Source organism: Azolla caroliniana, unplaced genomic scaffold, assembly GCF_043228905.1.
Source record: "Azolla caroliniana isolate FFs.n. ecotype wild unplaced genomic scaffold, voAzoCaro1.0.p SCAF_10, whole genome shotgun sequence".
In the NCBI taxonomy this organism is placed as follows: domain Eukaryota; kingdom Viridiplantae; phylum Streptophyta; class Polypodiopsida; order Salviniales; family Salviniaceae; genus Azolla; species Azolla caroliniana.
In genome coordinates this window covers 4403743-4474848 of record NW_028230445.1, presented here as the reverse complement: position 1 = coordinate 4474848, position 71106 = coordinate 4403743, and the positions used below count along the sequence as shown (strand labels likewise).

Sequence of the window (71106 nt, the reverse complement as noted above, 5' to 3'; positions counted from 1 at the left end):
TAAATAATGTGCGATTTCCTCCAAACTCGCTCCACAAGCCTTGCTATTACTCATGTCACCCCTTTTCCACAACCACTCTTTAGTTGGAGCAGCCCGATGGGTGATTAACCAAAAAACACCTTGACCCTCTCGGGGAGGGATGAGTTCCATATCCTGCTCCTGGTTTTATCCACGAAGACCGAGTCGACAGCTACATGGGTTGATTTGTTGACAATCTTCTCACGATGCCAGCATAAATGTCTCCCCAAGCAAGTTGAGTAGTCAAAGAAACCACATGATTTACCTTGTTCGTCCCTCCACGTATATTCTGCAGGATCCCATTCTAAACACTCGAGTGGCTTGCCTTCAACAACATACAAGATCCAATCCTCCTCAACCTCATTGATTGATGGATTCACCTTCCATTTCTTACTGTCTCGTGCCACAAATCTAATCGGGAACCAACGAGCACCTGCAACTACTAATCCCAACTGGATGATCTTCCCATTCTTTCCTAGACCCTTGACATTGATCAGTTTTCCGGCATCAGCACATTGTATGAACCATTCACCCTCTTCCCCATTACTAATAGGAATAGAGTAGACAACTTTATCGACTAGGTCAAGCATCTTCCTATCATTTCTGAACTTTCCCGCGTCTTCATATAATTTATCCCGATTACTAGGGGACAACTGCATCCAATTTTCCATTGACTGAATCCCAACACCATGCAATATAGCCCACGACATACCCTTGCTCTAGCCAAGCATCTTCCCCTCAGTCAACTTTAAGGTCTCGTTCCACAATAGGGGTTGGTGCATCCATTTAGCATTAGTACTTGGACCTATACGGTTAAGATGCCCACGGACCATACCCCACGCCTTCATCACTAACATGCATGTGCGATCAGCCAACCAATTAGATTTCCTAAGCTTTAAGTCCATACAAAATAACCATGATTTATGTGGCTTCCAATGCCCACCAAGTTGTGGACTCCAAAGGATGCTTCTATTAAAAATCAACGTTTTCCATAACTCATTTCCGGGTAGCAAGCTCCTTACGAATACCTTACATAGCAATGATTGACTTTGTCCTCCAAGGTCGATCAATCCTAAACCCCCCCTTATTTTTGGGAAGAATCAACGTAGACCATGATACTTTAGTTGTCACGTTGTCTTTCCTATTCCCAGCCCATAGAAACCCTTGATACACGCTTTAACAATACGAATAGCATGTTTGTCAAACATCCACACTGAAACCGCATGCCACAGCGTAAACAAGAGCACATGGTTAGCTACTATGATCCTGCTAGCTAATGATATATTCATCCCTGACCAGATGCGAATTTTGTCACAAATTTTACTTTGAATTTGTTGCAATTGTATTCTTTTGTTGATGTCTACACCAATCCACATTCCTAGATATCTGGTGCCTTCCCTTTTTGCAATCCATCTGAATTCAACATTTGGTTTCCATACCGGCTCTGCCTGTTGCCATTTGCAAGATTTCATCTTGGTCAGTTGTCAATGAATCATCCTCTCGCTTAAGACTTAGAATAGGCTTTCCCTTCAGTTTTGGAACCTTGGTAAGAAAAAACTCCATGTTAACTTTATCTCCCTTGATAGTGCACCATGTTGCCGACTTTCTGAAGAGGAATTGCTCCCTTTGCTACCTAATCTCCTACAACACCCTTGTGGCTTCCTGCAGTCTATCTTTCGCCCAAGAATAGTGTGGGTCCACTTGCGTAAGCTTTTGGGCTGAGATGACTGCCTTCCTCAAGCGTTGCAGTTGGGATTGACACCTTACCAACTCCTCTCTAGCCTCTTTCTGAAGAGAAATTAGAGTTCACAATATAGGGGGTACAAATTTGCCAAGTGGAAGGCCAATGTCACAATCCAAAATCTTCTAGGGATCCAACCAATAGATACATGCAACTCTCTTTTGCGATTGCAACATTTTTTCCTTAAACACAAATTTTTTAATCTGAATATACAATTGGCATTGTTACAATACTTTGATATTTTACCTTACTTTCCTAATGTCTTTGTTTCTATAAGACAAGGCTTATTAAGGATGGCATTGCTCTATTTCCCTTGAAACACTTTCCTTTCCCTTCAACGAACTAGTGATAATTTCAAAGACCAAGTTTCTATGAAATCTAAATACTTCAAGAAATGAGTAAAGTTCCTCAATCTTCTTGACAATGACCACTTAAGAAGAGATTCAAAGTCTTTAATTTCACACCGAATTATTGTATGTTATAAGTCACAAAAAGAAGGAAGTTACATTTCAATTTATTTGTGATAACGTGATTATTATGAATGAGATAAAAACTCTTTGGAAGATTATCAAAGTCTTACATACAATTGGCAAGGATACCATCCACGTAGACAATAACAAATTTCTTTGAATAAGATGTCAATAATGCAATCATTAGTGTCATGAAAATGTTTGGTATACTCGTCAAATCAGCTAGCATTGTGACATTGTCTTCCTATGAGGATGCACGAATATCTGCATATATTAGAAGAAAGTTAAAATGTATTGAATTATAGTGTATTCTATTGAGTGTATTTATGGTTGAAACGTGTCCCTTCATATGAATGGTTCTAACTTTTCATCCGAAATGAATCCTTATATTATTAATGATGTTTCTGTATTATTCCACAATCCCCTTCTTTTAGAAGATAATGATTAATTTTAGCTACTTAGAACGTGCCTCAATGTTTTATTGTTTGACTGCTTTTGTTGGAGTATGTTTGTCCTCTAATGTTTTATGTGTTTTTCATGAATCTTTCGATAATTGAACCATGTGTGCCCTATGGTTGTGTATCTTCTCTAGGCATGTGTTTTAGTACAATTAAAAACATATTATTTTCCTTCCATTTCCAAGTTTTCCAAGATTATGATGTACACCATGGTTAGGTTTTTTATTGTTGGATGTTTAGGTGCTTATACACTTGTGAACTCCTTCTTTCTTCTTTCAAACAATGACTCATTACTTTCCTCATTTGCATCCCTCTATCCTTGGGCCTTGGGGCATAGTTGTAGGATTCTTAGAATAGTTGAAAGAAACAAGAAATTGATATACACTTGTGCAACACTTGTTTTTTGCATAGTGCCTAATCCTAGATATTTCCTTACCACGTAGGAAGATTTTTTAGGGATAATGGTGTTGTGCACCAAGTTTTGTTTTTGCTCATGTCCATGAGTATATCACTAATCATAACGATGTCACTCGGGATCAAGTTTTCTATTCTTTCTGTTGGTTGCACTCTTTCAAAACTAATTATTTTGATTAAAGAAGTGTTATGAATCAACATTTCACAAGGATTCTTGATGATTATATGTCATGTGCCCATGAGACTTAGTTTATGTATTACCTTTTCACACAAAAATGTTATTTTTAAAATCATAAGTACATTTGTTTGCTTAGTTTATGTTGATTCCACATATGCTTGCTAAAAGCAATAAAGGAATTGCTTTAACCATCAAGCTCGAACATAAGGCATTCTTTTTGTGACAAATGAGAAAAACCATTGAACAATTGTTCGCTCTTATGAAGCCACTTATTGGATTGTCTTTATTCTATTGTGATTTATAGCTTCATGCAATTCCATGTACTTTGGACTCAGGACAATCTTGCAGACATGGCATTCTATTCAAAAGACCAATGTTTGGTTACAAGAACGTGATTAAACTTTGTACCAATATTTATAGTATGAACACACCTTTCCGAAATGTGCAACACCCATGTACACAAAACAAGGAACTTATCACAAATATGATTACATTGCACTCAAGGAGTTTTATGCCTACTTTCACTTCGTTCTCGAGGAGTGATGAATAAGGAAAAAAACGCCTACAATTGAAATTTATGCCTACTTTCACTTCATTCTGATTCATGGCCTAAACACATTATTCACAATCAAACAATGTGTCATTTCAAATTATTTGCAAAAGCAATACAAAGTAAATTGATGAGCTTTATATGATCAAACATTTTTATGGCAAGGCCAAGATAATATATACCCTCTTCATTTTCCTCACTAACAAGAAACATTGGTCAATGACATTTGCATTTCAATTTTCCACTTCAAAACGAACCATTTCTTGGTGATGAAATTGTTCCACTTGCCCACAACTAGGCTAAGAAGATCTCTACATTATCAACCAGATCAAACCTTTTTGTAGGTGAAGTAAGGCAAAAAAAATCTAACTCTTCATTTCCAAGGCTAACATAATACATATCCTCTTCATTTTCAAGGCTAACATAACATTCATTATAAACATTGGTCAATCTCATTTGCACCTCCCATCAAACATTTTTATGGCAAGGCCAAGATAATATATACCCTCTTCATTTTCCTCACTAACAAGAAACATTGGTCAATGGCATTTGCATTTCAATTTTCCACTTCAAAACAAACCATTTCTTGGTGATGAAATTGTTCCACTTGCCCACAACTAGGCTATGAAGATCTCTACATTATCAACCAGATCAAACCTTTTTGTAGGTGAAGTAAGGCAAAAAAAATCTAACTCTTCATTTCCAAGGCTAACATAATACATATCCTCTTCATTTTCAAGGCTAACATAACATTCATTATAAACATTGGTCAATCTCATTTGCACCTCCCATCAAACATTTTTATGGCAAGGCCAAGATAATATATACCCTCTTCATTTTCCTCACTAACAAGAAACATTGGTCAATGGCATTTGCATTTCGATTTTCCACTTCAAAACGAACCATTTCTTGGTGATGAAATTGTTCCACTTGCCCACAACTAGGCTATGAAGATCTCTACATTATCAACCAGATCAAACCTTTTTGTAGGTGAAGTAAGGCAAAAAAAATCTAACTCTTCATTTCCAAGGCTAACATAATACATATCCTCTTCATTTTCAAGGCTAACATAACATTCATTATAAACATTGGTCAATCTCATTTGCACCTCCCTTCAAAACAAACCATGTCTGAGTGATGGAATTGCTGCACTTCTCCACAACTAGGCTATGAAAATTGCTCCATTATCAACAAGATCCATCCTTTTTGGAGACACCATAAAAGAGAAGTAGGTAAGCATAATTACAATAGTAAATTTCAGGAATAGAAAACACATTCCATGTGATTTAGGAGCAGAAAACAAATTTCATTCACTATGTACTCCAACCTTTTGCTTACTCGTGTTTCCAGCTTCAAATGATATCCTCGCTGTTTATATGTATATGAGTCATGGCTGTGTGGTTTACACAACTCAGATATCTTTGTAACATTTGATATCTAACATCAACATTAAGGGGTGACTATGATGGTAGCTGCACTTCGTAATGCCACTAAAATTAAACTTAGAATTCAATGAAAAACATCTATCAATTCCTCTTGCTTTTCGTAACTGAATATTCTTCAGGAAATTCCTGCCAGAACTTAAGATGGCGAATATGTTTTTATTAAAGGAGCAAAAGTGTTTTAAATTACCAGATGGAAAACATAATTAGTGTTGAATAGTCTTCTTGAATGCTTGTTCCTAACAAAATTTTAATCCAACAAATTTCGAAATTGTAAGAATCAACTCTCTCTCTCTCTCCCTCCTATCCTACATGCTTGTTTTATGTAACATAGATTCCATGAGCATGCTTGCTCACACAATTATGGGATGAATTCCATAATTAGGTATCTGCCCTCTCTGCAAACATAATTATGGGACGTATTAATATAATATTAAATTGGCAAAATTGTGTGAGCGATAGCAATAAAAATAGAGACAATGATGTCAAAACTAAGAAACCATTCTTATATATAGAAAAGTCTCACCAGTCTACTTGGAGATGTACCTCAACGATACGCAGCAACTTCATCCTTGAATTCTTCTATTATCTGTTGAATGCTTTTAGTACCGCGTACCTGATTATCATCTCGAGTGCGAACATTCACCTGTATAATTTCATACCTCAACATAAAAAAACCATTGAAAAAGTTTCAGGGATGCCAAAAACTGAAACAAAAGCTTCGATGAACTTACCGTGCCATCAGCCATCTCCTTTTCACCTACAACAAGGATGTAGTTGTACTGAGCTAATTGGGCCTCTCGAATCTGGCATAGGGGTTACAATGTTAATTTCCGCATGACAATATAATAACTTTAAAATAGCTCTCTATCCTCATCCAGTACAAATCAAATGAATACTCGGACCTTCTTGTCCAACTTTCTATCGGAGCTATCCACGTCCACATAAAAGCCTGCATCATGTATGTCATTGCGAACCTGAAAAAGAGGTCCACCATAAATGAAATGAGAAAAAAGCAGCACAAATAGTTTAAAAGGATACAGAATTTATTGCACCTACCTTCTGAGCATAATCAATAAACCTCGCAGACACTGGGCAAACTATCACTTGGCGAGGGCTTAACCAAAATGGCCACTTTCCAGCATAATGCTCAAGTAACATGGCAAGCATGCGCTCCACTGATCCTAATATTGCTCTATGGATCATAACAGGCCGGTCTCGCTTGGCCTCATCTTCTGCTGAGTATGAGAGCTCAAACCGTTGTGGTAGTTGAAAATCCAACTAAGTTAAACAGAAAGGGAAAATGCAGGTAACTAAAATAGCTGTGCAAAAGCAAAATACTTGTGAAATATACAATCACAATTTTATAGTATCTTTCCAATTGCATGGTACATACTTTTATGATTAAAAAACTACCTAAGCCACTATAACATCACCTACTCACAGAAAACCCCATACCTGGAGAGTTCCACATTGGAACTTCCTTTTCAGAGCATCAAAAACCTGAATATCAATTTTTGGTCCATAGAATGCTCCATCCCCTTCATTAATCTGCAGATGATGAGCATCCATAAAGTACTACCATGTCGAACACATAACACTGCAATGCTTGGTATGCCAATAGAAAGGTAATTACCTGCCATGGTTTTCCAAATGCATTCAGTCCTTCTTCCAAAGCTTTCTCAGCTCGTGTCCATGTTTCTATCTCACCCAAGTACTTCTCAGGTCTCTAATCGACAATTCCATTGTAAATACATGAGCAATTGTATATGGAGATCTGTGGTTTCCTACCTAATTGTAATTGTGAACAGAGCAGTTAAGAAGATGAAAATCTTAGAGCTTTCTAGTTACCGTGGAAAGCATGAGTTCAAACGTAAATCCAAATATGTCATACACATGTTGAAGCATGTTTAGTACTTCATTCACTTCACCTGATATCTGTACCATCAGGGTCACACTTAATATTGAGATTTAATGTGAATGATTCTAAACACAAATTTATATTTCAAACCTGAGATTCCATACAAAAAATGTGTGCATCATCCTGCAGGTGGAAGAGGTGTTAGATATATTTCAATCAATCTACGGTAAATTGAAGAGAATTAATCTCAAAATAGCCACCTGTTGGAAGCGCCGCACTCTAGTTAGACCTGTCAAAGCCCCACTTAGCTCATTCCGATGCAGAACACCAAAATCAGCAAACCGAATTGGTAATTCTGCATTAGAAATAAACAAGGGCATGTTACACTACTATAAAGGGAAAAGTATGGTTTAAATCACACAGAAGGAGATTGACCTCTGTATGACCGTACTCTATGTAGAAACATCAAACAATGGGAAGGACAGTTCATTGGTTTAAGACCAAATTCCTGCTTCTCAATCTGCAACACAGGTAACCAAAGCATCAAAACGAACAATGAGCTGAAATATTGAATTTGCATTGACTGTCACTATTTAACAACACAATCTTAATCACTACCCTAGACTTAATGCACTAGATCTACACCTCAAAAGTAAACATATTTTCTTTGTAGTTCGCTGCATGGCCAGACGTTTCCCAAAGCTGCATATTGAAGATGTTTGGTGATACGACCTGTAATCAAAAAACAAAACGCAGAATTGATCATAAGGAAATAACAACTAAATAACAATAATGGCCCAAGTCTGTTTTTGTTTTATTGACAGACCTCCTGATAACCTCCCTTCCAGTACTGGCGACGAATGAACTCAACTAGCTTGTTATAAATTCGAGCTCCATGGGGAAGGAAAAAACAGCTTCCAGGACTGCAGTTATAGATAGTCAAAAAACTTAGTCAGCAGCTAGGAGAGAACGAAAGAAAGATATACTAACATCTACTACAGGCCAAAATCAGCCTTTAGACAAATAGTGATCACAAATATGGGTGTATTCATGTTATCCATACTGAGACAAATATGGACAGGATACAGATACAGATATAAGTATAGATGTGTGCGCATGTACATATAATATATAGATAGATAGATGAGACCAAAAACTAATACACAAAGGTACATAGATGAGAAAAAATACTAATACACCAAATCAATCGAATTAATTTCAGTGAGGTTCACTCACGGACATGCAAACATTCATTTAGAATGCATGCAGGTCATCAACTGCTGGAGAGAGATAGAGAAAGAGGGCAAACATCAATACCTCAATGGGTGAAAAAAGAAAAGCTCTTGTGCTTGCCCCAGAATTCTGTGATCTCTCTTCTTTGCTTCTTCAATTTGATGGATATACTCCTAAGAGAAAAAAATACATCAAAAAATTGAGCAACAAAGATAAAAATCTACATCCAAGGCCTAGGTCAGCAATAACATGAGAGATTTCACAACACTCCATGATAAGAAGGATCAGAAAGTTGCTTTCCCAAAAGGTGGTCCCAGTATACTATAAAATCAAAAATATGTATCTTTCATGTCTGTTTACACCGACTTATCATTCATACATCCATATAAAAGAAAGAAATTATTACTTATGTATAGTCAAAGATAGATATGGATATATACAACACTGAATTTATCTAATTTCTTGTGATCCTCTTTTCATCAGATAAGAAATTATATGGATTCAGAATTATAATTTAGATAAGAATACTGATTTGCATAACTCTAACTCCAATAGATAGCATTTTTCAAGGAGAAACAAAAATATAATATACTTTGGGAGGGGAGAACTAATCTTATATGAAAGAAAGTTATAACACATGCATATAGTCTCAGAGACAGGTTAATGATTATAAACCTTCAGCTTTTTGGGATCAGGATAAGATATTCCATAGACTCTTTGTAAGCTTTCGCGGTCAGCTTTACCTCTCCAATATGATGCAGATGCCTGCATACAAACAGTTTCCGCTCGTATTAGACAAGCATACATGCAGCAATGTGCACTAGAAGTATTATATATTTAAAAGCACCTTTAAGACTGCAAAGGCCTTGACATACGATGTACTTGGAATGTGGGGTCCTCGACAAAGGTCAACCAACTGTCCACATCTGTACACTGTTATCGTCTTATCTTCTGGAAGCTCGTTAATTATCTCAATCTGTATCAACCCAAGTCAAAATCCTAATAAGCCACCACCATTTGGTGAATCAAGCATGGACTAGGGAATAGAAAAATTACTTTAAATGGGTTATCTGCAAAAATATCCTTCGCTTGATCTCGAGTAACCTCAATACGTTCAAATAATTGCTTTTCCTGTGATATGACATGATTATCAAGTTGACTTTATAGTTTCTCTTTGCAACACATTACTATCAATTGGCAGAATATACAAAATGAGCTTACTTTGACAACATTAGATGCTCGTGTCTCAATCTGTTTGAAATGTTCCTCATTAAGTGTCAAGTTCATATAGTATGCGTCATAATAAAACCCCTGAAAAATATTACAGGACTCTGTAAAAGGATTGAAAACTATGCTATATTAAAAAATTTAACAAGTTGACAAAGAAGACTTACTTCTCCCCTTGTAGTACAAGGACCAATGCATAGTTTGCAACCATACTCTAACTCCAGAGCCTGAAGACCAGATTTGAGCAAGAATTAGATATTTGGCACGCATGATACAGCCGAAAGATGAAAAGTATTTTTATGCATGACAAAACACAACTAGCCTCGCCAAGTATGTGAGCACTGGAATGCCAAAAGGTATCCCGTCCTTCATTTGATTCGAAGGTAAAGAACTGCAACGTACAATCATCCACCAACGGTCTCGACATATCCCATAGCACGTCATTCACCTGCGAAAACCTTTGTGAATGTATGTAAAATTTGTACACTCAAGTGTACAAGAATATATAACAAGTGTGCACTCAGGTGGCAAACTCTTTTGCAAATAGATTTTTTTGTTGATAAATATTATGAAGTGTGTTTCCCACCAAATATTATTACAAAACTTTCACAGAAGATACAAACCTGTCTTTAAGAATGGATCATGGTACACATTATTGTGATATCCGTGGTTGGGCAGACAATGGAATATGGCACAAAAAAGAGCTTAATGTCTTCACACTGATCAGTCAAATACATCTGTAGTTGTTGCACATTGGTCAAAGTGCATATCTGACTGATTATTCTAAAAAGTAAGGAGACTATGGCAAATGGATATGTCAGCTACGGGGATTGGTAGAACATTTGATCTCTCAACAGACAAGCTGAAGCTGCAAGAGCAAGACATTCATATGTAACATGCGATCTATTCACCAAGAAAATGGTGCATACTATCTTTTGATAAATCATGTAAGGTCAACAAGATTGGCGAAAGGAAGATTATTAACCATGAGAGAGAGAGAGAGCAAACAATTATCAATGAGTTGCAGCAGCCTTTTCTTTATGGAGGCTCACTGCATAGGAAACTGCACTAGTCACAGTTTCCAGTAGAAGGAATCTTGTTTTCTTCTATACACTTGGAGATATTGGTCTCCTTGTTGCATGATATCACACAGGGAACTTCCTCTTCTTCTTTATGTGCATCATTATCAAGCCATTAGCAAGATAACTAATCCATTCCCTACTTATACAATTGTACACTTCATTGCTCTATCTTTTTATGAGCTTCTCTGAATTACCACCGAAAAGCAAAAGTTTTATGAGTTAACTATGACTTGCTCTCTTCTTGGGCGATTCATTTTCCTCTCTTTGCTGATACAAAGTTTTCTCCGATTGTTTTTCTCTACATTATTTTATTCTCTTAATGTTTTTGTCTTTGCTGCTACACAGTTTCCTCTCTCTAGCTGCTGCTCCTATCTACTCAAGATAAAGTTGACTACAAACATCCACAAAGATATCTTACTGTTCTAAGCAACAATAAAATATATACAATATTTGCTATAACATTCTTTAGGAAGATATGCTCAAGGCACCAATCGTCAATATTTTGACCATGTAACATTGGGCTTAAATCAGTTTGGTCTTTTCACCTCTTCAATAGAATGGCCTCTAGAGTATTGGAGTGGAAGTCTCCATGTGAGTTGTTGCAAGCAGATAACAGCCACGTTTCCAAATACATAATCGATATGAGCAAAGCCAGTTTCTAGCAATATTTCTAGATACATAGTTAAATGAGCAAAGAGAAACACATACTCGAGAAATGAGCCAGTTATGATAGCCTTTCGGGTTTATTTCCTTGGCAATGTCCACAGGGCTTGTAATCCATTTCTGTCCCTCCTTTACAGTGCCATCAGGAAGCGTAATTCTGTGTCACAACAATTACGAACTAATTGTAAGCACGATGACAAACTAGAAATAGCACCAGAAAACAATTCAGCAAAGCACGAATGAAATGAAACCTTTGTTATGAAATGAATGAAAACAATGTTGACATAAAGTATGAGTGAGGAAAACAATGAAATGGCATCAGCACCAGAACTATAGCAAATCGAGAGTCATATCAATCATCCGTTTAAAAATGTCTTTGCTTTCTGTGAATGTTCATTGACAACAGTGTTGTATGTAAGCATGAAAAAACAAGTAATGACATAAAAAAAACTGAGTTTCCATTTCAGAATCCTTTGTTTCCTCGTAGAAGTAATAAACATTTTTAACCACGTTGCTTTTAGTGAGTGAAAGCAACGATGACCTGAAGTAAACATGAAGACAAACGAGAAATGACATCAAAGCAGCATAGCAAATGCATAAACTCTTCTTTCAAAAACCCTCACTTTCTGTGAGTGACAACAGTGTTTGATTAAGGCAGCACGATAGAAAACAATAGATCACAGCAAAGCAGGAACTACACGAATTCTTTCCAAGAATGTTCTTCCTATGAATAAAAACAGTGATGATTAGCTAAATTTGGCATACTAATAACCACGAAAATAGTATCAGAAAGCATAGGAGAACAAAAATCAGATGACCCTTTCTTTCAAATTTGCTAGTTTTCTGTCAGTGATACCAATTTTGACGGATCGTAAGAGAACAATGTATGATGCAAATCGAGAAAAGGTAGTCAGAGCGAAGAAAATTTTGCATGAATTCTACTTTCCATCTCCTTTCAAAATGATGTTGAGATCGATCAAGGATGACATTACTGAAAATTGAGAAATGGCATCAGGAAACACGGTGAAACAAGAAAATGAAGGAGATTAAGTACAATGCATGATGAAAACCAAAAAGTGGTAATCAAAGAGCGCAGTGTAAAGCAAAACACACGTAAATTCAGCTTCCAAGATGATGTTGAACTCTGTCAAGTATGGCAAGATATAATGAAACGAGATATGTCATCAGGAAACACTGCAAAACGAAATTCCTGCTTGCGGAAAACAGAAAGAGAAAATGAATACAAAGAAGAAGAAAAAAACCTATCCCTGTGACGGTGCTAAATAGTTCAAATTCGAAAACAAGGAATCTCTGTTCAAATATTCTCTTTCTCTCTCTCTCTCTCGCTCGCTCGCTCTCGCTCTTTTGAGAAACCAGTGAAAAACAGCAAAAAGCGATAGAGAGAGTGTGAAGGGACGTACTTCAATAGAGATCCACCGATCTGCAGGTTTTTCTCGGAGAGCTCCTTCTGGATGCAGCAGAACTTATGGATGCGTTGCGGGAGGACAGATTCGTGGTAAGGTTGATCCTTGAGAGAAGAAGGCGAAGGCGAAGGCGAAGGAGAAGGAGAAGGAGAAGCAGAGGGGACGGGAGGGGCCATGGCGAGGGGAGAGGGAGAGGGAGGGGAGCTGCACAAAACCCTAACCCTAATCCGTAGGGCACCACCACGACAGGCAGCACTGATGTCTGCTGCTGTGCGGCTGCTTCTTCTGAGTGGCAACGACCGGTATAAGGAGAGGAAGAAGAAGACCATAGCCATCCATCCATACACATATAACACATATAACACACACACACACACACACATACACACATTAAAATTTTGAATGAGAATGAACGAAAAGAACCCTTCCTTATTATGCCTTCTCTCTCTCTCTCTCTCTCTGTCTTTCTTCTTAGGCCCTGGCTAGCTAGGGTATGGGTCGTCGGGTCTTCGGGTCTTCGGGTCTTCGAGGATGGAGCCCGGCCGGCCACTACCCCTACCTATGTTTGTTTGTCCGTCCATCCGCCCGCCCATCCACACGTGCTTACCTGCACACCCTTCCCAATAATATATCTAGCTCGCCTATGGACATTGCCCCTACCTGCATTTGCCACTTTACGCAATGCCCCCACGCCCTTGATCGAACCTAAACGTTGCTCCTGCTTGCCTTGTCTATTCCCCACGCCCCTGATCGGACCTAAAAGTTGCTCTTGCTTGCCTTGCCTGTTCCCCACGCCCCTGATCGGACCTCAAAGTTGCTCATGCTTGCCTTGCCTGTTCCCCACGCCCTCGATCGGACCTACAACTTGCTCCTGTTTTGCCCTGACACTCACCATCTGTTACAGGCATAACCATAGTTTTCCCCATGGTAGTTTGTACAATAGTATTCTTTTTGTACACGAGGATACATATATCAAGTGTGAGGGTTAATCGAGAGCGTAAAGAAGGGAGGATTACTTTTATCTCAGGGATTGAGACAACCCTTAAGGGTGAAGTGTGAACCTGCCTGGGGGGCCTTATGTATGGCTATAAATATGAGGCCTCACTATCCTCATTAGACACATTATTTGACCACGTTGAGACTCTGATCTTATGGTGAACATACTCATGTAGTGAGTGAGCACTAGTACCTACCAGGTACAACTCGATGTCATGGCAGTAGTATGGAACATCGTTCTAGGTTGAGGTCCATCTCGATCCCTTAGCTCAAGATGGCCGAGTGGATCTACACCCTTGTTTCTCTCACTTTCTCTTTATTATCTCTATCATCAATTTCCTTGTTTTTATGCTTACATTAGGAATAATCTCTAACATTCGGTATCAAGGCAACTTTCTAATGTTTCTTTTGTTTATGTTTATTTCTTTCAAATTGCGATTGATCGAATGTTCGTTTGAGCATTGATCCAGAAAGTCATCAACAAAAGAACTTTGGTATTTCCTTTTTGTGAATGGATAATAAAATTTATTTTAATCTATTATTTATTCCCCCATTCTTAAACATGTTTAAGTTTTCATTTAAAATGTAAATCATTCAATTATGTTGTCTTTTGCGATGTGTGTCATATGCATAAGAGGTCAACACCTCAATTGTGTAAATTACATACACTTTTATTTTTGGGATGTTTCGATTACATATCTTGATTACATCATTTGTTGGTTTATGGAAGGCATTCAAGGAACTACTCATAGGGTAATCCGAATTGAGTCATCTTTTTTACAAATGCAAAATTTCCTCGACTCCACTTTGAACGAGATTTCCAAAGTCTGAAAATCTCATGGTCCTCTCGAAGCACGTGTCATTACTATGCTATGAGATACTAAATAGATTGGACGAATGTCAAGGTTAACCATCATTTGTCATCGAGCCCTTTACGGGAGAAAGAAAGGAGAGTACTGAATAAGCAACATGCATGTGGCTTGGTCGATGGGAGTCTCATTTTGAGCTCTATCCCAAGCCGGATAGTACGAAGATTGCCTATATTGGTCAACAATTAGGGGGTAAGGCCACCACTTGATGGTGTGGGTTTTGCATTATTGGGATTTTACTAGATACCTAGAAAGACTTTGGCACAGTTTTGAAGGGTCAAATTCTACAATCTCCATCTTGCATTAAGCACTAATGAACCTCTCTAGCCAGAAATTTTACTCGCTCGAGGATTATGTTCACCATGCTAGAACCAAAATTCAAAAAATGGGTCTTGAATGGAACAATTGATTAATTGATTGTTTTGTCAATGACACCTCGAAATCGAACTATCATTGGATAGTACATGATAAGGATCCAAAATCCTTCGAAGAGGTCATTGAAATTGTTCTTCGTTATCAACGCACTTCAAAGAGGAAACATAATAAACCTGAAGCACCTTGGACTAAGCAATCATAATTTGTTGGGGAACGCGAGACACCCAACGAATTCTTGGATCACGATTTCATGCATTCGAGCGATAAAATCATTTTTTTCAGTTTTAGAAAAAGAGGGACGATTGTGGCGGAATGTTCATGATGCAACATAGAGCCAATTCGATGATGGCATCATGCCCGACAAAGCACCTCCAAATCAGAATTTAGAAAATGTATGGTTTGTTGACTCGGGTGCATCCAATCACATGACGTCTCGTAAAGATTGGTTTCTAGAATTGCAAAAACCTGAACGACCTGGCTATGTGGAAACAAGGGATGACACAGTCCACCCCATTCAGCATGTCAGAAACGTCCCTTTTGACGAAGAAGGGAATCAAACCTACATCAAGAACATCCTCCATGTTCCAACTATAACAAAGAATCTGGTCTCGGTCGGCCAAATCGTGGAACAAGGCATGCAGGTTCAGTTCAATGACGAAGGATGCTTCATAAAAAATGAAGGCCGAATTATCACTCGCGGTCGAAGAGAAGGCCGAATGTTCATCCTCGACTCTCACGAGATGAAATCGGCAATGTTTGCCAAGGGCCATAAAGCTAATGCCGACATAGAATTGTGGCACAAAAGAATCGACCACATCCAGAAGCTCAAAGGAATGTAGTCGAAAGGAGTCCTTATCAAACTTCTGACCTTTACCAAGAAGGAGATTATAGGTGTATGCGAAGCCTGCTAGTTGACAAGCAACACCAACAATCGTTCCCAAAGGAGAAGAACATGAACAAGGGATCTTAGATGTAATAGATCCAGATGTATGGGGATCGGCCCAAATGACAACATTCGGTGGTTTCTCCAAACGCACCTGGATAGTTCCAATGCGACAGAAGAATGAAGTGTTCTCACACTTCCAAATTCAAAAAACAAAGTCAAAAAGGCAATCGGTCAGCATGTTCGATGCCTTCGATCGGACATCGGCAAGGAGTATTTCTATGATGCCTTCACAACATACCTTCTACAAGAAGGAATTCGGTGGAAGTTCACATGCTGACACACACCTTAGCAAAATGGAGTAGCCGAACGAAAGAACCGGCATATACTTGAGGTGGCAAGGGCAATGATGAATGAGAAACATAAACTGAAATCATACTAGGTTGAAGCGGCGAACACGCTCGTCTATCTAATGAATCATTGCATAACATCTGGAATGCATGATCTTACCCCCCATGAGAACTTCTATGGAAAGAAGCCAAACTTATCCCACGTTAGGATATTTAGTGACATCGCCTTCGTACATATTCCTGATGAAAACAGAAAAAGCTCGATCCAAAATCGGAGAAATGTATCCTCGTGGGGTACTCGTTCGAACAAAATGGGTATAAGTGCTTAAATCCCTCTACCAAGAAGGTGTGAGTGAGTAGGAATGTTGTATTCGACATCCTAGTACACAACCGAATCAATTCCATCCGATCTAATCGAAACCGATTTCCATATAGACTCAGAGGAGGAGGATCGACTAAGGCTCACAACAGAAGAAAGTCCAAGCTCAACCAGGTTGAGTGGACCATAGGAGCCTCCAAGCGACCAAAGCACATCGTGGTCAAGTCTGAAATAGGACAAAGGAAAGGCCATGCCTGAGTACGAAGACTTAGATGGAAACGAATCGGATCACTCACCCGATAGTGAGTATGGTGGATTGAATGTGCCTAGCATGAGGACACGAGGGGCACCATGTCGCTCCACCCGTGAAAAAAGAACGTACTCAGCTGATTCGGCTACAATGACTACATGGCATATCATTATGCATTCATGACGAAGGTGGCGATAGTTTGAGAGCTGGAAACTTTTTCCAAAGCCGCGATGGGTCGAAGCAATGAATGAGGAGATGCAAGCACTCTCCAAAAACGAGACATGGGATCTCGTCCCCCCTTCACCCCATCAAAAGGCAATCAGATGCCAATGGATATTCAAGGTGAAGCACAACGTCGAAGACACCATCAATCAGTACAAGGCTCGGCTTGTGGCAAGAGGATATGCGCAGTCTCATGGGGTCAATTACAAAGAGACCTTTGCCCCAGTGGCAAAGATGACAACCATCTGAACCATGATCGCGCTTGTAGCAGCAAAAGGTTAGCGCTTCCACCAAATGGACGTGAAGAACGCCTTTCTACAAGGCGAGTTAGAAGAGGAGGTGCGTACATGGTACAACCACCCAGATTCCATTCGAGTACGCATTTGACTACTGTTTACGGATTCAAATTGCCTCTCTATGGTCTCAAGCAGGCATCGAGAGCATGACATTCAAAGATAGCTCAATATCTTCACCAAATCGAATCGGCTTCAAAATGTCCAAGTCCGACAATTCTATGTTCATCCGAAACGACTCTAGAGGACAATTATTCATCATAATTTATGTGGACAACTTGGTCATTGGAGGAGAGCATATCGGGGATATCGAACATACCAAGAAGCTACTCTTCGGATGATTCGAAATGAAAGACATGAAGGAGCTCCATCACTTTCTAGGAATAGAAATAATTTGAACTCTTGACGACACCATGATCGCCCAACAACACTATATCCTCAATCTTCTCTTCAAGTTTGGGATGACAGAGTGTAAGCCCATCGCTACCCCTCTCGATTGAAATCTAAGACTAGATGTTGATTCTGGCATAGGAGAGTGTGTGTTGACTCTCTATGGTCAGCTAGTCAGAAGCCTAATCTATCTCACCGTCACCCGACCCAATCTTAGTTACTCGGTCAGCCTCCTTAGCCAGTTCATGCAGTATCCACGTGACATTCATCTTGACTGTGCTAAGCGAGTACTAAGGTACGTGAGTGTGACCATGTTTACGACATCCTGTACAAATCGGTCACACCGATTTGGCTCGAATGGGTACAACGATGCCGATTGGGCCGGCTACAAAGCCAACGGACGATCAACATCAAGATTCGTCTTCTCCCTCGGCAGCGACGCCATATCATGGAGCAATAATAAGTAGCCGACAATCGCGTTTGATGGAACATGTTGAGAATCAAACTCAACTTCCTTAGTGTGGGAACACACCTTAGTATACTCAAGTGTGTGAACACCCCACCTCCTAGTATAGTAACTAATGTGGTTCTATGACACATATTTAGTGTAGTTAAGTCTCCACCTCTTTTTAGTAAGTGGTGGTTGTAAAAAGAGAATATAGATAGAAGGTGACTACATAAGCACCTCTCTCCTTCTCCTTGTAATGGTGTGCACTCTTGTTTATGTTAATACAGTTTTTCGGTTTTTTTGTATAACTCTATTTTCTCTCTCTTTCTCTCTCAACTACACATACCTTCCGTTGCACATAATCACTTTCGATTCTTTACAATCATCAAAATGCTATCAAAGGATACCATTCATATATGTAAGGTTGAAAACTACATTCAAATATTCAAAGACTTTGTCATCTAAAAAATAATCGGTGGTTCACCCCCTTCCCTAATCATGAGTAATCATACAGTCCAGAAAGAACAATCTTGAGTAAATATCCATTTTTTACAAGTCATTCGAGAATCTCTATCATCAAGGTAGGGACAACCAGTTTTAGTGATATTCTTTAAGTCTTTGGTAATCCACACAATAAATAAAGTTGTACTTTTTCTTCGTAATCTATAAAAATCAAATAAAAAAAGAATTTAGGAATGAAATCTCATCATTTTTAGTTGCAATGTTAGTATATTGGTTGGGTTTGTGCTGTGAAAATAACTATTTATTCTTCCTTTTTGAACTTTTGAAAAATAATGATAAGTAGGATACATGGACACCATGTCATATTGTATGTGTCTATACAAAGACAAAATGCTAGGTTTTGCTTAACAATAGTGATAGTGGAAGACTTTGTTGATACATGCAAATATCATATTTGTTACACATGTGATTTTCTCTATTGATATTACATTGATGTCTCCAATTCATAGTATAAGGAAGGCCAATATTTATGGGCTTCAATGTTTTCGTTGACATTTTACTTTCCTATTTGACGATTAGAGTCATTTTGAAAAGTATGTGCGCAGAAATTTGGTATGTACAAGGGAGCGTGACTATATAAAACAAGCATGAACTAGTGTCACATAGGAAGAAAACCCTTGACCTATGTTTCTTGTAAAAAGATGAAAGAAAACATTTGTGGTGTTTATAACTCATTGTCTTGTTTGTCATCGAGTAATCAAATACTCAAACAACTAGAAATCATCGGGAATTGATTGCAATACAAAGCCATGACAATGATAGGTTAGATTTATAGAGTTATATTAAAAAAAGAAACATATTCAAACAAATGCTTGAAAAACTACCTCATATACTTTGAACAAGAAAATCACTCGTACAAACAATAAAACATTCTTTTTAGTTGTGACATACTTTTAGTTCGCATGATCCATGTTTAAAATGTATTTAATCGGTCGACCATCACACTCAATGCGGAGTTACTATCAAAAGGCTAAACATAAACTAATGATGTCAAAAAGTGATGCTTTTGTTATACCCTATGTGTGTCAAGAGTGGCCAATGCTCCCAGAACTAATCATGGAGCACCACCATGATTGGGCATTGGGAGGGTCCAGAATGAATAAGACAAAACACTATAGTGAGTTTGTCCATGTTGGCTTATTGAATGGAACTCCCATAGTGCGCCATACTCACATACAAACTACATGAGTTTTTTTGTTTTGTGAAAACTTTGCTTTAAGCCATGGTCATGCAAGTCAATCCGGGGCACACGCTCAAGTATGTGATGCTGGGGTTACTCCCAAATCCAAAGGTTATCGATTCAAGCATGAGTTTTTTTTTGTGTGTACGAAGAGATATAAACTCATATCTGCAAATCCGAGGGTTATCATATCGATTGGCCCGATAGGTAGACGGGATAAAACCGTAAGGCGCAGATCCACTATGGGTAGTAGTGACAGAGAGGAGCTCGGCTGATTCGGCATGTGCTATGCGGGCTCATGGACGATGCTGCGAGAGACCATGTGGGCACACTTGAGAATGTGTACCCTACCCTAATGATGCTTCAAAGGTAAGACTAGCCAAAAACAAGAAGAGTAAAGTAGAAAAAATTGCAATCAATTCATGGGCCATACTTTATGAACAGAAAAATGGTAATTATCATGAAATATGTAAATATAAATATCTATTTATTTATATTATATATAAATATAAATATAAATATATACATATACATATACATATATACATATATATGTATATGTATATATATATATGTATATGTATATATGTATATATATATATGTATATGTATATATGTATATATGTATATGTATATATGTATTCTGTCCAAAGTTTCTCTGTCTGTCTCTGCAGGTTCACAAATTCGATCGACCCAATTAGGGTTTCTAATCCTTCCCTTTTTGGTGCCTCACTCGTTACCATCCCATCGATTCTCCGTAAGCTCCTCTTCCGTTTGATTTCCAGGTATCAGATCCGTGAAACTTTCGCAGTTTCATGTGTTTGTTTTTGGGTTTTGAATTGTAGGGGGGTCTGGTTGTTCAGGTTTACCCCGTAGAGGAAGCTGAAAACCTAGAAGAAGATACAAAAATAGGGACAGAAGAGAAAGATAAACGCAGGAATAGAAAAAGAAAGAAGAGAAACCAGAAGAAGGTATGGCGCAGAATGGAAGATTGATTAGCCAACAAAGCACATGGGAACTTAACCTTACAGTTCTTCAACGAATGGATCATCACATCGAAGACATTCTTTTAACAGCAGGACATGTCACTCTTTATGAGTTTGATGTTGATAAGTGCCAGTGGGTGAGTAGTGCCTTTTTCAATTAAATATTGTAGGTTACAGTTCATGTTAAAGATTGTATGAAATTCTTTTATTTATAGAAATACACATTTTCGTTTGCTCCATAGTTGCATTTACTTTTAGCAAGATGTTAGTTTTGTGCCTTTTACTTCGAATTTCATGCAATTCTGTGGTTTACAAAGCCACAAATTCTGTTTGGTTACATTGTTAATTTTTGTTCGTTTTGTTTCACGTTTCATGTAAAGATGCATATAATTCTTTTACTTCGGCCACAAATTTTTGTTTGATTACATTGTTCAATTTTGTGCTATTTGTTTTAGGTCACATTTCATGTAAAAATTGTATGCAATTCTTTGGCTTACAAAACCACAAATTTTTTTCTCCATAGCTGCATCTAAATTGATCAACTTAATTTCTTGTGCTTTTTAGTTCTCATTTCATTTAAAAAAATTCTATGATTATTTGATTTGTATAACCACAATTCTCGTTTCTACTATTGGAGAATTTGAGAAATAACAAATATAATCTAGGATTCATCATATCATCTTGAGGATTTCTACCTATCATCTTTTGGTAATATATCCAGCAAGGATTGTGGGCATCCTTTGAATTAATAACCACAATTCTGGTTCGAACTTTAAGAACTTAGAGAACTAATCAATCTGGCCCTGTGAACCTCCAAAAATCTTCTATTAAACATTTAAATCATCAAAATATTAATTTTCTTAAAACATTTCTGTGTTTAGCTTGTGTTTCTTGTAAAGTTTGTTTGCTTAATTGTTTTACAAACCACATTTTTATTCTACCTTAACAATCATAATCTGTGATTCTTTATATGTTCTTGTTATTTTCTCGAGGTTCTTGACAAGGGAAGGGTTTTAGTTCATAAATGTAATGAATTCATTAACCACATTTTCGTTTCCAACTTAGATAAATAGGAAACCTAGCTGTGAATGGAAATGCTGCATATGACCATATAAATAGTGTGCAACTTCAGTGTTTCATGTCAAGATGACAGTTAAGCATCTTAATGATTGCAATTATGTGTTTATCGGGAAAGAGTAACAATTGGAGTGGAGCGGTGGTTTAAGATGAATGGAAATGATATAATAGTGTACAACTTTAGTCCTGTGAAATCAACTTACCTATTTTTATTAACTAAGAAGATACTGTTGAACAACTCATTGTGAAGGCAAGGAATAAACTAACTTCTTAAAAGATTTGGAAACATGTTATGTAAAAAGTTGTCATTTGTGCAACAACATAGGGAGAGGGAACATGTGGGGTGAGCATGAGCATTGGGTAGAGCAAGGTGGTGGTAGGCTTATGCATGTAGTGAGTCTAATTTGGTTAGGCAGTGAACAATGTTTTTGTGGCTGATTACTATCGTGGTACGTTTCAAATAAGGTTCACAATTTGGAGCATGAGAAAATTTTGAAGATATAAGAAAATGGTTTTGGAGAAGTAGATAAAACAAATGTGAACCTGTATGTGAATATACCAAATCCTAACATTTCTAACTCAATTTGTTAGTTCAAAGATACTCTGTGTGAGTTTACATTATCTTTGGATTTTCAATGTAAAACTTTTAGAAAGCTAGATCTGGTACATCTCTTGCATGACCATGCCCATACAATGCACATGCTGTATTAAGCTCATTTCGATGGAAAACGAATTTCAGTGGTTCATGTACTCTATTTTCTATATATCTGGGAACTTCGTTTGTTTCTTTTTATTGCTTCTCCTTATTAATTTCAATGGTCAGCTATCACCTTGGCATGAAACACAGGCTATGTGTTTCACAATATTGAATACATACATTATGACCAAGAAGTAACATTTTGCCTTTTGTAGTTGATGTTAATTTTTCACGTCACCCCTCACACTATTGGGAGTCATCATATTGATAACATCAGATCTGATAGAGTGTCACCGTGTTCAATCTCTTTAATCTATGCTTTCAAAGGAAAATTAAGATTCATTTATTATTTTGCTTACTTTGATAGAAGAAAACACATATTTTATCTTACTGTTTTTTCTTTGCAGAGTCGAAAAGATGTAGAGGGCTCACTATTTGTAGTTAAAAGGTGGGTTTATATATTTTGATTCAATTTTGTGCTACATAGCATCAGTTTGACTTCTGAAGAATAATGCAGGAGAACAAAACCACGTTTTCAATTCATTGTTATGAACCGAAGGAGCACAGGTAGTTTATAAGAACTTGATTCTTGTTTCTCTTTATTTATTTCAAGACGTTGGCCACCAAGATTTGTGAAGTTTTGAGGATATAGTGCAGTATGATAATTAATTTCATTGAGTATTTGTTTGTGCTGCAGAGAACCTAGTGGAAGATTTGCTTGACGATTTTGAGTATGAGGTGCAATTGCCATACTTACTTTATCGTAATGCAGCACAAGAGGTGAATGGCATATGGTTTTATAATTCTCGGGAATGCGAGGGGGTGGCAAATTTGTTCTCTCGGTACTATTGATTACTGGAATTTATCAATAGATAGCTAATCAAATTGCAACCAAAATGCATTTAGAGCTTGAACGCATCTTCTGTGCAGGATTTTAGGTGCGTTTTCCAAGAACACTCCAAAGCGGAAGGTGTTTTCTCCTCAAGGGTAAGCAGAATTCAGACTGGTTGAGAAACTTGAAGTTGCTTAATTATTATGAAGGTGCTGCATGTTTTCCCTAAATGATTAGGAATAAATGTAAATAAGATACATTGACAGACCACTATGTTTCTCGATTGTTTGGAAATATTTCCCAATCTTTGATCTTAGAAGTGATTTGTGCAGCTATTTGTTATGGCTTCTCTATGGAAATATTTTGGTGCATTAATAGTTATTAATAGCTATTTTAATATAACTTGATCTATTAATAAAACTAAATTACTATGAACACGTAACTCCACAGCAGAAAATAGAACATTTCCAGGTCCTAAAACCATATTAAAACCTGATTAAGGTTAATCAAGATTCCCAATAAACTGATAGGATTTTTCAACTAATGGTGGGCACCTTACCTTGTCTGCAAATGCCACTGCACCTAGCCTAATTGAATTGGTGAATTGTCTCTAATCACCAAAATAGATTATAAATGGGAAATTACTTGCTTTCTGACAGTGACGAGTTCCAAGAATTGGAAGCTGTTCCAACCCCAGCAACTGTAGAGGGTCCTTTGGAACCCCCATCAGCTCCAGCAACCACAGAGGATCCTTTAGAACATTTCTTCAGTGTAATAATTTTACATTTTCTTCCATACCTTAAACATCTGGAGATGCAATCTAGAACTTAGATTGGTTGTTGATTGAGATTGAGTTTTCTTTTCCAGAATGCCTTGCAACTCAATGCTCATGAACCTGTATCAGCATTAGGTGTGAGATCAAGCATTCCTAGTCACACATCATCAGTGCATCCACCAATTGTGGCTACATTTACACCAGCACTGGCAATGCCACCTCCACCTTCCACATCTTCATCAGCATCACCACCACCAATCTCCACAAATCAATCTGTTGAGGAAGAGGCTTTTAGTACGAATAATACTGTTGCACAAGAAGTTCCATTGAAGCCGTACTTCTTTGTGCCACCTCCTTTACCATCATCTCAACGACCCACTCTTCATCCTCCACCTGTATTACAGCCTTCTGTTGGAGCTCCATTATTACAGCCTTTTCCTCCTCCTGCTCCATCTTCTTCCTTAGCATCACCAAGTGTGGCTCTGCACAAACCATCTGTGAGCAGAGAAGGTGTTCGTGATGCCCTTGTTCGTTTGGTGCAGGTAAAGTTTTAAAGAAAAATTCACCGGCATTTAGGTGTAACAAATTGAAGGCATTTAGGCATTCTCCTAACGCGCACTGAGGTTGCATAATATATTCACATTTATTTGCTTTAAGAAATTCAATCTTGCATTTTAGACCCCAGTTACGGATATATGTGCATTTAAGAAGCAAATATTGCATGTTCCTATGTCTGTTATGTTTAGCCTTTAGTCTGTTCTTATGGGGTATATGCAATCATGTAAAGACCAATAAACCTGATTCTTGTGTTGTTTGCTACGTTGGTTTGAACCGGTCGCATAATACATTCACATTTATTTGCTTTAAGAAATTCAATCTTGCATTTTAGACCCCAGTTACAGATATATGTGCATTTAAGCAAAGATTTCATGTATCATTGCATGTTCCTATGTCTGTTATGTTTAGCCTTCAGTCTGTTCTTATGGGGTATATGCATTCATGCAAAGACCAATAAACGTGATTCTTGTGTCTTTTGCTATGTTGGTTTGAACCTTTGGTCTGTCCTTATGGTGCATATGCATACACATTCATGTAAAGATAAATAAATTTACTGTTGTCTTTTGCTGCATTTGTTTGAACCATTGGTCCATTCTTGTGAGGTAAAACAAACTTGATCATTTTAATGATGACAATCTCTGCAAGTCAGGGGTGATTTTTAACAATTGTCAATATGATCTTCAAAGTTTACTTGAAGAAAAACATGTGGAGATTGTTACTTTATTCTATTCTTTATGATACCTGCAGAATGATCGCTTTATTGACATGGTTTATGAGGAGCTTGTGAAGGCACATAAACTACCAGTATAGTCCCTGTATGAGGGTCTCGAAGACACATAGATTTCTGTTAGAGTTCTTCAAGACCACATTGATTGCGCAACATGGCTTGTGCAATCTTTCTGCTTTTTTGAAGTTCTGTAAATTTGTATCTATTGGAGTAACAAGTTGTGGTTTTTGAAGTCCGCTGGTTTTGAAGGTAGGTAGATAGTATCTTGATGTTTTCAGCATCATGTTGTACCGGATTCGTTCTAAGTTTCAAGATGGGATTTAAATCTTTTCATGACATCATCATGTGCTGAGATTCCCCATTTTATTTGTATTAACGTATTTAATGAGCAAACAAATTGATATATGATTATCAAAACCCTTGTGTATCAATCCTCACTCACACATGCATATCAACACATTGTTTCATTATACTTACAATGTCTAATGTGCTTTTAGCTTGATCAACATGCCGGTGATTGATGGATATTCTATTGATTTACTATAAGAAATAATGGTGTCACTTGTAGACTAGTTCTACATAGTTGGAAGTTATTTGGGTTTAAAACCCTATTTTGGAAGATCTATGCATGATAAAGATGTCATTTACTATATGGTGTGAAATGATCAGCAGATAAGAACACAGAATCCATTTCTACTCTCAAAAACCAGAATATGGATTTGTATATTCCAGTATAAATGCTGGATTCACCAGAAATAATGGTGTCACTTGTAAACTAGGTCTACATAGTTGCCCTGTGTTGGAAAAAAGTTTGGATGCCATGGGAAGATCTATAGATGACAAAGATGTCATTTACTATATAGTGTGAAGTGATATGTAGAGAAGAACAAAGAATCAATTTCTACTCTCAAAAATGAGAATAAGGATCTTTATGTTCCAGTATAAGTGCTGGATTCTTTTCTTCTACAAAGAAATGAGCCAAGTATAGTATATATAGTAAATAGTATCCCTTAACAACTGAAGCAATGGGTTTTTAAACAATTTAACATTGAAAACAGGCATACATGAGTATTCCCTAAAGAAAAAAATAGAAAACAAGACATTCTAGAAAGAATAATTAAAATGCCTTCAGCACTATCTTTAGGAGAATGGAGGATAATATTCTAATGTTTTCCTGGATCGCTCTATGTAAAGAACCTTGCTGCTGTTCATTGGGGACTTTGATCACGATGAGTAGTAGATGATGTTAAATTAAGGTCAATAAGCACCCATTTACTTCATTTTTTTGTGATTTGCATTTCAGCAAAGAACCACCCCAAATTCTCCATCTTAAATCTTCCTGGATTTTCCTGTACTTAAAAGAACCTTGTTACTATTCATTGGGATCTTTGACCATAACTATTAGATGTAGCTAAAGTTGGGTCAATAAGGAAGTTCATGGTTCATTTTCTCATGATTTGAATTTAGGCAGTTAAATTTGCTTACTTTTTCATGCTTTGAGTTTTGGCAAAGATCCACTCTTGTATTTTACTTAACTTTTCCAAGGTTTGCAAACTTGGCGAAGAACTTTTCTCATGCATAGTTCACTTTTTTGCAGTTTGCAGTTTTGCTAAGAGTTTTCTGCATGACTCATTTTCTCATGATTTATGCTTTGGTTTATGGCTATGATCACCACTGCAACATGTTCATTCTCACAAACGAATTTAGAACACGCCACTACACATTAAAGAAATGAAACTACACACATGCAAAGTGCCAAGTAATTAATAACGTTCGTATACTTACTATCTGCATTCACGTGCTTAATGCAAGTAACGCTATGTTATGTGTTTATTACATGTGCAAAATATTTGTATTGACCATCACGTGCAATTTGATAGTACTTATACTTTTCAAGAATGGGAGCTCAATAAACAATCTAAGTTCACACCCAACATTAATAGGTTAACCATTGATTTTTCGAATAAGTAGACTCTGTTCAAATTGCATTTTCTATACATCAACCAGCATTACTTACAAGAGATCAAATCAGTCAAGAAATGATTAGTCACTGTGTCAAAAATGGAAGAGGCTTGCATAACTCTTGCAAGATAAACTATTAACATCTGATAGGGTTAATGAGCAAAACGTCTGGTCCACTCTGCCACAGTTTTATCATGGGCACTTCTGTCAGTCAAGTATTGCCGAGCAATCGTGCCAACTAATGGGTCATCTGCAAACAACCCCACACTTACCATATGCTTTAAATGGCAAATTTAATACAATCCCAAAAGAATGCAAAAAAGGGAAAAACACAAAATATACCCTGAACTGGTCAGATATTTTACTAGAATACACTAAGTTTTCAACTTCAACCAGAGTACCCCCTCTGTTTGTCATAGTAATTTTCTAAAAATACCAAACAAGCTGCTGTATTGTATAAATTTAACTAGAGATAGGGTATTATGGTGATATTTTGAAAAACTAGGGAACTCTAGTAATTTTAACCAAAAAATTCAGGGCATTATGAATGATGTTTTCTGTGCAGAAAACATTCAGCAAAAATTATGATTAGATAACTTGATCAGAAACAGTCATCTATAACATTACATACAAGGGTTCGGATCAGTCAATAAAGAGCAGATGGAGACTAGCACTTTGGAGATGGTAAGTGCCGGGCTCCAATCATCTTTTAAAATATCGAGGCAAATTTGCCCATCCACACTAATATTGCAATGATAAATCCGAGTTTTGAACGCTACCTTACACACATAAATTTAGCTGAATCAGTTTCCAGCACATAAATTTATCATGCTAATTAAGATTTCTATTGTGTCAAGAATAAAACCTTTGGTGGCTTGAAAGGATATTCGCTTGAAAAACTGATGTCCAGAAAAAACACCCCTCCTTGATAGGGTGATCCTGTATCGAAAATCACACCATTTTATTTCACACTTAATTGGAAACGTCTTCCTTCATGCATAGACACATAAATTGCAAGAAACTGGGACCACATTTTCTACATGAATATAAGAAGTTGTCTATGTGACCATAAATGAATCCATTCCTATGAAGGTCAAACTCTAGGCTCTGCTTTAATGAATTGGGTTTCTTTTTAAGAGTTCCTAAAATGCGTGTAGCTAACTATCAGCCACATAACAGGTTACATCAATATTTCTTCTGACAATCCCTCACACTCTGTCCCAGGTTAAGTTTTCTATACTCTACATAAAATGTCAACCAAATCATCTTCTCACTTCCATATCCTTCCAAACAATTTTTGACTGCTCTCATGGTATGTTTCCACTGTGGCTTACTTACCCCATTGAAAGGAGTTACATATCTAATAAATTATTAACCATGAGCTACCAGAAAGATTTCAGGAAAAAGGAAAAACTCTGGCGCATGATAGATGATAGATGATGAAAAACTTCAAATTTTGGATAGAGAAAATGCCATATTATTGCAAGCTGAGAAATTCCACAAATAAATCAAAGGAGGGACAACACAATAAGACTGCAAAAGGAGAAAACGTTCAAGAATTGAGGAGCGAAATTGCAAGATGAAAGATTTCAAATTTCGAAGAGAGAAAATGAATAAATTTTGAAAGATGTGATATTTTAAAATTTCCAGGAGAGGAAATGCTCTGGCAATCAAGACTAATAATAATTCGTCGAAACTATTATTGGTAGTTATCAGAAAACACTTGCTTAATTTTCAGAATGCTTACCTCTAAATGCTTTCTCAAAGTCAAGGCTCCTAATCAAAATCATGGTTCTTATAGTCCATTTTGGAGATGCCAACTTTCTGATTAGATTTGTAATCAGCCAATTTAGCTTCTAATTTTCCACAATCAGGGGAAGTGCTCAGTTTCTAATTCGACAAAGAGTACTGACAGAATCTAGTAATTATATGAACCGCTTTTCTATGGATTGTGAATTAACTTCGTAACCCTATACATACAAATATAATATTACGACATTAGGTGAATCCATTTTCTAAGAACTGCAAGTAGATTTGCATAACTTCACACATATGTATATAGTGCTTCCTCGTTAAATGCGCCCATTATCATTTGATTGTAAATTCATTTTCAAATCCTCACACAACAAATGAACCCCATTCTCTAATGATTGCCTGGCATCACACATATAGCATTTGCCATTATCTGGACCCGTTTTCTAATGATCGTAAATCAATTTTTCGTAACCTCAGACATATAAATATCACCTTAAGCAGAAATGTAAAGATTAAGGTACAAGCTTAATGTATAAAATCATATATGATCAGGAGAGCCTCATCTTTGACCAAAGCAAATATATAGAAATAGATTTGGTCATTGACCATGAAGAGGGTGGTTCCAATGGGCCATGCTAGAGATGGTTCTGTCCAGCGGTTTATCAGGAAGTCAGTTATGCGGTGGTAGTCATTGGTTTGATACACAAATATGGCTTGTCGGATTTCGGCATGGTGTCTAACAAAAACATGAGTGAAAGTATAATAAAAGGATTTGGAAACCACAAGCTTGTGTTGAACAATGAACAGCCTAATAGCACCGCACGAAGGGTTCAATTCAAGAAAACACAGAGAAAGAGAAAGAGAAAGAGGAAGAGATCGGAATGCATAGTACCAGGAGGGCCGATGATGGTAGAGACCCATTCATGGAGGTTATCACCTTTGGGGCCAGCGAAGCAGTTGCAAGGGGGATCAACAGTGATCTCCGAGAGCTCCTTCTGTATTCTCTTGGCCGAAGAGGTGATGGAGGTGGCTGCAGACCACTGTCGCGAGCTTCCTGCGCATCCACTCATCGGAAGAACAGACAGACCTGAGACAGACAGACAGAGAAACAGGCAGAGAGAAACAGAGTATGTACTCTGTTCTGTGCTTGGGCTATGGAGATACTATACACACATACATACATACATACATACATACATACTCTTAACCAAAACAAAAAAATCAGCCTAGCTGGCTTATGAAGCTTTGTGGGACACGTGGCAACGTGTGATTGGCCCGGAAGGGCGGGGAATGCCACGTGGCCGCACATGAGTGGCCCTCGGGGCATCGGCCGGGAATGCGCTGCCACTTGGCAATGCGTGAGCGATTTGATTGCGCAAAAACACGGGGCCAAAGTGAAGGGTGTTCCGTTTCTGGCCGGCCGAACTGTCAAGTTTTTGGGCTCCTTGCGAACGATAAGCATTCTATTCCATTCCATGTTGAGCCTGATTTACGACCTTATCCCGAGCTTTCAACGTGTAAATAATGGTACCAAATATCCACGTGATTTGCCCTATTATGCAACACCTTGAATGGAAAAAGATGGAGGTGATTCTCCCTATTATGCAACACCTTGAATGGAAAAAGATGGAGGCAGGCCATGATCGTGCGCCTCTAGTTGATTAGAAATCATGTGTTGGAGAGCGATGTTCATCGAGATCACCAACATTCTGATGTTCGCAAAGAGCCTGCATACGATCACAATGGGTATATGCACCATTAAAGATATCACCGTTTTGTATGGCAATAGATTGACTTCTGTTCTTTGAAAGCCAGAAGAGGATACCGATTTCACATGTGTCATCGACATACATTGCAATTTATACAAAGTCTCCTATACATTTATGTCCTCATCCTATGCTTCAATGAAATAAGATTACCTCCAAGATCATCCCACGCTTAAATGAATAAAATGCATATAGAATAACATATTGTGAAATGCACATAGAGAGGATCCGAAATAAACTGTCTTGCTTCTTACTTCCAACTTGTGTTGGTTTATAGTTAATACAAAGATACCCATCTGGGTTGGTTTGGCTACCAACTAATGTATGCATACATGCTTGCTAAAAAGGTGGCAGAAAGGAACAAAGGTACAACACAACATGAAGACTTTTGCTTGCTCAAAAGGCGGCATAAAGGTACACCACATTTCCCCCTTGAGAGAAACAAGGAGTTTTACGGCACAATTAAAGGAGGGATGGCAATAGATGGTCCTAGGGCGGCGTAGGGTTTGATGCGAGCAATGTGGGCGGAGGTGACTCGGCCGAGTAGTGGATTTGATGGCGTGAACTATGGTGAATAGGCTGATCTGGAGGGCATGAAAGATTCCCTAAGGGCACATTGCCGAACCGAGAAGTAAACAAGGACTTTGTTTCCCACGGAATAAGTTGGGGTAATTTGGCCCACGTCGTAGTGCCACTTCTGGCGTTGTTGTGTGACCTACATGTTTCGGGGGTTGTCTCGTTGAAGTAGTGGGAGCATTTGTTGGAGACAGATCCCCCAAGTGGCCCCATCCATGTGGGCATGTCTGGAATGGAAGTTGATGAACGACTTTGGTGGGAGGCAAGGGTTGTGCCTGTAGAGTGCTTGAAAGGGGCTGGTCCTAATTGACACTTTGTATGAATGTGTTGTAGGCATGGGTGACAAACAACAAGATGTGATCCCAGGTTTTGTGGAATAGATCGATGTAAGTGGCAATCTCATGCTCGAGGGTCTTGTTGAGGTGTTCGGTGCAGCGAGCCTGCATACAATAGTGGTAGATCTGCTGGTGATCGCCAAAAAGGATTTGGATGGAGTGGTGGATGTGGGGCGGGGGTAGTCGGTGATCAAAAGGTGACACAAAGTGTTAGGAAACAGGTCCCTCCGGATGGGAAGAGAGAAGAACAGTGCTGATGAGCAAACTCCGCCGAGGCTGAAACCGGATGACGAGTACCCGGCAATGGAAGACCCGGTGAGAACCGGATGACGAGTACCCAGCAAGAGCCGGATGGCGAAGGCCCGGTGAGAAGTGCTCACCAGATGAAGGGACATATTCGTTAATATGTTTTCTGAGAGTCCATTGGGGATATATTTGTAAATAGCCGAAAAGTCATATTAGTATAAATATGACTTAGGGCAAACTTAGTGATGCTGTAGTTGTTATTCTTGTTGGTGCAAGATTTGAGTGTGTAACTGTGTACAAAGAGAGAGAGAGAGAGAGGAAGAGGTCGTTGTCTCTGTTGTAACCGCCGCCTGTGGCGAAGATAGCAAGCTCGAGGTCGTTGCCTCGGTGCTTTACTATTGTACATTGTGATATAGTGATAGTTTGCAGTCTGTGGGCTGTCGTGGTTTTTTCCCTAGTTTGGGTTTTCCACGTTAACATCCTGTGTACTCTTCTCTTCATTGTGTCGTGCGTTCATTACCCGTTTTCTGTGTTTGATCCTAGGCTTGGTTGTGGCCGAGCGCTGTTCATCGAGAGCGTGTATTCCTGTCAAAGTGGTATCAGAGCGAAAAGACATAGAAAATGGATGAATCGTTGGGAGGCATGTTCAAGCTCACCGGCTCCAACTATTCCGTGTGGAAGTCGAAGATGAGGGACATGCTCGTGGTTAAAGATCTTTGGTTACTGGTTCAGTTCAGGGACAAGAGATCGGACAAAATCGATGCCAAGATATGGGAGGTGATGCACATGAAGACAACGGCTTACATATGGTGCTTCATCCACATGAGTCTATACAACAACTTCAATGAAGAGAGCAAGGCTCATGAGCTCTGGGAGAAGATCAACATTATGTTTCAAAAAAAAATGCTGTTAATCAGGTTTCGGTATTTCGGAAGCTAGTAAGACTCCGGTACCAAGATGGCTCCAGCATGGCGGAGCACATGAATGCCTTCCAGGGGCTGATTCACCAGGCAACATCATTGGAAGTACCTCTCGCCGATGAGGTACTAGCGCTACTCCTGCTCAGTTCCCTCCCAGATAGTTGGGAGATGTTGGTTGTCACTTTGGGCAACAGGTCCCTCCGGATGGGAAGTGAGAAGAACAGTGCTGATGAGCAAACTCGGCCGAGGCCGAAACCGAATGACGAGTACCCGGCAACGGAAGACCCAGTGAGAACCGGATGACGAGTACCCGGTAAGAGCCGGATGGCGAAGGCCCGGTGAGAAGTGCTCACCGGATGAAGGGACATATTCATAAATATGTTTTCTGAGAGTCCATCGGGGCTATATTTGTAAATAGCCGAAAAGTCATATTAGTATAAATATGACTTAGGGCAAACTTAGTGATGTTGTAGTTGTTATTCTTGTTGGTGCAAGATTTGAGTGTGTAACTGTGTATAGAGAGAGAGAGAGAGAGAGAGAGAGAGAGGAAGAGGTCGTTGCCTCTGTTGTAACCGCCGCCCGTGGCGAAGATAGCAAGCTCGAGGTCGTTGCCTCGGTGCTTTACTATTGTACATTGTGATATAGTGATAGTTTGCAGTCTGTGGGCTGCCGTGGTTTTTTCCCTAGTTTGGGTTTTCCACGTTAACATCCTGTGTACTCTTCTCTTCATTGTGTCGTGCGTTCATTACCCGTTTTCTGTGTTTGATCCTAGGCTCGGTTGTGGCCGAGCGTTGTTCATCGGGAGCGTGTATTCCTGTTACAAAGGTACACCAGAATATCGTGGAGGTATTTATTTGGATTATGCCATGTGTAGATAGGTACTTCCTCGAGGTTGGAAATTCTCACTTGCAACATACATACAACATAAACTCGGTGCTAACAAACATAATACACTTCTTGTGGACTTGTCTGATGACTCTTTAAAAAATTTCTACTACGAGTACAAAATTATCTTAAACAACTAATGTTTGTCAAGATTTTATGGAGATCTTGTCATTTGTTTAGGACTTTGCAACCATATGCAACTTCTTCAACCAAGATATATATTGGGTGCTCTATGGACACTTTGGATGTTCCACAACAAAGTCCATTATGTTCAAGCTATGACTAATCCATATATTATTATCTTCAAGATATCAGTGTGATTGGCTAAGCATGCGTTCTATAGATCATATAATATCCTAGAGCATCTTTGCACTTTTTTTTTTCTTTCAATGCTTTTAGTTTATTGATATTGTAGTCCCTATCTTGCATACGATTCTTTGTGAGGTTTCGTCTCTTCTCCGGGTTTTCCACATGTGATATAATGCATCATAGAAAAGATGGTAATTGCAAGAGTAGTTGTCATGACCCACTTACACAAGAGTTCCATGTGATTAGCTTTTATAGAATCCGTTGAGGACATACTAATTGGCACCTCACAACAAATGCAAGCTTATTATCAATATAAGAGAATACTCGAAAAATACAACCTTGTGTTACACATTTGGTTTGCTTATTATTAATATAAGAGGATGCCTGAAATATATGATGAGTTTGCAAGATGTTAGCACCTAGCAACAATGTCACCATTTCCATTGTGTGGTGTATATATTATTTGTTGATAAGCATGAAGGTACAAATAAAAACTATTGCATAGAAATGCAAGTCCCTCTTCGATGTATTGAGCACACTCAATTGTGTCTCCTCATGGAAAAAACTTATAAACTATGAATGGCTTGAAATGCATGAATTTGCACAATCAATTGCACCCACCATCATTGTGCCATGATTGAATGGGACAAAAGCACATAAAGAAGTGGAGAAGAACGAAAGGTGAAAAAGAGTGATAGGTGTTTGACCATGCGATCCTAGGATGATGTAACTTATTGGGATGCATGCACATTTTCTAAGCCAAAAGCCTATACGAGGATGGTCTCGTCCATACCCACTAAAGCTATATCTGTATGTAGCATCCCTTGGTTTCACATGGCACGGTCAATAAATATCCGGCAAAGCCAGCGATATACCCGCCACCGGAAACATTATACGGGAGTGTAGGTGCCAACGTGACCCACTCAAGCATACTCGAATGCATTGGCAATCGTTCGTTTTCATGCGAATGTAACGAATGCGAATGTTATAAAAAACATAAGAATGTTTTATTTTTACACATTTTTTTTTTTTAAAACCTTAACTTTCTTACTTTTAAAATAAATCTACCTTATAATAAATAATGAATACAAAAGTATGGTATATTACCATACTCTTGGGGGGGGGGGGGTGTTTACCATACTTGAATGAAGAATGCGAATGCACGTATGGTACGTATGGTTCATACTATGCACTCGAGTGATAGATATAGCCTAGCGTAGAGAGACAACATTACGATCGTATTATGTCTTGATGGGGTGCCGCCGTATCTCGCGATCTCTCTCTATGAAGATCGGAAGGTAATATATGTTGTTCGGGAGGGGTGGTTCGGGTGGGCAGGCGGGACATACGGACACGGTTGCGGAAGGATATGTCCGGACAAAAGGAGTGGTGCATGCATGTGTGTGTGTGGGGGGGGGGGCACGTGGAGGACTCCGATTGGGTGGGCTCTCCTTCGCTCGGACAAATCGGAAAACGGATGCCACAAAATCTTATCCTTTTCCTTACCCTTCACACACACACACACACTCTCTCTCTCTCTCTCTCTCTCTCTCTCTCTTTCTTCACTCTCTCTCTCTCTCTCTCTCTCTCTCTCTCTCCGTCTGTCTGTCTCTGCAGCTGCAGCAGCTCCTTCGCGTTTCTGTCTGAGCGTTTCTCCTTCCCGTTTCTGATTGCAGCGTTTCTTCTTCCCGTTTCCTGTGCCCGTTTCTTCTTTTTCTTCTTCTCCTTCCCGTTTCTGATTGCAGCGTTTCCGCTTCCCGTTTCTTCTTCTTCTTCTTCTTCTTCTTCTTCGTCGTCGCCGTTTCTCCTCCTCGCCATTCTCCATCGCTCGCCATGGCCTCCTCTCTCATCCGCAGCTGCTCCTCTGTGTTACCCTGTGTTACCTCCGACCTAAACCCCATCCTCAAGCATCATTGCAGCAATGAGTTCGGACCTCCATCGGCATCGTCTTCATCTTCATCTTCCTACTCTTCACCTTCTTCTGTAACAAGCTTCCGCTATGGAATCCTTGACCTCAGGTGTTCATCTTCCTCTTCCTCTTCCTCCTCTTCCTCCTCCTCCTCTTCTTCTGTACTCCTGTTGTCCGACTCGGGCTTAAGAAGGAGAGGCTCTGATGTCAGAGTTTATTCATCCGGCAGCAGTTCCACACAGCAAATAGAGGTTGAATCAGAGATCGGAGTCTCTTACCACAAATTACAGGAGCTTCTCCTGGCGCAGGAGTGGGAGAAAGCAGACGAAGAAACTCGTCGCCTCATTATTGTCCTCGCAGGTGAAAACGCAGTGAAGAGGAAGTATGTCTTCTTCTCAGAGGTCCAGTTCATGCCAAAGTCAGACCTGGCCTCCATAGACAGGCTATGGAGAGCTTATAGCGATGGGAAGTTTGGTTACAGTGTTCAGAGAAAGATCATGAAGAGAGTGGGTGGAGACTGCACAGAATTCTTCAAGAAAGTAGGATGGATGAAACCTCTTGGAGATGAGTATAAGGATTCTGAACAATTTACGTATAGATCTTTTCCCTCTGAGTTCATGTGGAACATGGAATCTTCCACGCCTGTCGGACACTTGCCTCTCACTAATGCTCTCCGAGGAGCTCAGCTACTCAGAGCTCTACTCTTTCATCCTGCCTTCGATTTTGCTGATGATGAACTTGTTGCTCCTTCTATCAATTCGTCCCCTACTTCTTCTGATACACAGAAGAAGCCTCTCTCAGTGAACTACAGCTTCTGAAGCTACACTGCGATAGCCATGGAGGACAATGCTGGTAAAGATCTTCTACCGGTATAGATATCTGATTGTTTTCTGGTAAACATTATGATGACGATTTTCCGGCATTTTTTTCCCGGGTTATGCTTTGCCGATATCGATTCTTGATGATTTTTTTATTTCCCGATAAAGCTCCGTAATTTGATGCGATTCTGTTCTGATCAAGGATCTGGATGACCGATTCCGGTAAAGCATGCATGCATTTCAATCATGATTCTGGTAAAAGAGTTTTGTGTTAGCCGATTCTGCCAATAATGCATTTCTGGTGGTTTCCGCTTCACCATCATCATCATCATCATCATCATCTACTTCTTCTTCTTCTTCAAGGAGGCCCTACTGTAGATTATGATTCTAATTACTACTTTGTATGTGCCATGGAAAAAAATATTTGATTTTGCTAAGTGGAATTAAGTTAACGTGTGTGTGAAAAAAGTCTCTTAGATTGAATCACTCATTCTATGCAGGTATTTTTGTAGTGTCACTTGCCTTCATCAAGGACCCATGTATACATAAATATGGCGACAAGCTGTATTTTTTAGCGTAAAACAATGAATATGCCCTTTCATGTTAAGAATCATTTTGTCTGGAATTTCCTTCCCATCTTCAATCATGTTGGAATTCAATTACATTCTTCAATCATGTTGGAATTCAATTACATTCTTCAATCATGTTGGAATTTACTTGCATTCTTCAATCATGTGGAGGTCATGCATAGATCTTACAATCCTCAGGACTATGTTCATCATATAAACAACATATATATGTGTGTCTATAACCTAATCGGATCGAGAATTTGGTCCCATTGAATGCTTATCATAAGTCTGACACCGATGCATGTATGCTTGTCATGATATGTTTCCAGAGGGCCGAGGTTGAAAATCTCGTATGGCAATTTGTGCAAAATCACAAGAAAAGCAATAGATATTTGTAATTAAGTTCTAAGGTTAACTTCAAATATGATCTCTTGGCCCTAATGTTACTTACATAGTATTTGAAAATTCTCCATGAATGAACTCTTGTGGATTGATGTTCACATCCTAATGTTTTTACATGCAAACAAATCACCTCTATAAAGTTTGCAAAGCTCAATAGGCAATCATAATTGTGTGGGTGGGATTCACATGCAACACCAATGTTGGACTCTACTACATAAAGGATCGATTATGGTCTTGTGGAGCATTGCATGTAATTTCATTCTTTTGTATTTTGTCCCTTCCAATACTGATAAACCAAAAATCTATAAAAACAAGAGGGAAGAAATTTTGATTTCATATGGAAAGAATGTTCCAAATTTGCTTAATTTGATTAAGATGGGACATTTTTTTACGTTGACAAGTTCTACGTCTTGGACGTGTCGGGGGTTCAAGCATGCTAGAGGATATGCCAAAGATTAAGTTGCTATCTGCATGAGACGTCACTTCCTAAAAATTTAATGTTTGTGAGCTTTTATTCTTCTTCAATTAGGTTTTCATTTGAGAGATGTTAGTTGTTTGGATGTGCAAAATCATTTACCTTTCACTTTGTCTAGATATCTTGAGTCTCTCGAGGGTTATTTGAGATTAAAGTTTGACAAAATTAGATCACTAAAGGGACACGGTGCACATTTTTTCAATATGCGATGGATCAAATTATCACCTCATTTGGTGGGCATTGTTCCACTATTATATCCTGACAAGGAACATTTTTGGAATCACAACTACATTAGATGAAAAAATTCATGATTCAAACCAAGAGAATAGTTGATGGATGACAAAGTTGTTCACTCAAATGAAAATCGTGGAAATCTCAAATGTTAATATTGAACATACTTGCCTATTTCTCCTAATTAATTCTCGTTCTTTTGCTATTGTGAGGCATCTATTTCATGAGATTTTTGATGATGAGGAACATGGTTGAGATATTTCGCAAAGACAAATTGGGATCATGTGTGGCAAATATAGCTTTTGTGACCTCTTGAGTAAAACGTAAGTCACAATTTTATACTTGTGGTGCATTTTTCAACATCTAATTTGTAGGACCACATCATACACATGTGTTGCCTTCTCTCACTTAATTATTTAAACCCTCGCGAAAAAACTTAGGGTTTGATTAATAACTTGAATTCCTCTTAGACTATGATGTGACTTATTTGCAAGGATCAAGTTATCACGTGAGTGAAGGGCATGAGTACATATTTGTATTATGCGGTCCCATGATAGACACGGCTATAAATGCAACATTGTACTTAATTTACCAAAAGCATATGCCAAAGCATCAATATCTTATACCATGTACGAAACACTTTTACATTAAGCTTTAGCAAGTATGTAGTTTACGGTATCATTTTTTTTTTAAAAAGGCTTTTTAAAACAATAGCAATTCTATAGAAACTAAAAACACTAAGGATTTTACCGTGAAAATCCTAATAGTAAGCACTTTTACATTAAGCTTTAGCAAGTAAGTTTTGTGGTATCATTTCAAAAAAGGCTTTTTAAATCAACGGCAATTCTATAGAAACTAAACAAACTAAGGATTTTACTGTGAAAAATCTAATATAGTAAACGTATCACTTATCTTAAGGTTGTCTAACAACGATGGATCACATCACTAAATTATTTTGGCTTCAAACATAGTGATGAATCCACCATTTTAGAAGCGAGACAAAGGTAGAACTAGAACTTCGTTGTCACATGATCGCTTAATCATAGCATGACATACACTTTTTTGCTAAACATTCTCTCTTTGCCTTTCATACCTTATGCCAAAGAATCAAAACAAAAGGAAAGACTTCATTCCCTGTAATTATAAAAAAAAATTAAACAAGTTCGGATTGAAAGGATTTAAATTTATCGTTTTAAAAGAGAATAAAATTGTAACATTTAGAAAAAAAAAAAGATCAGATATGAAATTTGCAATTTTAAGAAATGGAAAGCAAATATTTAGAAGCCTAGAAAGAGTTAAATTTTTAAAAAAAGCTGATTTATCTTTTAGAAAATCATCTATGTTTGTGTATCTATGTTTATAATTGGGATGAGAAATATTACATTCTAGTATTGAAACTCTTGGTATGTATAATATTCATGGAAAGGAATGTTCCAAGGAAACAACACTTCTGAACTGTGGCTTACCTGTGATGCAGAAGCAAACCCTGAGCTTGCCCAACAACTTGGTTTTGAAAAGGTTAAAGAACAATTGATCGAGGAATATAAATCAAGTGGAGTGTTGTATAAACACAAGAAAAACGGGAGCAGAAGTGATGTCAGTTTCAAATGAAGACGAGAATATAGTTTTTGGGATTGTTTTTCAAACACCACTGTAAGTGTTCACTTTGATACGTCTTTTTGCTAGCAGAATGTAATTGTATTGTTCATTTTGAATGGTTTTCTAGGGTTTGCATGTATTGAAAATCATTGTCTTCAGTGAAACGGTGTGACTTATTTTAACAACTGGAGGTAAATCATGTATCAAGGCTCTACAAAAGTATAGTTATGTTTATGCTTTAATAATTTCTTAATATTATAGAATCCTGTCTAATGTTGTGTGATCTTGATACATGTAACAGGACTTCTACAATCTCATTGATGCCTACTTGGATGCGGTTTTTTATCCAAAATATGTAAATGATTTGCAGATATTTCAGCAAGAGGGTTGGCACTATGAGCTTAATAACTCCTCAGAAGAAATTACTCTTAAAGGTACGTGTTGATTGCATCTAACTGTAGTTTTGTTCCAGTGACAGCATACTTCATGTCATATAATAACCTGAGCAATATCCCAACCTTATAACTAGGTGTGGTGCTCAATGAGATGAAAGGTGTTTACTCCCAACCCGATAATATTCTTGGGTGTGTTACCCAGCAGGTATGTACTTTAGGCATATGGAATCTTCATACTTCACATGTTATGGCCAAAACCGAATGTGGTAGTGTAATTTGGCTATGCTAAATTTTGCATGCTTAGAAGTCAAATGGGAGGATGATGGAATACCTGCACTAGAAATTGAACGGATCAGCAGCTGTATAGCACCCAATTGACCATGAAATTACTAGCAGTGCTTGTACTTATGAGTATTAAGCTGCACATGACAATATTAATGATGTAAGGCTTTTCTTACGAGACATAATATTATGTTTTGATTTGAAGGGTTCTGTTTGTGGAACATGGAACTGTTGGTAAGAATATAGGAAGGAAATCATCCTTTTATTTAGATCCATTACATGAAAGTCTATTCATTGAGATAATTGGTAAAACAAATAGACATACTAAGATTATTAGTATGGAGGATGTCATTTCTTGGTTAGTCATTCATTGAGATAATTGTCTTTGATTCGACTTGTAAGTTTCACCTATAATGCTTTGTTTTCTGGTTTCTTTCTAAACACTTTCCAACTTCCGTATATTTTTCTCATCGAATTGATATGAATTAATGTTTTATGTTGTAGGCTTTGTTTCCTGATAATGCATATGGTGTTGACAGTGGAGGAGATCCAGAAGTTATTCCCGAGCTCATGTTTAAAGAATTCCAGGTATTGCTGATTGTTTTTCTGTGCATCTGTTTGGTGCTTGCTATCTATATGACAGTACAGTGTAAACTGAATAGAGTTTTTACTGTGAATATTAGGAATTACATAAAAGATTTTATCATCCCAGCAATGCCCGTATTTGGTTCTATGGAAATGATGATCCGAATGAAAGGCTGCAGCTGATAAGTGGTACTCAAAGATTATAATGGGCGTTATGAAAACTTTGAGCATGTTCTCGATTGCTCTGAGTCCAACAAGCTATTAATGCTGTCATTGTAGCTTTCACATTTAGAGTGCATTTTAGATATCCAACGAATGTATGATTTGATCATAAGAAAAGCTTTACTGTTATATCAATTGATATTCATGCTGCATCACTTGTCCCTTTTCGTGTTTTCCCAATCCTTAGATCACATCCTGCCACCATTGCAGGGTACTTGGATAGTTTTGAAGCCAATGAATCAGCCAAAGCATCAGAAATCAACCCACAGAAGCTTTTCTTGGAATCTAAGAGAGTTGTTCAAAAACATCCTGCTAATGAAGTAGGGGATTTGAAAAAGAAACACTATGTGTCTGTAAACTAGTTGCTTACAGAGACTCCCTTGGATATGGAAACTGAGCTTGCTTTGGAATTTCTTGATCATCTAATGTTGGGAACACCTACTGCACCTTTAAGTAAAGCATTGCTAGAGAGCGGCCTCGGTGAAGCTCTTGTCGATGGTGGTATTGATGATGATCTTCTTCGACTCCGATTCATTGTGGTTCTTAAAAATGTTGCCGAAGAGGCTATTGCAAAGACAGAAGATTTAATTATTTCAAAACTCCAGGGGCTTGTTGATGAAGGTTTTACATTGGAGGCCGTCCAAGCTTCCATGAATACAATCGAATTCTCTTTGAGAGAGAATAACAGTGGCTCCTTTCCTCATGGATTGTCTCTCATGTTACGATCTATGGTAAGATTACTGGCCCACGGTTTCTGCTTCATTTCTTATTGATTTGTATCCCTTTTGGAGGTTTTCTGTTTATTTTGTCTTTCGTTTTATTTGGTTTATCCTTATGTGGTCATACTTTTATCAAGGAAGCCTATAACATATGAGCCTTGAGCTATTTTGCAGGGGAAGTGGCTGTATGTATGGTATGGATCCATTTGAGACATTAAAATTTGCCGAGCCCTTGGAAACATTGAGAGCTAAGATAGCTACTGAAGTATCTAAAGCTGTCTTTTCTCCTTTGATTCAGAAGTTTCTGTTAGATAATCCTCATAAGGTCACTGTATTATTACAGGTATCAAATCTCTACTAACTTGGCATTGACCTTATTGTCTACTGGGAGAAGCAAACTCAATGCTTGCTTCACATCTCTTCAGCCTGATCCAGAGAACGGCAATACTTAATGAAACTCAAGACAAAGAGGCGCTGAAAAAACTGAAGGAAAGCTTGACAAAGGATGATCTGGCAAGTTAATGCATGGAACTGAGAAATTACACTGCAGACAGGAAACTCCTGACCCACCAGAAACTCTTGCAACAGTACCAAGCTTGTCTCTGGTGGATATACCGAAGGAGCCTATCAGTGTTCCAATAGATGTAAGCTATCTTTTGGACTGTTCGTATAGGTATGCCTATTATTTTGATGTGTAATCTCTTATATTTGTGTGACAGATTGGGGATATTGAAGGTACAACTGTATTGCGACATGACCTATTCACAAATTATGTACTTTATGCTGAGTTGGCTTTTGATATGAGCTCAATAGACTCTAAACTTCTTCCCCTTGTACCAATTATTCTGGTATGTATAACATTTCAACCCACTTTGGAAACCTGTTTGGATGGGTTCCTGGAAATTTTCTCTGATTTTTTTCAGCCAGTCTGTAATGGAAATGGAAACCAAGGACATGGAGTTTGTTCAGTTAAATCAGTTAATAGGAAGAAAAACTGGTGGTATCAGTATATTCCCCAGCACATCTGCAAGGAGGAGAAGGAAAGAGCCTTCCAATCACATGATTATAAGATGGAAAGCAATAGCGTCCCAGGTTCAACAGTTGTTTGATTTGGTAAGCAATTTGTTACTGCTTATATTAAAATGCTGTGCTTTGCATCAATTGTGTGTCCAGTTAAGGCTGTATTCAAAGGGGGTGTAGAAACCTTTGTTTGGGGTAGTTCTCACAATCTCTGCTGAAAGCAAATCCCTTGGGAGAGGGGTTCAGTGACCATGGGAAAGAAAAGAATGTGTGGGGATGAGGTTTTCATAGTCATCCTTGTGGCAAACAATGTCATTGAAACCAATTCTGTAAGCACACATTGTATGGTGCATGGTGTGGAAACTAGGTGCCGAGATCAATCTGAATTGGGGACTTGGCAACATTCTGTCTGATTCTGGGAATCATTGTCCCACAGTTTGGAAGTAGCCAAATGGCATTTCCTGATTCTTTGGAGGAATATGAGTGATACTATTCTCAATCACTTCAGATTAAGCTTAGATTACTTTCAAGTTAAATAAACTTTTCCAGGTGGTGATCTGCTTGATTCTGCATTCATATATGTGCATCTATTTGTTAACCAAATAAATTCAATGCTAATCAGCATTAAGATTATCATATCCTGTCTGATTCTGGGAATCATTGTCCCACAGTTTGGAAGTAGCCAAATGGCATTTCCTGGCTCTTTGGAGGAATACGAATGATACTATTACTTCAGATTAAGCTTAGATTACGTTCAAGTTAAATAAACTTTTCCAGGTGGTGATCTGCTTGATTCTGCATTCATATATGTGCATCTATTTGGTAACCAAATAAATTCAATGCTAATCAGCATTAAGATTATCACATCCTGTATGAAATGTGTTAGACTGGTGCCGATGAGAATCCTGCTTCAAGATGTCCAATTTACAGATCCGCAACATTTTCGAGAGTTTGTCTCAAAGCAAGGCTGAGATGGAGGTATAAGTGATTATAAAGTAACATATTAGCTATATTCAAGTTTTAATAGTTAATATCACCACTTAATCCCAAAATGCAGAGTGCTAAAGATGGAATTTCTTCTCTAGTTGTATAGGGCATTTTGGCCTCCCACATGTTAACACAAATTATTTTCGTCTCTTGCCCATTCAGCTTTAATCTTTATATTTATGTATAAGCTTAGACCTAAAGCATTTATAGTAAGTGTTTAAACTCATCTTTCTAAAAAGTGTGGTTAGTATTAATGTAGGAAGTTTGGATATATAGGTTTATGAAGCACATAATAACGTTCATCATATTAATTTGGTGTAGGTATATTAATTTTCTTCACATTTATTTCCTTCAATTGATTAAATAGCACATAGGAATCAAGTCTCACACTAATATCTCCATCTTCTTTAATTAAGATTGTGTGATTGTAAGAGAAGTGAGAGACTCACCTAAAACTAGTCATTTCGTCAAAGATGTGTGACATACACACTCTCACCAAAAATAGGGTGTATAGTCACCCAATCAATCCCCTTTGGCCCGATTCCAACCAATTTCTAAGGCTATAGTATGTCCAAACTTTTTAATAAAGCATTGTTTTTCATACTATTTGAGCATCTCTTTGGTATATATATAGTATATACATTAAATTTCTTAATACCACTTATTTATTTTCAATGAGATGGTTTGGCATCTCTAAAATAATTTCTGCAAGTGAAAATGGAAGACTTAGTCAATTAATGGGCATGCCCATGTTGCCATGGTAAAAGATGAATGCTTCAAATAATGCAGAGCTGCTGCCACAAAAAAGAAGAGATATGTTAGTGCACAAATAATGGAAACAAAGAAAGTTTAATATCAAAAAAGGAAACAAGGATGGCGAGAAATATATTGGACAATAATTTTCAACAAAAATTCCAGAATACAAAATATTGTTAGGAGCTCATCCAATATCATGATGAGGGTCTATATAATTTGATTCATTACAAAAATGTTAAGAGAAAAACCAATGCATGAATTATATCGCCGAAAAGGAAAAGGAAATACAGGACGAGATTTTTCAAGAGATTCTGGAAACCACAAAATTAACAAAATATTTTTAAGAATCCACCTGATGTTGTGACGAGAGTCTACATAATTTGCTTCATACATAAATAAATACACTACATACCTCTATGCCAAATCCTCAGGATGACTTCAAAGTTAGAGAACGTGATTTCAAACTTAAGAATACGCCCCTGTTGAAAAGAACCGCAGAAAGCATAAAACTTTCACATAGATGTGATTTCCCTTGTACACAATTAGAAACACCGAACAGAATACAAAGTTTTAAATGAGAACTCAGTATTGAGGCATCAAGCCGCAAGATCAGAATACAATGTATGGAACAGAAAATTTAAATTTTAAAATGAGAAGCAAGTATTAAGGTGTAATGCAGCCAGATCATTTATGCCTATAGCTAGCAGATGACGCTTAATTAACAATAATGATGAAAAAACTTCAACCTATAAGAAACATATGATGCTTAATTAACATGCACCCCATTATTTATTTTCCTCAAAATCAATAATGATCTTGCCTTTGCAAAAAAAAATCACTATGCTTCGATGCTATTAATAGATAGCCCAAAACAAGGATTTATTATTTATTATTTATTTTATAAATGCAATATTTCTAAAAAAAACAACCTTACAACAAATAAGCACCAACTAAAAGGTTTGATAAACAATACAAGATGCCATATGACAGATTGCATGCAATCTAGGTGATGTTTTGTGCGCATCAAAGATCCCAGTTTGATTTGCGTTTTACTTTTCACAATCACCACTAATACAAGAATCTTGGGACGGCCGAGAGATTTAGATCTGACATCCTTACCAGCAAGCTGCAACAAGTCCGTGAAACAGAACACGTAACTCGATTGGTACAAATTTGAAGTTAATGAACCCAAAAATAGGCCAGATCTGTTGAATAAAGCCAAACAGAGAGATTACAAACTTAAATTTATAAAAATTAATCCTGCTGTTTTATGTTTTCCTTTTTTCCTTTCGATTTTCCTTTTTATCTTTTTTATTTTGGAAAAATAATTCTAGGACATATGTTCACATCCAGAGAACTCACCTTCCACGCGTTCAGCTGCACACTCACAAATTCTTTCTTTATCTTATTCTTTACGAAGCTCCATGGTCTCCCTGTATGGGGGGGAATTTGATTTCACATATTCAGGTTTGTATTTCAAAATTAAGACAAATCTTAGGAATTAATAAATTTTCTTTGTTCAATAAATATTTCCTTTTAACTGATTCTCAGAGTTGAAAGACTGAAGATATCATTTCAATAAAACATATATAGATAAGAGTTCATTATTCCATACCTTCCAGAACCAAGCCAAAATACACCATAAATATAAAATTACTCCATGGTCCTGAAATGGCCTGCTCGAATGCAACCTGAAAATACAAAGAACAAAAAAGTCTAGTAAATATAATGTTCTAAAAGCACAAATAGAATTAATAATTAATTGAACAGAGTTTTTTATTAGTCAAGAATTTGGTAAACAAATGCCAAAAAACATCATCTTTACATATTTCTTCCAAAACATCTCCTAAAATGCAACACTACAGAAATCTTTGAGACACTATTTTGTTAAAATATCGGAAAGAATGCAATGCACACCTTTTTCACAATAGTCGCTGTATCTTGCTTGCGCTTGAAAAGCCGATCCATAAGCTTGTGAAGAAAATGTCCAAATGGTCCGGCATATAGGAGGCCATACAGCTGCATAATAATACCGAAAATGTCGATGATAATGATAATGATTCCTAATCTATTCCCTATACAATAACAAACATCAAGGTGCTACATTTTCTGCAATATCTCTAAACTTTACCAATCCAGCAAATCTTGTGGAGATGGGAATTATTCAAGATACTGTGACAATGGACAAAGGCTTCATTAAACACCAATAAGTTCACAAATATATCAAGCAGTCATACTATAAGCCTCAATATCAAAATTCGCAAAGAATATTAATTTCCAGGTACAATTTCTGATGTATGCAGGTGCAACATCCAGTGCTAAAACCTTGGAGCACAATCAGGAATTCAGAATTTTCTTGAACTAGCTTCTCGTTTACTATTCAATTCAAACATGCAGATATGCCACAAAGAGATATATGGATCATACTCTGTTATGCATTCTATTAGGATTAAACATGAGACTAGTGTGAAAAATCTAGAAGATCCTTAAAAGTTTCATAGCTAAACCCCACTTTCTATGTATCAAACCAGAACCAGAAGACATGTCACAAAGGAAGAGTGATTTAAGCATGCTCTTATTGACATCAGAAGTGGGCATAAAACAGGAATCGTATTAAACCCTAATCAAGTTATGATTTATAGGAAAAAATCTATGAACATAAAAACGAGAGTGTATGAGAGTACTAACAAAGACAAGAGCAATCCGCCGATAGTCGAGCCTTTTTGCTCCACCAATTTTCTGAGATATGGTCTGGCTACAGCCTGCAATACAACCGGCAGTAATGGCCTAGGAGAATCACATAAAAATCGAATCAGGAAAAAGAACAATTCACAGGGAAAAATCCACACTTTCATATTCATAATACATACACATGAAAATATGCATACACATCCCACAGACATACACATATATACATCAGCATACACATGACATATACATATACAAATAAGAATACACATAGGCAAACCACATACAAATTACATATTACATATGCAAATATGCATTCACGTACAAAAACAAATAAACATCCACATCCACGAATAAACCTACATCTACACTCACATACACATTAGGCATACAGATACACATATACAAACATACACATACAGCCATACAGATACACATATACAAACATACACATACAGATACACCCCTATATACATATATACATATTATGCACACACACACATACGCATATGCATATGCATACACATACACATACACATACACACACAAAACATACACACACACAACACACATACATATGCACAATCACATACACATACACATCACACACATACACATACACATACACAACACACATACATATGCACAATCACATACACATACACATACATATGCGCATCACACACACATACACATACCTTGGTACGCAAGGGATGCTTCTGGAGAGCCACGAGGTAGTTGTGGCCTGCTTTCTTGAGGAGGTCCCCCATAGGATCGTCTTTGAGGGAGGGATGGAAGCTTTGAGGGAGGGAGGGCTCGATCAGCGCAGATGCTTTTGGTTGTGCAGATCTGCCCGTCTAATGTGGCCCACCCCAAAAACGTGAGCCTGCTGCACGTGACATGGATGGATAACAACGGCACGTGCTTTTTCCCAGAGCGAGCCTTGCCTCTTTCTAACACACGGCTCGAACTGAACCGAACCGTTAAACCGTCTCCTAACGGTTTATAGGTTCGACGATAAATAAACAGGTTTGGTTTGGTTTCAAATGTTATTAATCGGTTTCGGTTTAGTTTGAATTTCATGGTTTAGTGGTTTCAGTTTATGTGGTTCGGTTTATAGGTTAAATGTCATGCACATGACATTAAAAATTACTCCTAAATTTTTCCTATAGGCTCTAACTTTCAATGTTTAATTTTAAATCGTAGTTTTAACTTATTAAATTTTATGTGCAGTATATGTAGAGTCCCCTTTTTCATTGGTGATGATCAAATTTATGATAAGTATGATGACCAAATTTATGAGAGAATGATGACCAAATTTATGAGAAGAATGATGACCAAATTTATAATAAGCATGATGACAAAATTTATGATAAGTATGATGATAAAATTTATGATGATCAATATCAATAAAAAATGGTTTGGTTTGGTTTGGCTTTGATTTATGATAAACCGGTTTGGTTTGGTTCTAAAATTTCCGTATACGGTTTGGTTTCTCCTATTTAAAAACGGTTTGCTTTAAACGGTTCAGCTTAAATGGCTTCATAAATTTAAAACAGTTTGGTTCGGTTTTTATTATGCATAAATGGTTTGGTTTGGTTTCAAGGCCAAGAAACCGAACCGAACAGGGCCCATTGCTAATCACAGGATCACTTGAATCGTGCTCACTTAGTCATCTCGATTGATTTTCCCAGTTGATGGCATTCCCAATCGTCGATCTGTCTCTTGTAATGATCTAGATTGGTTCCTCATCTAGATTGGTTCCTACTTGATGGTGTTCTCGATCGTTGATCCGTCTCTTATAGTCATCTCGATCAGTTCCTGCTTTATGACCTTCTCGATCGTAGATCTGTCTCTTATAGCCATCTCGATTTGTTCCTGGTTTCTGGCGTTCCCAATCATCGATCCATCTCTTATAGTCATCTGGATCGATTTTCCCGCTTGATGGCCTTCCCAATCGTCGATATGTTTCTTATAGTCATCTCAATCAGTTCCCACTTGATGGCCTTCCCAATCGTCGATATGTTTCTTATAGTCATCTCGATCAGTTCCTGCTTGATGGCATTCCCGATCGTCGATTTGTCTCTTATAGTCATCTCGATCAGTTCCTGCTTGATGGCATTCCCGATCGTCGATTTGTCTCTTATAGTCATCTCGATCAGTTCCTGCTTGATGGCATTCCCGATCGTTGATCCATCTCTTATAGTCATCTCGATCGGTTCTTGCTTGATTTGTGCTCCCGATCATCGATCTGTCTCTTATAGTCATCTCGATCAGTTCCTACTTAATGGCGTTCTTGTCCATTTACGCGCCTGCTTGTGACTAGACCTAGGCCATATCAATGTATTAATATTATTATTCATGCACTTCTTGCGGATGATCATGTGTGTGGACCTACATAACATGACAAAGGCTCACTTGCCTATTCGGTCCTCGAATGTGAAATATATTGGTGATGTGAGATTTTCCTTCCAACCACTACAAGGCAAGAAATTAATTGTGTTTTGGCTTAGGCCAAAATTCAAATTGAAAGTAAGCTTGTGCTACAAAGCATGAATGACATCATTCTGTTGTTATAATTGGACATTGTTGGGCATGAAATGTTTCCACCCTACTTCATAGTTTTGATTAGTTTTGTGCCATATAGGTTATGAGTAAGGCTAACTAAAGCATTTCAAGCTTATAAATTTGGCATTGATGAAACCTAGCCCTCAACTTAAACAAGACTTGGCCCCTGTACACATACATGTAAATGTAGGTCTAGTGTTGTCTTCAAATAGCCAAATACAACCATGTGCATTGAACAAGAGGAAAAGGAACCTTCAAGTTGACATTGGTGTGGAGATTCCACAAAAGGTTGTTCACTATATTTGGAATAGCTAAATACAACCACGTGCATTGAACAAGAGGAAAAGGAAATTTCAAGTTGACATTGGTGTGGAGATTTCCACGAAAAGTTTTTCACTATATTTGGATCAATTTAATATATGTGGCATAGGAAGACGTAATCATTATATGTGTGTTATAACAGTTATCATCCAACAACTCCTTTGTGTACCCATCAAGATGCAACTTTCAAGCACCCTAAAGAGCACGATTTTTTGACAATGAAATTGCTTGTGGGATGGTTTGATTATTTGAGCTCACAATGACAGCCTTACCAACTCTATATGTGAATCAAATGTGATGGAAGTCCAAGAACATGCATTTAAATGCAACACAATAATACTAAGAATGAGTCTAGATCTTTAAAGCAAATATAGGTGAATCCAGAACGTCCAAGTGAAGCAAAAAAAAGACACAATTGAAGCTTACGTTTTATGAGAAGCAAATTTGTGCAACACGTGCTCAAAAACTAGGGATTTCTAATGAATAGTTCTCAACATTACCTTTTAAAAAGAAATGCTACTAGGCTCATGGAAAATTTGTAGACATTGTTGTCAAGCCCGTCTTGTTTATGAGTGAATTGTTTGTGTTCATCATGTCAACTGAACATCTCGAGTTTACATAATGAACATGAAAATAAGAATATTGCTCAATACTTGATGAATCCACAACCTTAATGTGCAAATCTTACAGCCTTAACCTATTTGCAACAACAATGTCACGCATAAGCATCTACTTTTCCAATTTTCATTTAGTACTTTGCAATAAGGTTGACGTCAGATGAATAAATGGGGAAATTTTTAAAGCACGGCCAATATCAATAATGGAAAATAGAGATCATGTTCAGTGGTATTATTAAAACATGCTGATGAAACTGAAACACAACAACATGAAGACATCTTATATCCAAATGCAAATACATCAACTAGCCTTCATGCATAAATGGCAAAGAGAAGAATCTGTAAATAATACACAATTACAAACTTGAAACTATCATATTTCAAAGAGATTTTGGTCATCTCCACCAATTTGATTTAACAAAATATTTCCTGTAATTGCATGTCATTCACCTTATAAAAGCTCTTGATTGCAACCTGCACAATCCTACAAGATTTTGATGTTGCATGGTTCAATAACAGAAATCTAAAAAATATACTTTTATACACTTCTGGTAAAAATGTTTTTATGCATTCTCTTTTCAACGTGTGAATGGGTTAGAATTGCCATGTAAAAAGCCAAAGTGAAAAAGACATTATTATGTTAAGCACAATGTGAAAGCATTGCTTGAACATCACAATTTAAATTTTTAAGCGTGCAGTCGCAACTGCAGCTGGGAATTCCAATTTCCAAAGTAATGTACAAATTTTCAGTTTATTATTTATATAGAAATATCCAGAGTTAACAAACACATAGTTCCCAAGATGACTTACTACTTCAATCCCACCTTATCCATCACCTCAATCCCAGGACACCTTGGCACTTCATCGTCTTCTTCAATAGTTCAGTAACAAAGTGTAAAACTACAAGTTTACAAGAACCGGTAACAAGTAATAACTGCTTCTGAAATAGCTTATATTACAGTTACAATTCCACCACAGGCATTTACAAGGGTAAGTATGTGTGAATACTACTTCACGTGTTGTAACTTTTTAGGAAAACCTACAACATAAAAAATAAAGAAAACAGCCTAGAAGAATTATTTGAGCTTAGAAAATTCATAATTCCCTGTTAATAGAGCATTTGCTCATTCCGTTCAAAGAATACAAAGCCACAGTAGGTCGGCATCCAGTGAAATATACAGGGTTATTGAATATACAAGTCGCTATATAAAGGACAAATCTAAAATAGGATGGCCCATGTGCCACATGTCTCATCCAAAGCTTTGGATAAAGAAGGAATGTAGTTACTGATCCAAAACTAAAAGACATTTTGTATCCATAAAAAAGGTCAACGCTTTGAAAGGGCAGAAGCAGTTAGTGCTGAGAAATCATAAGTTGCACCTGTGGTTGATGCTGATAAATCAGCCAAGAGAGCTCCACTATTAGGTTTACTATTTATCGTATTTGCTGGAGTAATTCCATTAATAGAATTCTTTTGCTTGTTCACGTTTTGGCCAATTAGGTTGGTTGGTGCACCACTCGCAGTTAGTGCCGTAAGAGAGGATGAAACTAGAGACTGATATGGTAGAGCTGCTCCTTGTAAAGCAGAAACTGAGCTGAATACCCCAAAGCAGACATAGACGGATATTAGACAAGCTTTTATACAAGTCATATACAAGGTCTTTCTTTTGAGAGAAAAAAACAATGTTAGAAAAGTTTAAATGTGCCCATACAAAAGAAACAAATACTCTACATACCTATACATTGATGAAGTTTGTGCAAGGCCACTTTGTTGATATGGAGATCCAACCTGAGTCAAAAAAAAATCAAAAGATATTATGACACAGATGTGAAAATGCATCTCGAGAAGGTCAAAAACTCAAAATTCTAGTAAATCAATAGTTTTCTTTTAAATAAATTTCACAGAGACAACTGAGATTTTGACGCCCATAATTTTTTAAATCATCAGGACACGTCCGCATGGGAACTCATTATGTGGTATGCCATTTATTGCACATATCCAGATGTTTTTTAAGGGGTCCATGTAGTATATATGTACTTTAAACATCAGGGACTGTTTTTTTACAAATTACAGCAACAACACTAAACTACTTGCACATCAGCATGCCTTACCTGACTGTACAGAGTGTTTATCACTCCAGCCGCTGGTTGAGAACCACCACCAGACCATGCTGATAGATCGTTGGAAAGAGAATTCAAGTCTTGTGGTGGTTGATTTCCAGGTATTTTCATCCCAGATGCTGATGCAGCCATCAACATAGACTGTCTCTGTGCTAAAATAGCAGCCATTTGTTGTTGATGAGCCACATATGGCGATGCAATTGACGTCTGTACATCAAATTCATTGCTGCTAAATAAATAAGAATTACCACTTTCAAATATCATCTCTCAGTGAGAACATAAGATAGAAATCAACCTTCCCAAAGAGACTCAATATGTCATCTTTCTTCAGCTCCTTCTGAGGTGTTGGTACATTTGGTGACTTGCTTGGTACTACCGGTGAGCTTACAAAAAGATCTTCCAATCCAGCCATTATATCATTCTTGGTTGAGATTTTGGTAGTCGTGGATTGGGTGGGTGCAGAATTTGATGATGTAGCAGCACCAGCAGTGGGTTCCTCACCATTAGGTTTTGATTCTGCAGCTGTAAATTTTGCACTTAATCAACAATTCTTGCATTTTTTTACTATTTATCAAGCATAGAAGTTCCTTAGCATAATACATACATATCAGGTAAACCCTGAGTTCCACTGGCTATTAGATACTCTTTCAAACCACCTCAGAAAAATGATATTGTGCTCTTATGTGAAACCATTCAATTAATCACAAGTCATGTAGCTTCACAAGACCAAACAAAGACATTGAGCTCATCAAAATAAAAAATGAAGCAACCCCAAAAGAAGAGAACGGGGAAATAGTAAGATTAAAGAATCCAGTAAAAAGAAAATGCAGGAACATAGTCAATCCCAGATTTCAGGTCATTCACACTTACACTGGAAGGCAGCCCAGGACTGGTCATCTGATGAAACAGTGACACTTTCAGTTTGTGTGGGCTCTCCAATGTTAAGTAGATCAAAGAGGTCTGTTGGAACCTCAACTTTAGCCTTCTGTACACCAATGGCTTGTGCAGGGTTCAATGGGTTCTGGAGAGGTTTAGGAGAAGGAAAGACTTTTGAAGTTCTTGCATTATCCTTCAAGAAAAGACATAATATGAAGTCTTTCATTGGAATTGCATATTTGAAAAGTCATAAATTAAGTATAGAAAATGTCGAAAGGATGTATATACCTTGCTTGCAGAAGTTTCAGAAGAGGCATGTTGAAGTGAAGATCTAGAAGCTTCAGCCTCAGAATTATGTCTTCGTGGCTCAGGAAACTCATCATGTTCTTTGGTTTCAATCTTCTCGATGCTTGCATTTTGCTTCTCCTTTCCATTGACCATGTTCCTCCTACGCCTATCAGTTGACAAACGACTTTCCTCTTGTACAGTTACAGGTGACTTGTTGCTTTTAGGGATCCATCTCTTTGCTTCATACCTAGTAACTAGCTCAGCATTAATGTTTTAAAATGAATAGAAGGAAATGTACTAAGAGAAATTGGTTCCTTAGTTCATGTCTTATAATTACAAGAGGGCATCAGATAATTCATGTACTTGGAGCGGATAAATGACTCGAGCCCTCCACGGTCATTTTCACTGGGCCTCTTATATGATTGCGGAAGTTCTGCTTCCCAGAATGCATTAGCCTTTGCATTCCCCATTCCTAATGATACTCAACAGGAAAACAAATAAGCGTTAGGATTTAAATTATTATGATAATAGCATGCATACACGCACAGCATATATGAATGCTCACCTTGCATGAAGGCCACCTGCTCTGGAAGCCACGTATCCAAGGTTGCTGACCGCACCTTCAACATAATAAAAAAGTAGTTTGAACCCTAAGGTCAGATAAGCTCCAACTAATAAATATTTATTATATACTCATGCCCACCAATTCATACTACGATTACAATGTCAAGAACAAAGCTATAAAAGTGCAATAGCTATGACAAAAAGTTGTTGATGTTCACATCATAACTGCTGAAGCGCGCTCACCTATTGGTCTACAAAATCAATCGTGTGTGAACAGGAATGAACTGAATTTACATCTCGAATCAGAAAGCCAATCATGATGAAGCCTATCATCAAGATCAAAAAACAGTATTCTAAATCTAATAATATAATATAAGGCTATAAATAGGCATCCCATAACTGTTGATGCTCACTTATTGGCCTACAACAAATCCAGTCATGGCCTTCAACTTTGTTGGTTGGCTAGTTGAAACAATCATTAATCTTTCGATTTCTCTGATATTTACAATATATTAAAAATACTATATTTTATTGATACTATAGCAACCACACAAAATGAGCTGGCACATATCCAGATTATAACATATTCCTACGAGGGGAAACCGAGATATTTATTGGTGGGATTATTTTAGTAGAAGCATGTGGAGAAATTGGATATTAAAAAAGCAAATTCTCCTCGCTATGATGCTAATAGCAGCAAATTGCAACTAAGATTTCTTATTCCTCTCATTCCAATCACTGTGTACAAGTATTAGACAGACAAGTTTACATACTTAATAGCCACAAATTATATATGATAGAATATGGGATACTACATGACAAAGTAAACATACATACATATATACATGCATGCATACATACACACTTTTTTAATCAATGCATTATATTTCTGGCTGGGAAACACACATACATGTACATATTATATTCATCCAACCAGTTTATTAAACTTCTGAAAGATATGAGCACCTTTGATATGTGGACACCAAGGCTGCGATGAATTCCTGAACACTGGATGCATACAAAGATTCCAAGATTCACGCTTGACCATCTTGGCCCCCTAAAGAAAAACCAAGTAACACAGATGAGAAAGAAAACAAGACGGTGTAATTTGACAATCGATTAAAATTAAGCCGAAAACTGAAGAAATAACTTACTTGCTTTTGCAATCAGCACATTCTCGGTTTTCAGGCAACTTCATAAGACCTTCCAAGAGCTAAAATGACAAAAAAAAATGAAGATCAGATCGGATTGAATAAAAAAGAACGCTCTTCATCGATACTCCAAAAGACCCTTTCATGATTAAAAGCTTCCAGATCCATCTAAATCATAGAAAGGGAAAAGGGAAGACATCTATTATTATGCATACGATGATTGCAAGGGAGGATCAGGCAACTGAAAACCAAGAGGAGGAATGAGTTGAAAAAGGGAAGTTCCTAAATAAACCAAAACCCTAACGCAATGAAACGATGCCGGGATGTAGAAAACCCATGCATACCTTGCGATGTCTGTCGTTCTGCTCTTTAGTGACAGAGGCCTTGTCATTGGGGGCCATAAAGCATGAGATACCATGCACAGCAAGAGGATCGAGATGGAGGACAAATTTTGGGCGATGGTAGACAGACAGGATCTTTCTGTGTAAGCGAGTGAAGGAAATAGACAGTGTTTGCGTGTGTGTGTTTTGCCACAGCTGTTCAGAAGACCTAATGAACTCAGAAGCCATTACATGTGGTCATACATACATACATACATACATACATACATACATACATACATACATACATACATACATACATACATACATACAATACATACATACATACATACATACATACAGACAGACATACATACATACATACATACATACATACACACGTGACACATACATGTACGTATAAATACATATGTATATTCGTACATATACATACATATCATACATATGTATATTCATCATACATACATATATCCATAGATACGTATACACATTTGTATTGTGGTTGTGTGGGGGGACCCTTTCTCTGGTTCTCCTTTCACACATTTCTCTACTCGGACTTTGACTCAAACACACACGTACAAACAATGGAAGCTCCCCTGTATTTTGCGCACCTCACTATCTCATACACCTATTGTATTTAGTATATGCTAATGGCACTCCCTCCTTCTCTTCGCATGTGCCAGAGTCTAGTTATGAATGTAGCTTGGGTTTATTGGTACGAGAAAAGCGTCGATCAGTGCGTAGTGGATGGTGGAGAAACAAGTTGAGCATTCCGAATGCAACTCAATTAGTGAGAGGAACCCCGGCCCTTGGAGCATTCGACGAAAAGGTGGAATCCTAGATCCAATCTCACATTACATACATATCAACATGTGAGGACAAAGGTGTGGCATGCCAGGGTTGACCTCGTCGTCCGAGAAGAAGTTGACTCCTCTTTGATACTTGATTAATAATTTACAATAGACGCTACAATAAGTTTGGTTTCCACGTGAATCTAAGATGTTTCAAGTTCATGCAATTATATAACCAATAAGTCTTGAGAAATAACCAATGTCATCATATCAAAACAATAAGCAAATAACAAACATGAACATCATGGTATGCTCTTCTTAAGACAACTATCATCAAAAACATGGCGAATCTTACTATGCAAGTAAATCTAGCTTATACGACATCCCTTGATTCATTTAAGATTTGGAATGGGTCACGATATCATGTGGAAATCTTACCAACCTTGACAAGTTTTCACATGACATAAGTAGGATACATTGGAGGGAAAGATACATTGGGTGAACCTAGTGTGAACCCTCCAATACCAAGTATATATGTCCGAGGAGCTTTGGAATTAGTGGCGGTTTATTGATTCTCAGTTGGGAAGTGTTTATTGGGTTGATCCTCATTTGGAACTTTGTTGGGAGAGAGAGAGAGAGAGAGTTCTTGTATATGATATTGTACTTGCTACTGTGAACAATGAAGCAACCATCTTAGCCATTAAGGATTAAATCTATGTTTATCTCTGTGTGTATTTGAATGTTGTGTTGCTAGCGTTGTCGTCAAGATTTCCAGCCATGGTGAGAAAACCAGGTGGAGCGAGAAATGTTGGAGATGTGCAACATTGCACATGTACATTGAGGAAAATAGAAATAGAAATAAAAGGGTGCTAAAGTGCACGGGAGTTAGTGAGGAATAAGTGTCATGTGTATATTAGTGCACTTGCATACGTTGTGGGGTTGTGATTCGTGAATGTGGGGGTGTTTAATGTACCTCACCGGAAATCAAGGCAAATATCTCCTCTGAAAGAGGAATAGTTTGTGTTATAATCAATTGTCACCCAAAATGGAAGGTGTTAACCTCCAATATTACCATTAGTTGAAAACCTCAATAAGAAGGAAAGGATAACCATGTAAGCAACAATGGGATAATGAGTCATCTTTAACGAGCAAATATTGTGAGGGCAATATTTGATGTAACTCCACCGTGAAGCATCACTTGGGACACAACATTAACAATCAGCAATGGTTCGGTTTGAATCGAACCGAACCGTAAAACTGCGGCTTGACGGTTTAAATAGTTCGGTTCGGTTTTAACAGTTTGAAACCGCATCTAAATGGTTAAACGGTTTGATGGTTTTTTCAAAAAACAAATTTAATTATTATTTTTTAAACAATCTTTTCATTTTTAAGCCTAATTCTCACATTTTAGGAAAAATCTTTAAAATATTGAAAATTTGAAATTTGAAATATAATGAAAATTTAAATTTTTAAATAATGAATTTTTAAAAAATTGACCTAAGTTGAGAACCAAAACCGAACCATGAAACCGCGATTTTAGTGGTTTAATGGTTTAACAAATTGGAATTTTACTTAACAGTTCGGTTTAAATGGTTTTGTGGTTCAGTTTAAGTTTTAACAATTTTAAACAGTCTGGTTTCAAACCGGTTCGGTTTGGACACTCTCGAACGGAACCGAACCGTTGCCGATTGTTACACACATGTTTGCTTAATAAAAATACAAGGCAATATATATCTTTGTGTGTGTGTGTGTGGCCAAAAACCCATTCTATGCAGTAAAAGCTGAAACAAATGACCAATTGACATGTTCATAAGCTTTCTCTAAATCTCATTGCACCATAATTGATTGTTGATGAGTTGCTGGGTCATAATCCATGACCATCTTAACATTAAGCACATTATGCAATATATTTTTACTTGCAATGAAACCATATTGGTATGGGTGTATCAACTTGGGCAAATACTTTTGAAATCTATTTGCCAATACCTTCATAAATGCTTTATTCAACCCACATCAAAGAAATAGGTGTCCATTGATGAAATAACTTGGGCGATGCCAACTTTGGAACGAACTTGATGAGACCAACCTTCAAACTCGAGGCATAGTACAAACAAAATCTCAAAAACACTAAAACATTAAAGCTAGGTGCCCCCAAAATTTTTGGAATATCACTTAAAAACTTCAATTTTGAAGTCATCCCAATCAAGGCTCTTACCATAAGGAAGATGCCTTAAATTTGTCCCCACCTCATCACCTATGAGATCCACATCCAACTCGTGACTAAGGGAGTTGAGCATATTACACTCAACCACATCATAAAACTTGGGGTGTGCTATAATCCCCTCATCAGTCATAAATAATTGTGGACTAAGTAGCTCTGTGAAGTAATGAAGTCATAATGCAATTATTGCCATCAGATCCATCATCCCCTTGCTCCACGCTAGATAGAGTATAGGTAGGATGTAGTGCTTGAAGAAACATATGAAATTGACATAATTTGATGATCTATAAGACCATTCTTGAGTTGTTCTCTCTTCAATACGAGCCAAGGCATTGGAGAACAACTTGGGCAACACACATGGAGCATGAGTTATAATTATGGATGATGTTGGTCAACAGAGTCTACACTTAGTTAACAACACTAACAGATGACTACGATAATTAATGGTGGGAGAGTTTCATACACACAAAACAAAAGGGATGATGATGCCTCGTATTTTGGGTGTTGGACACAAAGTTTGGCTCAAAGAGGGCAACCTAGGTACATAGTTCAACATGGCTAAACATGTTGGCATCATAGATCATGATCATAAGAATAATCACTTAACATTGCTTGATGGTGGAGAGAGAGAGAGAGAGAGAGAGAGAGAGAGAGAGAGAGATTATATTATCGTCTTCGGAGGTCAAATATGACCTATGAGACCAAAAATATTACATTTCGCGTGACACGTCTGAAAGTGAGTAGTGACTCTCGATGTTCAAGAACTTTATCAATGAATGTTGCAATCGAGAGTGCACATTGTGGTTGTGAGAGGAATTCATGCAAGGATTGGGCTCAATCGAAGAGATGTGGAAAGCATGGTCGAATATGATCAAAGGCAGAGCATTGTATCAAAGTGTGATACTCAGACTCGCGAACTTGTTTAGGGCAACATGTGCATAGCTGACCACTCTCATCACTTGTGCCCCAACGCCCTATCTCACATTGCAATGCATGTGAGCTAAGTCGCATGGAAGCAATGGTTCAAATAGCAGATAACAGTATGGGCTCTAACATGTATCGATGTGTACAGATTCCCCGTTCCGCAAAGAATATGGTTTTGTAGTTAGGTGCAACATGTGTAGTATAATGTGTAAAGCATGAGCCTCCACATTTGTCCCATGTCATGATACATTGGCGTTGCAAAAAGGCCTCATTTACAGAGGAATCTAGTGATGCATCATGAAGCAAGTGTCTCACATCCCATCTACCAAACCATTTTTCTATATCTTGCATCTAGTTGAAACACAAAAAATTGCTTTTATGCGTCTTTTGGATCTTTTTGCTTGCTTCCCATGCAATTCTAGGAAGTCGATGTGAGGGACTTTTTTGAACCCTAAGCATGTATTCAACAACCCTTTCAATAGCCATGATCTCAATGGGAAGCGATCTCGTCTCAAGGAGGACGAGGGTGTAGAGCGTTTGTTTCGTAACTTGTAGAAACTTTGTAAGAAAACATCGGGTCATTTGAAACAGGTAATATGTCGTATTCTCTTTTGGCATAGTTGGCCAGATGTAGAAAAGTACCCTATTTTAGCCTGATATCGAAAATATACGATGCATGCGTACCCCTTTTGCGACTTGATGGTTAAATATAGAACAAAAAAAACCTAGCAATTACTAAATTGTATATGTGTCCACATTCGTGTCAATTTGCATATCATGGAGCACAATTGAAGACTTGGTTCAATATAAAGTTCTAAAATTGGTATCCATATTCAAATTGTAGAGTAAAACTACATAAACCGTAATTATAAATATGTGGTTTTGGGTTTAGGAATAAAGTAGTACCCCACTTGTTGGACGGGTATATCGATAGTTTCATTATATAATGTCATATAGTTCATGACAATGTAATTGGTAAGAGTAACAATTATGTACGACATTCATTTATACTATGTGGAACCAGTAGACTTGAACCGTAGGTAACTAAAAACCTCTTATTATAAAAAACATTCGCCTTTTCATATACAGTCATGCTAACGGAAATGAGAAATTACGATATCATGTTAATATCTCAAACTGAAGAAGAGCATGGTGACCAATTATATGTAAATACAAACTACGGTTCCAATAATGATTAAAAAGGGAAATTATGAACAGGTGAATTTAATTAAACGATAAACAATTACAGATGTTCTCATATACAAATATAATATGAAGTGATGGTGAACATTATGCCTCAAAATCCTCAATTTTTACATTACGCCATCTACATCAATCTATAAGCAAATCAGGCAGAGCAGGCTCCTCTGGCGCTGATTGTTTTAGACTGTTTTCATTCGTGTCATCTCCAAGCTCTCCCGAATCTGATGTATGGTCAAACTGTGCTACATCTTCCAGGTCCACCAGCTCCCCTGCTTCTTCATCAATTGGTTCCATTGGTTCTCGTGAAGTCATCTGGAACATCTCTGTCTCGTTGATGTGTTTTGCTCCGACTTCTTGATCCTGATCTGGACAGTCCCAGATTCCTGTGATCCTCATTTTGATGAAGTTAACTTGAGCAGGGTCCTTCTCCAATGCAACACAGTTTCTAAACATCTTCAATGCACAAGCTGTCGTTGTACCTAATGGTCGCATGAACACAAACAAGTATATATAAGAAGTAACGTCTTAAACTTGATCGACATGATTGAAATTAAATATATATATTATACCTGTGCCAGAGAACAAGTCTAGGACCCAATCATCTGGATTCGAGAAGAGCTCTATGAGGCGGTTGATCAATCTTTGAGGTTTTTGATAAGGGTTCACCATACTTTTATCCCCTGACACATGTCTTAATTTTTTTGTTACAGCTGGGCACATGATGTAGTTAACCACGTTACGCTCATTGACATGTGCTCTAGCCTTCTTCTTTGTAATTGAATCATAGTAGCCCACACAAAAATGTTCGACCGCACTAACCATTCGATCGCCAGGGCTACGTGTAATATTTGTTTTGATCCTATAGAGAAAGAAAATCAAGTATTAGAGGTGTAAATGTGTACATATAATAAGAAGTATTGTAATGAGTAAAAGCGAACTATAACGCACCAATGCATGTGTTCAGTGGCATGACAACGGGACTTCAAAGTTGTTGTGACTGACATTGATTGCCCCATGCTATGAAATATGACTATCCTCCACAAGGGGGCCAATGTCAGTTCTGCGAAATCCTTTACCATTTTCTCGATTTGAGGGTACTTGAAAGGCACATCATCATATGTTGATCCCGCAATACGGAAACCATATGGTATGTCAGCTATCAGCAAAGTGTAGTGCCTTCTCGGTAACAGTTCGAGCATCTGGGATACTTCGCCATTGAAAACACTATAATGAAGCTGTTTGAAAGGATCATACCTATGCAAAAAACTCTTTACAGTCTCCGAATCCTCAGGCAGTTCCATTTCCTTCCCTTTGGTCATTCTCTTCTCATATTTCGCACGTTCTAAGTGCGTGATGAAGGCCACTGGAATACCGTCATTATTGTTGTTGTTCTTTTTCGATTTTGATGGTTTATGCAAGTGTCATTGTTGTTAGCAGGGAACATTAGTTTCTAACATATCAACATTCAAAAGACACATACCCATTCTCTAAATACAATAAAATATTCCTCCAATGCCTTATAGGAAGAAGTTATCGGGCAGGCTTGTTCAACTTCTTCCCATGTCGGTAAACTCAGTTTTTGCATCATCAACTCCTGAATCTTCATGTATACCTTGTGACTGCACAATCAATATGAAATTAGAAATAAGATATTCAAAATAATTGAAGACTTTCATGAAAAGGTATACTATAAACACTTACTTTTGCAAGTCTGTTACCATCTCGTCCAAACTAAATTCCTTGGCGACCGCTCGAGATAGCACGGATATTAACAATCTATCATCTTTGATACCTTGTAATGATCTCCAAGGTAAAAGTTTCATGTCCTCTGCTAACTCCTCGATTACCAAGTCGCTTTTTCCCATGGTCTTTGATTTCATCTCAACTTGTGGATCAATTCTTCCCTTTTTTGATCTTTGCCCCTTGACTTCTTTCCGCTCCCACATAGAGAATATTTTGTCTTGGAGATCCCACACCTCTCCGGTCCGAAAAGCTAGTTGAAACCAAGAATCATATTTTCGGAGACCTTCGGATTTGGTACTCTCATCCACTGCAATCCCTACTTCCAATAAACACTGGCGTCGCAATCCAGGCCACAATCTTGGACCAAAACGATTCAAGGCATCCAGGTATTCATGATGAAAAAATCTTATCCTCTCTATACATGACATCTTTTGCCTATAATCGTTGTCATTGTTATGGTCCCATGCGAGCAGCTTCGCCTCCTCGTGAGTTAGTCCTGCATATACCTTACATTCGGCGTACTTGAAGAACGGCGTGAGAGGATATTCTTTGACAAGCTGTCGTCGAGCTTCGGCCGAATGTGATCCTCCGATTACATAGTATGTGTAATCGTCTGCAGAGCTATACTTGAAATCTGCTACTGTTGGGCATTGTTCTTGATCAACCATTACCAAAAATGGCACCACAGTAGCGTGAGGATTGATTTTCATTTTGCTTTTCAGGTTTTGCACATGGACGGAGTGCGGCTCCCTAATTTCCAAGGGACGTCTTCCAGTCACGGGGTCAATGGGGGGCCTTTGGATAGAAGTAATGGGCAAATGAAATAGCTGGCCCCTGCGCACAAGTTTAGTCTTCACAATATTTTCTCTTATTTTATTTTGTTCTGACGTCAGGACACCAGAAGATAGTTGTCCGCCTGGAGCCACGACGTTGTCGTGAAGAAAACCGTCCATAAGCGGAATCGGCGCACCAAGGCGTGGGAACCGGTTCTTCACGCGCGCACGCTCCAGGTTGTACATAGAAGCGAATTAGGAGGATAATCGGCAGGAACGGGCCCTAACACAAGTGGAGACAAAGACCGCGCGAACAGTCTTTTCGGTCGCGCGCGCGAGCTAAGGAACTGTACGAGTCGGCGGCGTAACTACGCGGATGCGTGAAGAACGGAGCGGATCCCTGTTCGAAAGGGACAGGGAATAAAGCTGACATGATGGCCTGCTCGTCGGCCTATATAAGGAGCAGGAAAGAGCTGTTGCAGGGATCTCGCGAAGAGAGGACGAAGTGCTGTCGGACCGTTTCTGGACGCTTCTCTCTCTGTTTCCTTCCTTCTTGAGCTCCATAGCTTTCTGTGCAGGGTCCCGAGGAGGCTCGCGCTGTTTCGAGGAACGCCCGAGTGCTTCCGGCAGCACCTCCGACCTGCTGCCCCTTTGTGCGTCGAAGCGAACAAGCATCGGCATCTGTTCGCCGGCCTGTTCGGTTGTAACCAACCTGTGCCCCATCGAGGGTTGTAGTCGTGTTAGCCATTTTGTTAATATACATATTTAGTCATTCGCATCTGTCTGTGTCGGTGTCTGTTCGCGTTCTCGTGCTGAAGGGCCGTGTCCCTGTGTATCCCCGGTCCTGCGTAGCCGGTTCTCTCTCTTTCTCCTCCCTCGCTTGCTCTTTGGTTCGAGACCCCCGCGGTCCCGCCTCGTTTCCACACGCACTTGCGTAATATCTCGACATCTTTGGTGAACCCGACGCGAAGGAGGCGGCAGAAGAGCAGAAGATGAGGGGGTCGGATCTTGCAGAGGCCATGGCTTCGGCCGTGGATCGGATTGTAAACGCGCGCGAGGGCACCGGTGCCCTCGATAGAGCTATTGAGGCGGTCGTCGGCACGATTGGCCGGTTCGATGGGAAGGATGCCACGAAGTATTTGGCGTCCTACGGTGCAGAGATGCTGATGCGGGACATTCCGGAAGGAAGGCGTCTTGCCGGATTTCCCCGAGTGGCGATGCCGAGCATCCATGCGGAGGTGCTCGAGGTGCAGGCGGAGAGCCGTACCTGGGAGGAGTTCGAAGGTCGGCTCCTAGAGAAATACGGGCTGGACGACGCGTTCTGGCTTTCGAAGCGAAGGTTCATGGAATGGGTGGAGTCCCCGGGGAAGGGAAGAAACGCGTCGGCACTCCTCCGGGAGTTCGAGGAAAACTTTGCGCGCCTTTCGGCGCTCGACCGAACCATCCTGGACACGAGCCGGGTCTTGCTGTTTGTCAAGTCGGTCGACGAGTGGGATCGGGAGCAAGTGGGCCTCTTGCTGGAAACCGAAGACGGGCTCACTACCGACTGGGCGGCTGTCAAGAAAGTCTGTTGCCGTTTCGACAAACGGCGAGAATGGGCGGATAACGGGGCAACCGGGTCGGGCTCGGTCGCAGCAAGGAAGCTCGAACCAGCGCCACAGGTGCGAAAGGAAGAGACCCGAGAGTGGTTGGAAACCGGTTCGGCTTCGACCGGCGTAGTCAGAGGCTCAACCGGAGGAGCGGCGCTGGAGGAATTGACGAGGGCGATAAAGGACCTCCAAATCACGCAAGCCCGAAGGGAAGGTGGCGAACCGGCTCGTGACCGACGGCCGGCGGCAGGAAACAGGTGCATGTGGTGCGATGAAGTCGGCCACATTCGGAAGGACTGCGGCGACTTCGCGGAGGCGCTGAGGAACAGGGTGGTGTACCTGTGGGAAGGACGGGTGCATGCCAGCGACACCCGAAGGGCCCTGAGCCGAAACGACGGGCGAGGTGGTATGAAAAGGTTGATGGAAGAGGCGGCGGCCCGACACGCGGATACCGTCCACTACTCGGCGTCGGCCGGCATTCGAGTCGGGGGCAGCGAGGCCCGAAGGGAAAGCAAAGCCGGATTCTGGCCGACGATGCTGGAAGGCCTTGCCGGTGCAAGGCTTAAAAGGGAGGAATCGGACCGTGCGGAGAAACGGGTACGGGAGATGACCGGGTGGAGCGACCCGGTCGAGGAAAAGACGGGCTTCGTGGAAGCCGCTTGCCAGAACTACGAGGCTCTGGTAGAAGAGAAGCGGGTGGGGAAACCCGGGACGACCGGGCCCTCACAACGATACGAGACCCGGTCCGGGCCACGACGGGACGAAGCCAGCGGGGCCGGTACGCAAGATAAACCCCAGAAGGGCGGGTACCGTCTGGGGACGGAGATAGAAAGGACCACGGACTTACGAAAGGTCCTGGAGGAACGGATCCTCGACAGCAAGGTGGAGCTGTCGTTACGAGAGGTGCTGGGAATCGCCAAGAAGGAGTTCCACGATTCCATCGTGGACTTGGTGAAACGGAAGAGGCTGTCAACGGAGACAGAACCGGAAAGACCGGTGGAAGTGCGGACGACGCACCTAGACGACATGGCGCTGGGAGACGAGTGGGCGGAAAGCCACTATTCGAGACCACACTGGGCCCGAGCGACCACGGAAACCCCGGTGAAGATCGGCGATGTCCAGGAACCGGTGATAGCTTTGGTGGACCACGAATCAGAGATCAATTTGATGTCCATGGACTTCTATAAGAAGGGCAAATGGCCGATCAACACCAAGCACGGGTGGAAAATAAGGGCAGCAACGCGCGCCACCGAGGAACTGCACGGGGCCTGTCCGAATGTGCGAGTCAAGATCGGCGACGTCGAGATTGACCAGCACTTCTTCGTGCAGGAGACGTCTTCGCATCCGGTCATACTGGGAGAGCCGTACATCACGGCGGCACGAATGGAGACCAAGGTGCTGGACAATGGTTCGGCCTACGCGAGGGTCAAAAGCCAAGACGGGCGCCATTCGGTCCAGTTTCTGACGGTACGGCCGAACCACGAACGTAACCGCGACTCCCTCGGTTCCGAAAACCAAGAGGATTTTTAGAGAGGACTGCCAAGGCGTGGGGCCGCGACAGTCCGGATGCTCCGGGAAAACCCCACATCTGTACGATAAAACCGTGTACAATAGGTAGGAAATTTTGCTTCTCCGACAGCGGAGCATGTACGATGGTCGGCATCGCCGGCCGAGAGAAAACAAAGACGGAGGGGAGACTTCGGGCGTGCGGAGTTCTCGGCCCTGACGAAGAAATCGACGGAGCCGTGGAGGCAGTCTCCTTCGACGACACCTTGGGAATGCTGGGGAAGGTAGTCGAAGAAGACCTTAACGAAGACCGGACGATACCGGTATGTTCCGAAGAAATGTACGAAGTCATCGCGGACTTCGGTCGAGGGCTCGAGTCGGAACGGACGGCCCGAGTTAGCACCAAGTACAAGACTGTGGACCGGAAGGTGAGGCCAGTTGCGGCGCCCTTACCGGAGGGCAGCGAATCCCGAATCAAAGGGGTTGCATCGGACCCCAGCTTACGAGATCCGGCCTGCATAGGACACACCTTCACCAACGAGACGCTCCGCGAGCTGAAGATCGGTGGGGGCGGGTTCCTACTGCCGGTGGAGGAAGACCGGTTTCGGAGAATGCTCGGAAGGCACGGGAAAGCCTTCGCATTCTCACCGGAGGAAATCGGGTGCGTAGACCCGACGATCGTAGAGCCAATGGTGATATTCACGGTACCGCATGTACCGTGGAATCTCAAGCCAATTCCGGTTCCGAGAGCTCACATCCCGAAGTTGATGGAGCTGTTGAAGCAGAAAGTTGATATGGGCATTCTCGAGCCGTCGAGCGCCCCATATTCAAACCGATGGTTTACCGTACCAAAGAAAAACGGATCGTTGCGCTTCATTCAGGACCTGCAGCCGGTCAACAGAGTGACCATTCGGAACGCAGGGATCGGACCGACCATAGACGAGTTCGCGGAGGCCTTCGCCGGAAGGTCGATTTACTCGGTCGGTGATCTATACTCAGGGTACGACCAGTTCCAGCTAGCCGTGGAGAGCAGAGACATTACGACGATGCGAACTCCCCTCGGCCTAGTGCGGATGTGTACGCTGCCGCAAGGAGGGACCAACTCGGTGGCCCACATGGTGAATGCAATGAACAAGGTGCTGAGGGACTGCATCCCGGACATCACCATGCCGTTTCTAGACGACATCCCGATCAAGGGATGCCCGGTAGAAGAGAAGGACGAGACGATCGGGCCGGACGGATGCCGGCGATTCGTGATGACGCACATCGACGACTGCGAGAAGGTGCTGCAAAGGCTAGAGGATGCGAGGCTCACCTTCTCGGGGGAGAAGTCAGCCTTCGGGCAGTCGGAAATCATGGTGGTCGGACATTTATGTGGACCATATGGCCGGAAACCGTCTCCGGCAAAGGTAGAAGCCATCTCCGCGATGAAGCCTGATTGCAGCTCGGTCACGGAAGTACGAAGATTCTTGGGAGCATGCGCCTTCTACCACATATGGATCCCGCATTACGCGCACGTCGCGGAGCCGCTGTACGAATTATTGAAGAAAGGGCGAAGATTCGAATGGCTAGACAAGCACACGGAGTCGGTCCGGAAGCTGAAGGAGGCTCTTTCGGCAGCACCGGCGCTCCGAAAGGCCGTCTACAGGAAGGGCACCCCAGTGTACATAACGGTTGACACGAGTCCGACCGGAATCGGGTGGGTCGTCAACCAAGAAGACGAGGACGGCAATCGGTTTCCGATCCGATTCGGCGCGAAGGTCCTCAGTGAGCGGCAGCGAGGATACGCCCAGGTTAAACGCGAACTCTGGGGTATCGTTTCGGCGGTGAAGGCCGACAAGGACTATCTGATCGGGACAGAGGTAATCATAGAGACGGATTGCATGCCGATTCTCGGCATGGTTTCCGGATGCGCGACGCCGGACCTGGCAATGCTCAGGTGGATAGCGTACATCAAGTCCCTGGACCCGGAAATACGACACATTTCCGGGAAAGACAACGCCATGGCCGACATGCTTTCGAGGGCGAGGTTCGATGACGAGGGCGGCATGGTTTCGGAGGACGAAGAGGTCGGCGTGGACTTCTTCGAGGCAGCATACGTAACAACCGACGGGACGAGCACTCCGGCGCTTAACGACTTCGACGCGAGCAAGTACGACGGGGAGTGGCTGCAGATCGGCGGGTTCTTGAGGACAATGGCACCGGATGCGTCATGGACGAAAGACGAGGCCAACCGGATCCGGAAGAAAGCGTACCGGTTCTTTCTCCGGGATGGCTATCTATGGAAGCACCCGAAGAAGAGGGACGGCGCTCCGCTCCGGGTGGTGGCGATGAAGGAAGAACAGGAGGAGCTGCTGACGGCCTACCACGACAGCCCTTGGGCCGGCCACCGTGGAACTTGGGCCACGTTCGAGAAGATAAAGGAGAAGTACTGGTGGCCGGGACTGTACCGGGACGTGCATCGATTCGTGACAACTTGCGAGAGCTGTCAGATGCACTCCGTGGTCCGACACCGGGACGAGCTTCACCCTACGTACCCTCCGACCATCCACTTCAAATGGATGGTAGATCTGGTGACGATGCCAATGGGGGTAGGACAGATGCGGTACCTGGTCCTAGCGCGGGAGGATCTGACGAACCAGGTGGAAGGCCGGGCCCTTCCGAACAAAACGACCGCGGCCGTATGTCGGTTCCTAATCGAGGACGTGATATGCCGGTACGGGTGCGTCGGGAAGATCGTGGCTGACCGAGGGGAGTTGGACGCCGAAGAAGCCGCGGAGCTGTTCGACCGGCTGGGAGTCAAGCTCTCGCTCTCCACTACGTACAATCCGGAGGCGAATGGGAAGGTGGAGCACGGACACGGGCCGATCGTCAAGGCGTTGGTTCGGGCATGCGGAGGCCGAGTCGGTAACTGGCCGCGGCTGCTACCTTATGCTTTGTGGGCAGACCGGACCACGCACAGTTCGGTAACTGGGTACATGCCGACGGAGCTCATGTTCGGCCAGAAGCCGATCATGCCGATGGAACGGACGATCTCCTCGTGGGCAACGGTCGACTGGAGGGACGAGATGAGCCGGGAGGAGTTGTTGGCCGCGCGTATACGACAGCTCGAGCGGAGACCGGAGGACGTGGAACTGGCTGCGGAGAAGCTCCGGGTGGCGAGGACAAAGAACAAAGCCAGGTTCGACCGAATGCACCGGCTCCGACCGAAGAAAATCGAAGAAGGTGACTGGGTGCTCGTCTACGACAGCAGCCTCGACAACCAGCACCGAGCTACACGGAAGTTCGCACGAAGGTGGTTCGGGCCTTACGTGGTACGGAGCGCCAATGACAACGGGACATATCACCTGACAGAACTCGACGGCACGAGAATGGCGATACCGGTTGCAGGGAAGCGGATCAAAGCGTTCAAGAAGCGACACGACGACGAGCCAGACCCGGCTCTCCTAGTCAGCAGTGACGAACGATCCGAAAACGAGGAAGAACCGACGGGCGAGGAATGAAGACGGGCCGGTTTTCTCCGTCCCAACTCTCTTGGCGCATACCGGAGGATGCGCGGTTAGGTGGGGGCGGATGTCGTGAAGAAAA

The 71106-nt window shown here is 39.7% G+C and overlaps 6 protein-coding genes and 1 pseudogene across 9 annotated transcripts; 3 read left to right on the top strand and 4 right to left on the bottom strand.

Moving 5' to 3' along the window:
- Nucleotides 1-5416: 5416 nt before the first annotated feature.
- Nucleotides 5417-13073, bottom strand: LOC147858775 (Threonyl-tRNA synthetase). Of its 2 annotated transcripts, none has more exons than XM_087325804.1 (22): nt 12759-13073; nt 11383-11494; nt 9906-10040; nt 9760-9810; nt 9587-9676; nt 9422-9496; nt 9213-9341; nt 9041-9130; nt 8450-8538; nt 7959-8055; nt 7778-7864; nt 7568-7652; nt 7393-7487; nt 7283-7315; nt 7123-7209; nt 6908-7000; nt 6730-6822; nt 6331-6552; nt 6177-6248; nt 6006-6077; nt 5798-5917; nt 5417-5669 (listed from the first exon to the last, which is right to left on the bottom strand). In XM_087325804.1, the coding sequence occupies exons 1-21, from the start codon at nt 12935-12937 to the stop codon at nt 5819-5821; spliced, it is 2085 nt and encodes a 694-aa protein (XP_087181930.1). In that variant the 5' UTR covers nt 12938-13073; the 3' UTR covers nt 5417-5669; nt 5798-5818. The 2 variants fall into 2 exon arrangements, with proteins under 2 accessions (XP_087181930.1, XP_087181931.1); XM_087325805.1 differs by having other exon boundaries at nt 5818-5917.
- A 7422-nt stretch (nt 13074-20495) lies between these two features.
- On the top strand, nt 20496-25846 carry DCP1 (decapping 1). The gene is made up of 9 exons (XM_087325796.1): nt 20496-20643; nt 20722-20981; nt 23026-23066; nt 23136-23185; nt 23316-23460; nt 23549-23605; nt 24110-24221; nt 24318-24767; nt 25531-25846. Exons 2-9 carry the CDS (start codon nt 20832-20834, stop codon nt 25591-25593), a joined length of 1068 nt encoding a protein of 355 aa, XP_087181922.1. The 5' UTR covers nt 20496-20643; nt 20722-20831; the 3' UTR covers nt 25594-25846.
- A 1529-nt stretch (nt 25847-27375) lies between these two features.
- On the bottom strand, nt 27376-30329 carry LOC147858773 (uncharacterized). Its single transcript, XM_087326243.1, has 4 exons — nt 30120-30329; nt 28338-28411; nt 28104-28251; nt 27376-27722 (listed from the first exon to the last, which is right to left on the bottom strand). The coding sequence occupies exons 1-4, from the start codon at nt 30295-30297 to the stop codon at nt 27625-27627; spliced, it is 498 nt and encodes a 165-aa protein (XP_087182369.1). The 5' UTR covers nt 30298-30329; the 3' UTR covers nt 27376-27624.
- Nucleotides 30330-36082: 5753 nt separating this feature from the next.
- On the top strand, nt 36083-37443 carry GUN4 (protein GENOMES UNCOUPLED 4). Its single transcript, XM_087325793.1, has one exon. The coding sequence runs from the start codon at nt 36098-36100 to the stop codon at nt 36989-36991; it is 894 nt and encodes a 297-aa protein (XP_087181919.1). The 5' UTR covers nt 36083-36097; the 3' UTR covers nt 36992-37443.
- Nucleotides 37444-40096: 2653 nt separating this feature from the next.
- Nucleotides 40097-44461, top strand: LOC147858771 (presequence protease 1, chloroplastic/mitochondrial-like; annotated as a pseudogene).
- Nucleotides 44462-45124: 663 nt separating this feature from the next.
- Nucleotides 45125-48753, bottom strand: LOC147858770 (Peroxisomal membrane 22 kDa (Mpv17/PMP22) family protein). 2 transcript variants are annotated; one of them, XM_087325794.1, is made up of 8 exons: nt 48620-48753; nt 47922-48020; nt 47151-47252; nt 46849-46924; nt 46596-46666; nt 46353-46438; nt 45646-45712; nt 45125-45271 (listed from the first exon to the last, which is right to left on the bottom strand). In XM_087325794.1, exons 1-7 carry the CDS (start codon nt 48689-48691, stop codon nt 45661-45663), a joined length of 558 nt encoding a protein of 185 aa, XP_087181920.1. In that variant the 5' UTR covers nt 48692-48753; the 3' UTR covers nt 45125-45271; nt 45646-45660. The 2 variants fall into 2 exon arrangements, with proteins under 2 accessions (XP_087181920.1, XP_087181921.1); XM_087325795.1 differs by having other exon boundaries at nt 45125-45268.
- A 3728-nt stretch (nt 48754-52481) lies between these two features.
- On the bottom strand, nt 52482-56942 carry LOC147858769 (ADP-ribosylation factor GTPase-activating protein AGD5-like). Of its 2 annotated transcripts, none has more exons than XM_087326038.1 (11): nt 56772-56942; nt 56431-56489; nt 56243-56333; nt 55278-55332; nt 55050-55184; nt 54713-54966; nt 54419-54617; nt 53844-54070; nt 53540-53755; nt 53164-53216; nt 52482-53022 (listed from the first exon to the last, which is right to left on the bottom strand). In XM_087326038.1, exons 1-11 carry the CDS (start codon nt 56826-56828, stop codon nt 52755-52757), a joined length of 1614 nt encoding a protein of 537 aa, XP_087182164.1. In that variant the 5' UTR covers nt 56829-56942; the 3' UTR covers nt 52482-52754. The 2 variants fall into 2 exon arrangements, with proteins under 2 accessions (XP_087182164.1, XP_087182165.1); XM_087326039.1 differs by having other exon boundaries at nt 54713-54959; nt 55076-55184; nt 56772-56941.
- Between the last annotated feature and the right edge of the window lie 14164 nt (nt 56943-71106).

Coding starts and splice junctions, on each gene's coding strand:
- LOC147858769 (XM_087326038.1), bottom strand. CDS start 56,828: ATGGCCCCCAATGACAAGGCCTCTGTCACTAAAGAGCAGAACGACAGA. Junction 56,334..56,430: donor TGTGCTGATTGCAAAAGCAA/GTAAGTTATTTC, acceptor GTTTTTCTTTAG/GGGGCCAAGATGGTCAAGCG. Junction 55,333..56,242: donor TTGGTGTCCACATATCAAAG/GTGCTCATATCT, acceptor ATTATGTTGAAG/GTGCGGTCAGCAACCTTGGA.
- LOC147858770 (XM_087325794.1), bottom strand. CDS start 48,691: ATGGGGGACCTCCTCAAGAAAGCAGGCCACAACTACCTCGTGGCTCTC. Junction 48,021..48,619: donor AGCATCCCTTGCGTACCAAG/GTATGTGTATGT, acceptor TGATTCTCCTAG/GCCATTACTGCCGGTTGTAT. Junction 47,253..47,921: donor GGCGGATTGCTCTTGTCTTT/GTTAGTACTCTC, acceptor ATTATTATGCAG/CTGTATGGCCTCCTATATGC.
- LOC147858773 (XM_087326243.1), bottom strand. CDS start 30,297: ATGAGTGGATGCGCAGGAAGCTCGCGACAGTGGTCTGCAGCCACCTCC. Junction 28,252..28,337: donor ATCCTTTCAAGCCACCAAAG/GTTTTATTCTTG, acceptor TATGTGTGTAAG/GTAGCGTTCAAAACTCGGAT. Junction 27,723..28,103: donor ATTGACTGATCCGAACCCTT/GTATGTAATGTT, acceptor GGTTGTTTGCAG/ATGACCCATTAGTTGGCACG.
- GUN4 (XM_087325793.1), top strand. CDS start 36,098: ATGGCCTCCTCTCTCATCCGCAGCTGCTCCTCTGTGTTACCCTGTGTT.
- DCP1 (XM_087325796.1), top strand. CDS start 20,832: ATGGCGCAGAATGGAAGATTGATTAGCCAACAAAGCACATGGGAACTT. Junction 20,982..23,025: donor ATGTTGATAAGTGCCAGTGG/GTGAGTAGTGCC, acceptor TTTTCTTTGCAG/AGTCGAAAAGATGTAGAGGG. Junction 23,461..23,548: donor GTGGCAAATTTGTTCTCTCG/GTACTATTGATT, acceptor TCTTCTGTGCAG/GATTTTAGGTGCGTTTTCCA.
- LOC147858775 (XM_087325804.1), bottom strand. CDS start 12,937: ATGGCCCCTCCCGTCCCCTCTGCTTCTCCTTCTCCTTCTCCTTCGCCT. Junction 9,677..9,759: donor CTTGTACTACAAGGGGAGAA/GTAAGTCTTCTT, acceptor AATATTTTTCAG/GGGTTTTATTATGACGCATA. Junction 7,316..7,392: donor GAGTGCGGCGCTTCCAACAG/GTGGCTATTTTG, acceptor TTCCACCTGCAG/GATGATGCACACATTTTTTG.